The following is a 72,089-nucleotide window of genomic DNA, read 5'->3' on the forward strand; positions in this document are numbered from 1 at the left end:
CCATACTTTCCTGAATCTCCCAGATTTTCTGTTACTGCTTCCCTAGTTCAGCTAATGGAAGTTCTCAACTTCTCCCATGCAAGGTTAGGCAGGTTAAGTTAGTCCTCATTTGCCTCAGGAGCAAATCCATGTGAATTGAACAGGACTGTGTATCTGTGTGCACAGTAAGAAATTTAGTGTACTTGGGAAAGCTTACAATCACTGAGTTCAGCTGGTTGGGAATGACTTCAGCCATGTTAACATGTACTTTTACACTCCTGCACATGCAGTGTACAGGGGGGCGTTGGGAGTGATCCCTCATGCTGTATGTGCTGAACAAAACTTGGCTCTGTGTATGAACGAGCTAGTTGGCATGGGCCAGTAGCATGTCAGGGGCTATTCCCACTAGTGAATGATACAGCTATATTGTCTTGCCTGGAAAGGTCAGTCAGACACTGGAGTTTTTTACTGTACATGAACCTTTACATGTTTTTAACCGAGGCTATCATTCAGGGAAAAAGTTCTATTTAGTACAGCATTTAAATAAATGCTTATCCATGTTCACATGCTAAACTCCCACTAAATCCATGGACTTGGAATGAAACTTGGTTATGAATAATTCCCTGACTAACACAAAGTTGATTTAGTAAGGATTCTCTCAATAGCATAGGAAATGATTGAAGCAGGACTTCTTGGCACAGTTTTTCTCAGGCTTTTGACCACTTTGGATTGCTTTTAAACAGGTTGTCATTAATGTCACCTCTTCTTTCACCCTTCCTTATGCCTCTTTTCTTTCCTTTCATCTTGTTCAGTGCTTAAGCTTTGGAACAGCCTGCCAGGACTAATTAAAAACATATTAGCAAGTAATTTACCTGCCATCCAGAGTTTTCATGCCCTCTTGGAAGAGGGTCACTGGCCAAGAATAGTTGCTGCCATTGCAAGGATGCAACACTAATCAGATGTTGCTATATGAAGGGGAAAACAGTAGCTGCTGTAAATAAAATGGCATTGAAGATGACTGTTGTTAGGTCAGTTATTCTAATCCCCAGGCACTTTTTGCACATTGTTTTGCAGAACTCTTCTATTTTTGTAGATTTTAGAGATGGAAATTACTTTAAGTCACCCAAGCTATCCCTAAGGGCCAAATGAAGATTATTCCCTGTAATATTTTAAATCCTGTCCACTATTGTCTGAAGAGATTCAGGCTCCAAAAGAGAGCTGAAGCATAACCATATGTTTCACGAATAATTGTAAGAATTGCTACGGACAGTTTCATTCACATGTTTATCTACTTATGTTGCTGGTGCCTTTGGGTGGAAAGCCTGTCATAATGGTTCAATAAGTAAAGCTGTCCTGTTTATGATATGAATGATCAAGGAGTGGGAATGTATGAGTCAGCTGATGATCAATTCAGCAGTTTCTTGCAGAAAGGTTGGTTGCTGCTGGAAACTGTCACGATGTTAGTGGGCTCATTTCAGTGAAGTTTCCTGAACAAATGAATGCTTTACTGGAACTGTCTCTGTGAAGACATGAAGGGTGAAAATCAAAGGGAAGTGGGGATAGAGGAGCAGGGGGAGGACAAGAAACAGCACAGCTGTGTGTAAAGCTTGTTTCAAATTCTGTATTTTCTCAAAGATCAGACCTATTTTTGCCTGTTGGCTTGATCCACACCCATGTTTAAAATTAATTTTGAAGCTGTTTTGAAATAAACATAAAGGTCTTAGTTACCTGAAATGACCTTGAAATAAAGACACAATGCTTCTAATTTTACCTCCTAGAGTTTACCAAACAGGTATTTGTAGACACAGACAAACACACGTGTCAGACTGGAGCAAGGATGCAGACTTCCTCACTTGAACTATTCAGGGGACTGTAGTTTTCAAAATGTCAATACTGACTTGAATTGTATCATTAGAATATATTCTGTTCTAACTAATAACAGTTACTTCTTAAATGCTGTCAATATCAATATTCATGCGCAATTGAACTTAGAGCAGTATGGCATGTTCTCTTGGCCTGATAAAACACTTTAGAATGAAAGATGAACGTGGCAGTGTAACATACAGTCTTATTAGTGAAGGAAAATAGCCTTCCTAGAGTATGAAGGTTTCATACTCCTCAGTGTATGAGAGCTTGGATTCATAGCCCTTTTACAGCTGCGTTTTACCTCCTTTCATCCAGATACAATTAGAAATGCAACTGTATTGCCACTTGTTGGTGTCAATATTACAGCTCTAAAGAACACCCATCGTGCTGCTACTGTATCTATATGTGTATCTGTACATCATAGGACTACAATGCAGCTCATGACATTTGAACTCCACTTACTGATGTTAATGTGTTTTTAATACTGTGCAACTCACCTTCCTATTCAGATTCACTCTTGATAGTTTAATGATACAGTAGCAGCTCTGTTGAAAAAAATAAACCTAAAAAAAGTCCTTGGATGTGTGATCATTAGGGTTTTTTTCTCCCTCAAAAAGCAGCTAGTGTTCACGTTTTAAAAAATAATCCCCCAAGGCAATAGCTGGCTTAAGAGCATGGTAACACCACATGGAAGCTTATTGCACAGGGTCAGCCGCTCAAGTCCACCCAGGCTATTGTCTAAACACATTAAAGAAAATGGAGTGTGTCTTCACTGCCAGCTAACTCATAAAACATGCATTCACCTCACCATAGCTGCAAATTATCTCCCTTGGTTGTCAAACTTAGTAGAGAGTCTGAGAGGTGAGGGAGACCATGAAAAATGAATTACTCTCCCTTTTTAGTAACAAACCCATTAAAGCATGTTTGCTAGGAATTATGTTTATGAAGGAAAGTGAAAGCCTGCACCATTGTTGCCTTTATGTCAACAGCCAATACTGTTGTCTTGATTTGTTAGGCTAAACTAGTCCATGGGCAAACTGCCTATACCAATATTATGTTAAATAAGTACAAATATTATTTTTCTGTGGAAGAGAACTAGTTAATGGGTGTAATTGAATAGTGATGGATTAAGATCAAGAATAAATGGTGAAAGTCTGTCCATATAACTGAGCAGTGGGGCAGATCTTGGAGTCGTGCAGTCCAGTGTGGGTGAGGAGACCACACAGAAAAATATTCAGGTTAGCAGTGTGAGGTCTCAGCATTGTGCCCTGCAATTTGTGAAAGCAATGTTCTCACAATTAGTCTGATTTCAGACCAGACTATCAAACGTTTCATCCTATTACACAAAGCTAACTGTGAGCAGTTTGTGGCAGGCCAAGGTAGGAAAACTTTGGTTGTGATAAGAATGAAACAAAATGGCCATATTGATCAGATGAAAAGTTGATCTACTAAATGCCATGTTTTTAGCTGTAGCTAAGCAGCTGTAGTTGTACAAAGTGGTTATGAATGGACAGGAGCAAGGTGAACATATTTGCCCCTGTTACTTTCCAAACCTGTGATTACTTTTAGGACATGACTCCCATTTCAATGTGTGTTTCCTAATTCCTGATAATTAATTTTATTTTTTTTTTTTTTAACAGTTCCTCTCCATTTGGCATACATAAGCCTAGCATCCATTTTAGCTTTCTTTGTCCAGGAATTCCACAGATCACCTGTAGTGAGCCATGTCTTTGCTTTGACATGGCTCCTAGGATCCTTGTTTGATGCCTGCTACTTCTCGTGATGGAAGCAACAAGGAGCATTCAACCTTAATTCACCTTCTTTGTATCACTCCTGATTTACATATTGTATTCCTCCCAGGCCATCTTTTCTTCCAGACTGACAGTCCTTAGAGAGAGGGTTTGATAGCTTTAAGCAGAATTAAGATCCTGCTTGATTTCTTTTTGTCATGAACTCTTCTTCTTTGCTGCATCCTGACCTGTGTTCATCTCTCTGCAGCCATATTCTGTGAGAAGGTTTAAAGCATATGCCTCAAATACAAAGCCTTGACTTTTACATCACCACTGAGGGTTAACGCTATTGAATATCTACTAAGCAGCCTTCACTGAATGCTTTCCTCCCAGGGTAGATGGGTTATCCTATTAATATGCCAGACAGCTAGGATTTTTTCCTAACAGGACCTCTGCATTCATTTCCATAATCAGATGGATACAGGCACTGGTTTGGAAGGCAGCGCCTTCAGATCCTGATGTGACTGCTAAGCTAAGCAGAAGTGAGTTGCCATGGAGATTCCCAAGCTTTCAGTCACAAGCAGATTTTTGTGGCTTGACACTGGCAAAAACAATGAGAAAGTTTTGGGGCACTGGAGACAGCCAGAGCCCTGCCTACTTCAGTATGAAATGGCCCATGTGCAGCAGTCTCTTTGGCAGGACCTTTGTAGACAGAAACAGCTTTTCTTCTGAATGATGAAGAAAACCAGGGGGAGGGGAATTAAGATTCTTCATAACTTCTGTGACTTTTGCCATTGCCTTGAGTAACTTGGGACTGATCACTTTTTGTTCTCTCTGTATCTTATTTTCTGTGCTTAGTGGATGCATATTTATAAATTTGATATAGAGCTTTTAAATCAATTTAGTGATGAGCCAGAAGAAAACCAGAGGTGCCATATTGCTAAGCAAAATGAGAAAATTGATTTGTTAGGTTTAGAGCACCTACATGTACATTGTCGTAGCCTTGGTATTTCATGGCTGTTACAGGTTTTATTTGACTTAAATGGAAAAAAAGAGCAGGTAATGTGGGGACTATAACAGCTTCTGTCTATTGCAAAGAAAAATTGCTGGTTATTCCCTCTTCAGACATCAGGACTTCATGGACCAGGCCCAGTTGCAGAGGGATAAGGTTGATTCAACTCAGAATACCTTGCATCCTGACAGTTTGTGAATTTACCTAGATGAGAAAAAATAGGAGAAGAAAACAGGGAACTGAGACCCATCAAACCTGTGCTTAATCAAAGCAAGAAATGAGTTGCAGGAATCAATCTCCTAATGTAAAACATCTGTAACCTATTTTGAATTGACATTTTGAAGAGTGACTTTCTGAATAAAACTATTACAGTGATGCTTTGGGAACCTGGAGATCTGGGGTGTAGTCAGGATTCAGGTTTTTAGAACCATAGAATCATAGAATAGTTAGGGTTAGAAAGAATCTTAAGATCATGAAGTTCCAACTCCCCTGCCATGGGCAGGGATACCTCACATTAAACCATGTCACCCAAGGCTCCGTCCAGCCCAGCCTTGTCCACCACCAGGGATGGAGCAAAATGCCCAGAATGTGGAACGTAGTCTTTAGCATGTCCCACTCCTGTCCTCCATCATAGTTAAGGAAAAGGTTTTCAGGGGTTCTATATCCCACCAGCCTAAAAACACCCTACCCAGAAGTATCTTGGCTTTGTTTTTACGCGGGGAAGGAAAACTGGGGAGGGAGGGGGAAGGAACTGTTTGCAGTTTGTCCCAGAAGAAGGATCGGATGCTGCTTCACTTTCCATCTTTCAAGAGTTGAGACAAAATAGCCAACCTTTAAATGTAACTATGAAATGGCACATCTATTCTTGCTGAAGAAAGCAGCCCTGGCACTACTATTTGAATTCAAAATAATGCTTTAACTTATTTGGCTCTCAGCCACTCAAAAGTACCATCTATTCAGCATTTCCATTATAGGCAGAAAAGGTGGTTTCCTCCACAGACCCTTAGATATAAATTGAAGAGCTTAAAACTCTTTGAATACCAATCAGGCTTGGAGACACATCTCTGCTTCTTGCCAAGCATCATCAGCAAGGTGGGTGGAAACACCTCTTTATGATGTTTTTCTTTAATTCAAGTTGAGTAGAGGGAGAAGCTGTCCCCACTCACCCCCTTTCCTACCTAAAAGTGAACAGCACAGTAGGAGAAACTTAATGAGGCTGCTACATTCCCTGCTGACTGAAAGCAGACCTAGGAGCAAACTTAAGCAATTAGTTTCTTCTGACTCATCTACTCAGTTCTCTGCACCTAGCACCTGGTGTCTCTGAACTTGCATGTTACTGCAGCCACAAGGCCAGTCTGGGATCATGTGCTGGAGGAACTGGACATGCTGAGAAGGAGTCCTGGTGTGTTTACTCCCAGAGTGTCTCATGTCAGTCAGTGAAAAGTTTAACTTTTCCCTTTTTCTTGGAAGTACTGGTGCTACCTGGCATATTTTCTTTTGCATGTGTTCAAATGGCTGGGCAGGTTTTGAGTCCCACAGGAGTGTGAGTTCCTGCTGGACAAGAACAAAACCTTCATCGTTACGCTTTTCTAGCAACAGCAAATGCAAGCCCTTGTTGGGGGGGGCATGGAACTGTCAGAGGGAGGTTTAGGTGTTATCTACCTGTCCTGGGTTCAACTATAGCAGTCATTTTTCTCCTTCTTAGTAGCTGGTGCAGTGCTGGGTTTTTGACTTTCAGCCTGGAAACAACACTGGTAACACCGATGTTTTTAGTTGTTGCTAAGTCATGTTTACTCTGGCCAAGGACTTCCTGAGTTTCATGCTCTGCCAGGGAGGACAGGAAGCTGGGAAGAAACAGAGACAGGTATCCTGACTCAAACTAGGCAAAGGGGTATTCCATACCAGAGCACGTCATGACCCATATATAAACTGGGGGCAGCCACCTGGAAGGGCTAGATCACTGCTTTGGTTGGGCTGGGTATCGGTCGGCGGGTGGTGAGCGGTTGTATTCTCTTCCCTTGTTATTTCCCTTATCATTATTATTACTGGTGGTAGCAGTAGTGATTTGTGTTATACCTTAGTTACTGGACTATTCTTATCTCAACCTGTGAGAGTTACATTCTTTTGATTCTCCTTCTCATCCTTCTGGGAGCAGGAAGAGGAATAAGAGGGGAGTGAGTGAGCAGCTGCGTGGTTTTTGAGCTACCAGCTGGGCTTAAACCATGACAGTTCTTTGTGGCACCCAACATGGGGCAATACAGCAGAAGAAGTTTTGGAGAAAGAGAGGAAAAGAATCCAAATCCTGCTGAAAGCTGGTTTTGCCATAAAACGGAGTAAGGTCAAGGGACCTGCACAGGAGATTCAATTTTTGGGAATAAAATGGCAAGATGGACATTGCCAGATCCCCACAGATGTGATCAACAAGATAACAGCAGATCAACAGATCAACAAGATCTCCACCAACTAATAAGGAAGAAACACAAGCTTTCTTGGGTGCTGTGGGGTTCTGGAGAATGCACATCCCAAATTACAGTTTGATTGTAAGCCCTCTCTATCATGTGACCCAGAAGAAGAATGATTTCATATGGGGTCCTAAGCAACAACAAGCCTTTGAGCAAATTAAACACAAAACAGTTCATGCAGTAGCCCTTGGACTTGTCCAGACTGTGCCAGATGTAAAAAAACGTACTTTACACAGGAGCTGGGGAGAACGGTCCTACCTGGAGCCTCTGGCAGAAAGCTCCAGGGGAGACTCGAGGTTGACCCCTCAGCTTTTGGAGTCAGGGATACAGAGGATAAGAGGCCAGCTCTACTCCAACTGAAAAAGAGATACAGGCAGCCTATGAAGGGGTTCGAGCTGCTTCAGAAGTGCTTGGCACTGAAGCACAGCTCCTCCTGGCACCCCGGTTGCCTGTGCTGGGCTGGATGTTCAAAGGCAGGGTCTCCTCTACACATCATGCAACTGATGCTACATGGAGTAAGTGGGCTGCACTAACTACGCAATGAGCTCAAACAGGAAACCCCAGTTGTCCAGGAATTCTAGAAGTCATCATGGACTGGCCAGAGGGCAAAGATTTCGGATTGTCATCAGAGGAGTACATGATGTGTGCTGAAGAGGCAGTTCAAGCTCTTTCATAACATCCACTCTAAGTAACCCCTAGGCATTGAATAGTGCCTTCAAACTATAGCTGCCAAACCAGAAGTAGTGTATTTGACTTCACTTCTCATCTCTTATCAAAGCAGTGAGAATCTAAAGACCATCCTATTATGGTTTTCAAGGTCCAGTAGGCATGTAGCAAGAATAACGATCAGTGTTTTAAAACAATGTTATTCTTCACGATTGCTCTTTGCGCTTGATTTGTGCACACAGCATAACATTATTAAGGGTAATCAGTACTGCCATTGTTGTTCAGGCAAAGAAAGGCTACTGCACTATTGAACAGCTCTTTACATTTGAATCATGTGAAATAATGTAGCTCATAGAGCGTCCCTCTGGTATTAAATACACTGGGGCAAAGCTTAGGCCAACACTGTTAGGATCTGACAGAACACTCAATTATTAATTTTAAATGATGACACATAGTCATGGGCAGCCAGTGCCTTGAGCCAGGATCTAGTAACTGGTAATGTATGTGCCTGATATATGCCAATACAGGTATTGACTGAACTTATAAAAGTGAGATGAGATAGCAAAGTAAATCTCTTGGGAATGAAGGACCACATGGAAAAAACCCCGAGTGATGCATTTGCTTTTCTTTTGGTGCTATTGACATTGAGAACACAAGAACACACAACAGATATAATTTTGGAAAATAACACAGAATAGGTCAAAAATGCTCACTTTTGACTTGAAGTTTTACAAGAACTGTATTCTTAAAATTGCCCCAGTATTATTATAACATTCAATTTCAGAAATAAACACAGGAAACTGGGGGGGGGGGGAAGGGAAGGGAAGACCTTGTTTTCTTTTCCTCTTTTTATTCCTTGTTCTATATTCTGGTCACATATTTTGGAGTTATTTTTTATTTAGCCAAACTCCAGTAGATTTGAAAAGCCATTCTAAATATGTTAAGGTAAAAAATGTAATTGCCTAAATTGTATCTAAGCTGGGGGACAGAAAATAGTAAACTAAACAGAAGTATGACATTTATTGAAATACAGGCTTCTCAGTTGTCCTTCTTAGCTTGTGATAAAACTTTTGCTGTGTGATGCAAGCTGTGGTGTTCCAGTAAACCTCTGTCGTGGTTTAAACCCAGTCAGGTAATTCGTTCGCTCACTTCCCCCCCCTTTCTTGCCCTCCCCCTGCTCTCGGAGGGACGGAGAGGAGAATCGAAAAGAATGCAACTCCCACGGGTTGAGATAAGAACCGTTTAGTAACTAAGGTATAACACAAATCACTACTGCTACCACCAATGATAATAATGATAAAGGAAATAACAAGGGAAGAGAATACATCATCTCACCACCAGCCGACCGATAACTCGCCCCCCCCAGCCCGACCAAGCTCCGACCGATACCTCCTCCAACCCTCCAGACTCCCAGCCCTTCCGGCTAACTCCCAGTTACCTCCTGGGCATGACGTGCTGTGGTATGGAATATCTCTTTGGTCAGTTTGGGTCAGGTGTCCTGTCTCTGCTTCCTCCTGGCTCCCCCTCCTCCCTGGCAGAGCATGAGGCTCACAAAGTCCTTGGCCAAACCAAAACAACCTTGTTATCAGCTCTGTTCCCGAGCTGAAAGTCAAAACACTGCACTGCACCAGCTACCAAGAAGGAGAAAAAATGACTGCTACTGCTGAACCCAGGACAACCTCACATCTGGATAATGCTGCCTAGCCTTTTTCATTTACTGATATTATCAAAGCAATGGAAACTTAGGGTGGTATTCAGACTTCTCCACTGCTAGTGGAGCAAAGGCTTTTTGGAACTTGAATTTGAAGGTTTTAAAATCTATCTTAAGGCAAAATTTTTCATGCAGGCATAATTGTGAGAAGATGTTTAAATTCATACAAAATGCGAGAGAGAAAATATTGCTAAGAGCAGGCTCACTCAGTAAAGCAATGCAGTCCTCCATTTACTTTAAACTTAAGCATATTAGGCATGTGGCCAACAGAGTCTACTTTCCCCATAATCACAAGTGTCTGCTTTAAGCAAACTTTTCTGATCTTTGAGTTTTGCAGTCTTCTCTGGCTTTGAAAGGCTGCTACACCCAATCTCCCTTCTTGCTGAGATTTTTCCATGGCTTTCTTCGCTTTAGGTACTTCACTTAAATACACCATTAATAAAGGTGGAGATTTCTCCTGTAATCTTTTTCAGTCAAAGGTATTCAGGTTCTTAATAGGATTCATGCTATGCCATACTGTAACACGGAATTGCTCCTCAGTAAGTCTCATTCAACTTAGTGGGGATATTTCTATTGCCTTTCTTGTGCTTAGGATGAATACTGTTGACTGCTGAGTATCTTGAACACATAGTAATGAATCTGACTTCATGAGAGCCTTGAGAGATAGATATTGCTACCTCTGTTACTGATAAGGAATAGAAGTCTGAAGAGCTTGTATGAATTACTTATGATCATCAAACAACCCTGTTGAAACACTGAGAAGCAATACCTGTCTCTACTCCTGACACTTATCTGGAAGGCCAGTCTGTCCCCTTGACATCTCACTGGCAACTATTAACCTGTTCCCAGATCTTCACAAAGTAAAATAACAACCCCTGCAACTGCTACCTACATGTGCATACTTGGTTTTGCAACACATATTCACCAGTTCCCAAAGATGTGTCTGCAGAAGCAGCTGCCTATATGAGTGCCTGGGGATCTTTCGTATCCCCCTGATCACCCAGCTGCGCTGTGATGGAGGTAGGGCAAGAAGAGTGACTAACTGAGGTGGTGGGCCAAAATGCAGCTGTTTGGCACTTGACTAGGCGAACCCTTGCTGTAGTTGCTATGTAGTGTTAACTATATGCAGCAGAGGGCATTAGCGCTGTTAGTGCTACACAGTTTATCTGTGGTAACCAAGGTTCATATATAAACCCTAGGGCAGCAAATTAATGAATAATACAATAGTTGGGTTATTGTTCATAAACACAATATCTCATTATTATAAATAGCAAGATTGAACAAAAGTGTGTCTCCTGAGGCAGGGGCAGGCAAGCAATTTGGGCCTGTGTGAAAGAAGGTTTGATAAGAATTATTGGGCTGATGTAATGTTTATTTACTGCGCATAAACATGGCCAGACTATGCATCTGCTTCTAGAATAATATAGAAACTGAGTTGGCAGGGCAAAACTGGCTGATTCACAGCGTGTTTTCTATGCAACAGAAATTGTGCCTAAGTCTACTCTTCCACTAGACTATTCCTAACAGCTGCAGTATCCCTGTATGAAACAAAAATCAATATGCATATCAAACAGGCACAAGCCTAATAGTGCTATTAAAAGAAGGAGGAAAGAGAACCCCAAATTTCTTAGATGTTGCAATTACTCAATAGAGCTCTTAATCAGGGAAGTGCCTCTGCAAGCAGCAAGGCTGCACAGTTCAGTCTGTGCCATGTTTGCTGCTCAGCTATGTCTGATAACTTAGGGCATCCACAGAGACAGATGTCTCTGGATCTTAGGTCATCTGCTGTTTCCACACTCATTTCTCCTCAGAGCTCAGATGGTAGGACTGCCTTTGGGCCTCCAGCTTGGATGCTTCTTCTGAGCTGCCTCTTTTGGGATTAAGGACAAGAGTGTCAAGGGCTTGCTTCTATGAAGGGTTTTAAATTTCCTCTTCTCAGGGAATGAGCCTGGGTTCCATGTAATTTCTTTCTGGGTTCTTCAGAGCAGGGGTTTCTCTCTAAATTGGGTGCATGACCTGGGATTTGGATCACCCAGGTCAAGCCCAGATTTCTGGCAAGTTTGCAAGTTTTACTCCCTGTGGGGTGTTGCAAAGGGCTTAATCATTCTCTGTACCTAATTGTTGGGGAAGACCTGTGCTGTGCAAGCTTTCAGAGGATTCAGCAATGTTTAATGCTTGCCATTTAGCTCTGCTGTTCCTGGTGAATTAGGTGAGCATTCATGTGTGTACAACTAGAAACATGATTATGCTAATCCCAAGATCCAAGGAAACTAAGACATCCACGGTGCTATGTATAGTGTAAACACAGTAACACTACATCCCTGTGGTGGTTGCAGCCTGAGCAGAAAGAGAAGAAATGAGGAAAGAGGAGGGACATAGGTATTAAAAATTACCTGTCTTCACGTAGGTCTTTCTCTGTGACAGCACAAAACTTCAAGATGAGTCCAGTGGGTTAGTTTCAAGACTATAGTTGTTCCCACTGAATTTATTTGTGCATTATTCTGTAGGGAGCTGCTGTTCCCCTTGTCATGTTGGAAGGAAAGGGAAGTTTTCCAAGAGCAGCCTGAATAAAAATCCCAATTGCTCTTTCTTTGGGAAAGCCTTTGCTTGGGCCCATGGTTGTCTTTCCTTCCTCCCCCACACCCTTCCCATCAGGCATAGTGTCATCACTCTCTAGTTTCTCCTTCTTCCTTATACTTGCCAAAACCTCTGCCATTAACATCTTAGTCTATCAAAGTGGCAATGCCCAAGAAATTGCTCCCAAGCCCTCATGAACGGTTTCAAAGCTCTCTGCACTGTATTTTGCTTGCCGCAGCACATTTAAGTGTCCTTTTTAATATTTCTGTCCAAAGTAATGGGGTTGAAGAAGGGTGGAGGTGGATGGATCCATCAAACTTCAAGAAGAACAAGCTGAAATAAGAACATAATAAGAAAGGGTAATTTTAGAGACAGAAGTTAGTGTGGTAAGAGGCTGATGTGCCAAATGGGAACAATGCGAACTTATTTGTTCTAGTTCAAAATACTCTATTTGGGCATCAGCTGTCTCCAATGGCAAGTACACCAACCGATTATCTGGTATAAATCTACATAATTTGTCATTATACATAATGTAGTTAATTTACTTCAAGCTAAAACTCTCAATCTATTCACACTAAGATTTTACAAAGAACAGGAGAAGGTCACTCAGATGACATGCGCATATTCTTTCCACAGCTCTGGGTTCCTGTGCTGCTGGGTAGAAACTTAGAGCTTATGGTGCCCTGGGGATGTGGAGAAGTATTTAATACACAGCCAAAGCACCTGCTGCTGCTTTGGGATTTCCAGGAAGAATTTTGCAATCTTTTAAATTCTGGGTTTTGTGTGAATACAAGCCGGATTTTAGCAAGATAATTAGCAGAGCCATCTACATCTGTCTCCATCTACAGTCTTGCTTTGAAGCTCTCATCCGTATGTGAGCTGCTTCCAAAATTATGAGCAAAATTATGAGCAACTCCACTTAAAACTACTACCAGTGTAATGCTTGAAAGGCAATAATACACGTAACTTCTACTATTTAAGAGAGTTTGGGTTCATTTTGTCTGCTGGCTAGGTCTCATTTGTCTTGCTGTGAAAAAACTTCTATTGGTTTTACAAATTAAACTGCTTGATTGTGGGTAGAGCTACCTTCATGTTCCATACTGAAGTCTGAATTTGTATTTCACTCTTCCTGGGATGAAGGTAAAGTGTCAGCGCTCTCAGATTTAACATCAGCTGGCTCACCCCAGGCTAAGCAGAACATAGACTCTCCTAGGTGTGCTAACTAATGGTACCTTAGGTAAGGATGAAGATGAGTATGGATGAAGGCTCCTTGAAAATATGCTGGTCACTTTTCATAGCATTCATCATAAGGTATTGATACCTTATGAAGGCTTAAACTCTCATGGGAGATCACAGTAACAGTGGAAAAAAAAAAAAAAAGAAAGAAAATATATTTTCTAGGTACAGCATGAGACTCAAAGCATTTGCCCAGCTCTGATCAGTGGTGAAATACTGGGTAAAATCTCCATTTTAAGATTATCTGATGTTTTGATAAGTTTATGGAAGCTATGGGTTGGGTGTGTTTATTTCTCCATTTCTGTGATAGTTTTGTGTATACTGTCTAATAATCTCATCTATAGTTTTGTGTATACTGTCTAATAATCTCATCTATCTGACATTTTAGATTTTAATTTCAAATTGAATTTCTACACATTTATGATCAGTCTTATGAAAGCATGAGTGAGAAAAATTCTGTCTTTGTATTTACAATAGTAATTATATCTGTTAGCAAAGAGTAGAGGATTCCTCATAATAGTTATGATTTTAAGTAATAAGTCACGAGTTTATGACAAGAGCAGAGAAAACAATGCGTCTGCCTGCCCACAGAAATATTCTCCCCCTTTTTATAAGGATAAACCAAGATTTCTCCAGCAAGGTTCTTTGGAGAAGGGAGGAGAAAAATGGAAACAATATTTAAAAAAAACAAAACAAAACAAAAAGGCAAGGACCATGGAAACAAATACACATATAAATGTGTGTGTATGCATACACAGATACCTGTACACAGTCAGCGCCAACGAGAGGCACTCATTTAACCTTACTGATTAAAGGTTTGCCTGAGCATAAGGAATTCCAAACTCATGATTCGTGCTCTGTTTGATTTTATTTTTTTTTATTTGAAATATGTCTTTCACATACATTTTTGGTTTTAACTCATTTCTAATGATACCTAGCATTTTCCATAGGTGACACATTAAAATTTAGTACACTTGTAAATTCTGATACAGCTGTGATGCTGACAGCACGTAAGGTCAAAGAACAGTAGGTTCTGGTCACATATTCTGTTGCTGAGAATATGCTGTCTTTCGTTATTCATATTAATTAGGTGTCCTTTCAGAGAAAGTAGGAGCTAAGGAAAATATTGTAGATCCTCATTTTAAATCAGTTGTTAAAGTTCTGGTATTAGGACCCATCATTAACAAATCCATGTTTATTTCACAGGACCATATAAGACAGAAGTCAAGTTCCAGCTTCAATGTGAAGGAAATTGTACTAATTATAGTGAAGATATCGCCAGTCACCATGACAGAAGTGTCATGTAGACTATTTTTTCAGGTTCAGAAAAAACTAACTTGGCAGCTGAATTAGATTTGCCTTAAATAATAATCACACAGAGCACCAAGCTGTAGGAAAGAAGAAAGTCTTGAAAACCAGCCTAAAGCATAGGCAGGACCACCAATTTAACATACCAGACTAGGATGGTTGAGACTTGAAACATCTGTAAAGCATGTGTTTTCTTCCATCCAGATCTATGGCCTGGTTTTCATTTTGTGTTTTCTTTGTTTATTTTGCATTATTGCTTCTTTGGCCCATCATGGATCTGGTAGGGCTCAGGAAATATTGGCAGCATTTCTGGCTCTCTGAACTTTCAGTGTGACTCTTAGTATGTGATTTTATATCTCCAGTTCCTGAATGCATACAAAATAATGTTTTCTACCTCATCAGGACGTTATGAGGCTACAATACATCTAATAACCTTGAGATGCTCAGGTATTTGGGTGGTGATAGATATGTCAATGGCTATCAGAGGGAACTAGACAAACCTCAGCTACCTCAGTTCACCTCTCCTGAAATTTTATATTACATCATGATGCAATCAGGTAAGAATTGATCACTTGAACTTTTTTACTCATGGATGTTCCTGCCTGAAAATCACCTGATATTGATCGTGTCTTATCAATCAGTTTCAACAACTGCTGAAATAGTCACCTTATTTCAACTAGTGCAAAATAAAACAGGCTTTCCTATCCTTTTTATCACATCTTCTTGGAGAAGGAGGGCATTTTTATATACTTTCCTTGCAGCCCTTTGATTAAGATCAAGGTTACTCATCAGATATAACCTGGCTTGTATTGTCAACTATCTCTCATCTAGGATTAAATTCAACAAAGTCACATAATAAGGGGGATGGGGAAAAAAAAACCAAACTCTTAAATAATTTAAACTCATTACACTGCTAATCCTTCCGTTCTCCTAGGCTCCCCAGAGGTGTATTAGGAGGTAATTGAAAACACTTTAATACACTGAAAAGACATCTGAGACTAGTATAGTCAGCCCTTGGTAACTCTCTGCTTCTTCGCTGGCTGTTTAGTAATAAGGAAGAAGAGCTCACTTAGAGAGGAGGAAAAAAAAGGAAAAAAACACCCAACATATTAAAAACAAAACCACCTAGAGATAATGTGCATTTATTGTGAGTACTAAAATGACTACACAGAGTTGTCTTTATTATAATGAGAACTTATTGAGCATTCAGAAGAGCACATGTAGGGTGGGAGAGGGTACTGTCTGATGCTTAATGCAAGGCACTGACACAGGATGCCCCCGGGATCCAGCCTTCAGCTCTGTTGCCCTGTGCACAACCATGTGTGATACCTTTGGGAGTCTATGTCTAATCCGCTTTGCCTGGAAAGTGCAGTTGCTACCTTTTTACCTCTTGAAGTTGAATTAATTATTGTTTTTAAGCCACTCTGAGACCCTTGGATAAAGTTGCTGTAGAAGTTAAAAGTGTTGTTATTGCTCAAAAATACTGCAACAGGAGAGGTGTTTAAATGTCAATTCTGATTGGTAGTGCTTTGGTACGGGATTGAACCATGCCTGTAAAGCACTTGCTTGTATTAAGGACAGTATAAAGCTTCAGTTCCCTAAAGAGAAATTAGGGAGGAATTATTTTAACTTCCAGTTAATAACGTATTTGACACTTGGCAGGCTGTGTTTTGGGATGGGCAATATTTAGAACGTCACTGGAGGCTAGTGGGTGAGAACTGTAATTTTCTGGGTGTGGTCAATTTATGATTCAAAGAGACAGCTTCATCCTACATATAAATTTATTCCCATGATTGTGCTGCTTCTGCCAGTTCACAAATGAAGTCTGATCCAACACATCTGATCTTCTACTTGTTTTGAAAGCAACAATTTCTGTCAATAAAATTTTCTTGTCTTTTTGTAAAACTGTGAGCCCAAGTACCAGACAGAACAAGGAGTCAGTGGTGCATTAGGGAGGCTTTTTCCTCTAGAATATATGATTTTTAAACCTTAACTTGGAGCATAGCATTCAAAAAAATGTTGCTGTGGAAAAAGTGGCCAGTAGCTTACACAAAAAGGAGTTTGATGAATTTGCCTCAGTCCTGGGCCATAACTACACCCGGGAACTGTGGACTGTCCTAGCAAATCTGAAATGACTAGAAGACTTTTTCAGGCACAGATCTTCTTTCTCATTCCAATGTGGCCAGCTAGTCCAGCAGGCCATCAAAGAGCAGAGAGTAATTTATTTCCTTATACACACTTTTGTCACCATTGCTAACTATTGCCACTTAAAAGTTGCATAAGGTAAATCAGCTGACAGGCCTGGAGATCCATGTTGGTTTCTTCTTGTATCTGTTAGACATGTATTAAAATATTAATATATTAAAATATTACTATTTTAAAAATAATTTTAAAAGTATGATTAACAATGACTGGACATCTGCCTAGCGTCAAGTGAAGCTCCCAAAGCAGAACAAACATTCTGGGGAAAAGCTGGGTTCCTTACTTTGCAAATATAAAGGGGAAGGAATCAGTCAGCTGATCGGAGCTAGCCCAGCTAGAGCCACAGCCGGCACGCTTCAGCGACCGGGAGGGTCAACGGAGATTAGGAAAATCAGAGAGGAGAGCGCAGAGACATCGCGATTCCCGACATCTCCCGATCCCCGAAGCCCCAGCAGCCCTTGCGAGAGAGAGGCTCACGTGGCGGGGGGCGTTCCCTCGGTGACGGTGACCACTCCCTGCTGCTTGCCTTGAAAAAGCCTTTGAGAGGGCAGCGACCGGTTGCTGCCCACCGGGTGCAGAGAGGAACAAGCAGGTCGTGTTGCTGGTGTCCCAGACTGCAGACCAATATGGTTGTCTCCAGAAAGAGAGCTTACAGTAAGACGACTGCAGCAACTCAGATGGAGACCCCGTCCCAAACCGTGGCTGTTCAGGTCTCTGGGTGCAGGGAGTGGCAGAGCCTGCTGCTGCCGGGGGAGGGAGGACAGCATTCCACCTGCGTGAGGTGTGAGCAGGTAGAAGATCTGCTTAGCCTGGTGGCAAGACTTAAGGAGGAGGTTGAAACGCTGAGGACTATCAGGGAGTGTGAAAGGGAGATCGACTGGTGGAGTAACTCCCTGGCGTGCCAGTCGGAACGGTTCCAGGGAGATACCCCCCAAAAGGGGAAGGACCCCCTGCCTTCTCAGGCAGAGGGGGATGGCCCGAGACAGCCCCTGCCCTGTGGCTGTAGCGCAGAGGTAGGGGACCAAAAAGACGACGAGGGTTGGAAGCGAGTTCCAGTTTGATGTCGGGGGAAACCCTCCCCCCTTCCTGCCCTGCTTCCCCAGGTGTCCGTCCATAATAGGTTCGAGGCCCTGGATCTTGAAGGAGAGGTAAGTGAGAATGTGGGGCAAGGCCAGCCCACAAGGCCACATAGGAAAAGGGGGTCGACTTTGCACCTCAAGACTGCCTCTGTTAAGAAAGAAAGAAGGGTCATTGTAGTAGGGGATTCCCTTCTGAGAGGAACAGAGGGCCCGATATGCAGAGTTGACCCTCATCATAGGGAAGTGTGTAGTCTGCCTGGAGCCCAGATCAGGGATATCACCAGGGCACTCCCCAACCTGGTGCACCTGACAGACTACTACCCGCTGCTGGTCTTCCAGACAGGTGGGGAGGAAGCTGCTTCCCGCAGTCTGAGGGGGATGAAGAAAGACTACAGGGCCTTGGGGCGGATGGTGAAAGAGTCTGGGGCTCAAGTGATCTTCTCCACACTCCTTCCATCTTCCACTGATGATGTGGGAAGGAATGGGAAGATTCAGTTCATGAACAATTGGCTACGAGACTGGTGCTACAGGCAGGGCTTTGGATTCTTTGATAATGGCTGGTTTTATAGGGCACCAGTCTGGACAATGTCAAGTGAGAAAGGTTTGTCTCACAGAGGCAAAAGGATGCTGGGGCACGAATTAGCAGGGCTCATTTGGAGAGCTTTAAACTAGATTCGAAGGGGGATGGGGTTGTAGCTGGGCTTGCCCCAGTGGGGAAGCGCTCCAGAATTAATGAAGACTGGGAGGCCCCCTATAATCCTAGGGTGAAATCGGTGTGCTCAGCTCGCTCCCTGAAATGTCTGTACACCAATGCGCGCAGCATGGGAAATAAACAGGAGGAGTTGGAAACCTGTGTTAAGTCAGGAGACTATGATCTGGTGGCAATTACAGAGACGTGGTGGGACAGCTCACATGACTGGAATATAGTCATGGAGGGCTATGTCCTTTTCAGAAAAGACAGGCCAGCCAGGAGGGGTGGTGGGGTTGCTCTTTATGTGTGGGAGGAACTACAATGCACCGAGTTCTGTCTGGGGACAGATGATGAGCGAGTTGAGAGTCTGTGGGTGAGAATTAAGGGGCAGGCTGGCAGGGGCGATACTGTTGTAGGTGTCTGTTACAGACCACCAGATCAGGCTGAGGAAGTTGACGAGGCCTTCTACAGGCAGCTGAGAGAGGCCTCACAGTCACAGGCCGTGGTCGTCGTGGGGGATTTTAACTTCCCTGATGTTTGCTGGAAGGACCACTCGGCAACCCAGCCGCAGTCCAGGAGGTTCCTCCAGTGTGTGGATGATAACTTCCTCCTGCAAATGGTGGATGAGCCGACCAGGAGAGGAGCGCTGCTGGATTTCATCCTCACTAACAAGGAGGGTCTGGTTGAAGCAGTAAGGGTTGAGGGCTGTCTTGGTTGCAGCGACCACGAGATGGTGAAGTTCAGGATCTTGTGTGGTAGGACTAGGAGAATACCACGTAGAATTGCAACCCTGGACTTTAGCAGGGCAAACTTTGGCCTTTTCAAGGAATTGCTAGGGGAAATCCAATGGGCAAGGCTGCTTGAAGGAAAAGGGGCCCAAGATAGTTGGTTGACATTCAAGGACTGCTTTTTCCGTGCTCAAGATCGGAGCATCCCGACACGTAGGAAGTCAAGGAAGAGGGCCAAGAGACCTGCGTGGCTAAATAGGGAATTGCTGGGTATGCTCAAGTGGAAGAGGAGAGTTTACAGGTCATGGAAGGAGGGGCTGGCCACTTGGGAGGAATATAAGGCTGCTGCTAGAGGATGTAGGAAGACAGCTAGGAGGACTAAGGCATCCTTAGAATTAAACCTGGCAAGAAGGGTCAAGGACAGCAAAAAGAGCTTTTTCAAGTACATGGCAGACAAAACTAACACCAGAGGCAATGTAGGCCCACTGATGAACGGGATGGGTGACAGAAGATGCAGAGATGGCAGAGTTACTGAATGCCTTCTTTGTCTCTGTCTACTCTGCTGCAGGCAGTCCTGAAGAGCCCTATACCCCGGAGACCTTAGATGAAGTCAGGTCGACGGAACGGTTTGCCTTAGTCGATGAGGACTGGGTTAGAGATCAGTTGAGCAATCTGTACATCCATAAATCCATGGGTCCAGATGGGATGCACCAGCGGGTGCTGAGGGAACTGGCGGAAGTCATTGCTAGACCACTCGCCATCATCTTTACCAAGTCTTGGGAAACGGGAGAGGTGCCTGAGGACTGGAGGAAGGCAAATGTCACTCCGGTCTTCAAAAAGGGCAAGAAGGAGGACCCGGGTAACTATAGACCGGTCAGCCTCACCTCCATCCCTGGGAAAGTGATGGAACACCTTATCCTTGGTGCCATCTTAAGGCATATCAAGGATGAGAGGGTTATGAGGGGCAGTCAACATGGCTTCACCAGGGGGAAATCATGTTTGACCAATCTCTTAGCCTTTTATGAGGAAATAACACGGTGGATGGATGATGGCAGAGCGGTGGATGTGGTCTACCTTGACTTCAGCAAAGCGTTTGACACAGTCTCCCACAGCATCCTCACGGCTAAATTGAGGAAGTGTGGACTGGATGATCAGGTAGTGAGGTGGACTGCGAACTGGCTGAAGGAGAGAAGCCAGAGAGTTGTAGTCTATGGGGCGGAGTCTAGTTGGAGGCCTGTAACTAGTGGAGTGCCTCAAGGGTCAGTACTGGGACCGGTATTATTTAATATATTCATCAACGATTTAGATGAGGGAATTGAGTGTACTATCAGCAAGTTTGCTGATGACAGTAAGCTGGGAGGAGTGGCTGACACGCCAGAAGGCTGTGCTGCCATCCAGCGAGACCTGGACAGGCTGGAGAGTTGGGCAGGGAATAACGGGATGAAATCTAACAAGGGAAAGTGTAGAGTCCTGCATCTGGGCAGGAACAACCCCAGGTTCCAGTATAGGTTGGGGAACGACCTGCTAGAGAGCAGTGTAGGGGAGAGGGACCTGGGGGTCCTAGTGGACGACAGGATGACCATGAGCCAACACTGTGCCCTTGTGGCTAAGAAGGCCAATGGCATCCTGGGGTGTATTAGAAGGGCGGTGGTTAGTAGGTCGAGAGAGGTCCTCCTTCCCCTCTACTCTGCCCTGGTGAGACCCCATCTAGAATATTGTGTCCAGTTCTGGGCCCCTCAGTTCAAGAAGGACAGGGAGCTGCTGGAGAGAGTCCAGCGCAGGGCAACCAAGATGATTAAGGGAGTGGAGCATCTCCCTTATGAGGAAAGACTGAGGGAGCTGGGTCTCTATAGTTTGGAGGAGACTGAGGGGTGACCTTATTAGTGTCTATAAATATATAAAGGGGGAATGTCACGAGGATGGAGCTGGGCTCTACTCAGTGGCAAACAATGATAGGACAAGGGGTAATGGGTGCAAACTGGAACACAAGAGGTTCCACTTAAACTTGAGAAGGAACTTCTTCTCAGTGAGGGTGACGGAACACTGGAACAGGCTGCCCAGGGAGGTTGTGAAGTCTCCTTCCCTGGAGACATTCAAAGCCCGCCTGGACACATTCCTGTGTAACATTATCTAGGTGTTCCTGCTCTGGCAGGGGGATTGGACTAGATGATCTTTTGAGGTCCCTTCCAATCTCTAGCATACTGTGATACTGTGTGAATTTGCTTGTTCAAGCTGGAGTTGCACCAATTCACTGCCCCTGTATTCCATTGCAAAAGCTTAAGAATATGGAGCAGACAACCTACCCTGGCCATCACTGCTTTCCTTTCCTCATTCAGCTGCATGCCCACTTATTCCCACTTGGTTTACTTCTTCTTTACCCACATTATACCTTGTAGCAAGGGAAATGCAAGCTTGTCAGGCTTGGTTCTGCTCTGGTGCTTGAACTGCTGCTTCTTACTGTGTGGACTAGTACCACCTGTGTCAGGTAGATGGGTACAAATGTCTATAGGGGAAAGATAAATCAGATTTACACATAGCTTGTCATTGGCCAGAAAACAGGACCCAATAGGTGATTTTCGTTTACTTTCCTTAACAGTTAATTTTCATTTGACTTCACAGCCATGAGACTGTGTACCTGAAACTCTTCGGTTAGAAGAGTTAAAAGTTGATGCCACTTTCCATTGTAAAGAAGAGTACAGAACACAGCGTAGGCCTCCGACATGCCACAGATGCCGACAGCTGTGTAATGTCTCTGAGGCAATCACAGAAATTTCTTCTGCTGAAAAGTATTTAAATGCTATTTATTTTGAAATGTAATTTAGTAGCTGTTAGATAGGAAAGATCTTAGTCTTTGCAATTTATTTACTTTCTCTAAGCTCCCTATCTCCTAATAAAATTACCCACAATAGCAAGTAAAGAACTCTCATTTTGTAAGTTCAGACTCTCACATAATACTTTCATTCATGTTTTGATTTCAATGGCATTAACAAGTTTTATGCCGCAAGAGGACCTACCCTTCACACTGTAATGCTGATGAAGGCTGATCATATTTTTCTACTGCAATTTCATTAACAATAAAAAAAAAAAGGTGATAATAATATTGACTTGCACACCTTAGAGGAATTTTGAGGGGATTGGTAGTGTTTGTAATGTGCTCTGGAATCGATGCTCTAAGGGCTATTAGATAACTGCCTTCCTGACATGGTTTCAGACACTAGCAACGCAGCTGTATTAAGTTGTTGAATGAGCAACCCCACATAAAACACCTAAATAACAGAATTCACCAAAAATAACTTCAAAAGCCCACTGAAAAGTGGAGATCCATTTTATGCGTCTAAATACATCACTCATCTTTCTGGACTTCCAACTGGAATATACTGGTAGAGGGTTGAGAGGTATCAGCCTCACTGCTCTGAGTACTGTTGTTATGCATAGTAACAGCAGTGCTGAAACTCTGGCAGGTACTTCCCTTCAGAAAAGGATGGCCTTAATTCAGCTCTTTCTTCCATCTGTAGTAATACAAGTAGAATTATGAAAATGAAGAAAGGTAGTATACTTTGCATTATTGTGACTGAGAGAGGGCCTAGATTCTTAAATGAACTTTGCAGATATTAGATAATTTAAGTATCCAGGTTAACAGCTAACAAGGAACTGCCCTGTCGTGACAGGGGGAATGTCAGGGAAGTGGAAATTAGTGATATCCAAACACTACACCACATGACTGAGTCTGCAGTTACCAGGAAAGAGCTGGTAGATAGCAGCAACAAATAGATTTATGCCATTGTCTAGTAGCCTCAAAATTCCTCTGTCCCTGTAGTCATGATACTTCATAATTTCAAAATTTGCATGTAGCTCATATCAGAGGAAAAAAGGTTAAGTACTATTACAGGTATTCCACTTTTTCTGCTTTTAAATATTTTATAATTCTAAGATGTAGTTAATATTGTAGATGTAATATTACTCTGAATTTAAAAATGCAGTAGGAAATAAATTAATAATATAAATTTTTAGGGTTTTTTTAACTTTTTTTTTCAGCTACTCTGAGTAGAAGCATCAGGTAAATATACAATTTTATTAAACAGTTCATTATTGAGAAACACACTATTTGAGAAACTTTCTGCACAACTTTTGTCTAAACACCAGCTAGATCTACTTTAGAAATTTATTAACCTTGGCTGCTCTACTTTCTACTTGGGCTAGACAGCTCAGGAGCAGAGATGTAATTGGCTGATGCCAGTTCCTTGAGTATCTTGTCTCTTCCTCATGCTAAGCTGTCTTCTGATGCTGGAGAAAGAAAAAGCCTATATATACGTATATATACATGTGCTGTGATTTTCTTTTTTTTTCACCTCTTAATTGATTTTGTTACATGTACTCCAGAGATGACTGTCAAACTCTTAAAGTGATAAATTTCTATCATGGGGAGCTGTACAGCTTGCAGTATTTCTTTACAGAAAGAAGCTGGCTAGAAGCCACTGTTTCACAGGCCTTGTGCTTTTGGAGATGTGAGCTGTTCTGTAGGGGATAGAGTACAGTGTAGGTGGTTTCTTATAATGGACATTTTGGCAAGCTCCCTGAGGTGCTTTACTTATTCAGCTAGGGATTCTTGCTTTAATATGCTCTTTTATAACCTGTGCTGCATGATGCTCACAAAGGTGCCATGCAAATATATTAGCTAGTGCAGGAAATAGCTGTAAGGTTCTGTTCAGTTTCATGTCCCAGGAGAGCATTCTATATGTCAATGCCATACCCTGCATTACCTCCCAGCCAGTTTCTGAATGTGTTTCTGGGACCTGGCTAGTATTTGTGAGAAGCTGAGACCTAGTTGCCTTGGAAGTAACGTTTTATCCCTGTCTCCATCAGTGTAGTCATGTAGGGTGTTCTCTTTGGCTTGTTCAGGAGCTGAAATCTGAAGTACCTTCAAGTAACAGCTTTTGCCAATACACCGTGTTACTTTGGATTTCCACTCAAAAAGAATCTTGTCTTTTGCCTCCAGGATTAGTCTATCAGAGGTAATGCTGCGTGTCTCTCCAGGTTTATGGCAAGACTCTGCAAGGATTTTTGTAAGATTGATGACAAGGTCAGAAAATGGTACTTCTGTCTTTTAAAGTATGTATGTAAAAGGCATATTCTAGCTGTTAACTATTCTTCTAGTTGTCTAGAAGAATACAACAAAAATATGACCAAGTAGGCAAATTCAAGATATAACTGGGTAAAAGGTATGTATGAACAACTTTAAGAGTGGAAGTTGAGTGCACTCAATATTTCTTGAACTTTACAGAAGTCACTGAGATCACTGGGTGTTGTTTTGGTTTGGCTTTTTTTTTTTCTGTAATTTCTCTTTTAAGTATATGAATAGATAAATGTAGTCATTAAAGATATAATGAAGACCTTTATCTGTGGGGTTAAATGGAACTTTTAGGTTGTAATTATTGGTATAATAAACATAGCTTTTCTGAATACTTATTTATCTCTCAAAAATCTTAAAGAACATTGTTAATTGTTTTTTGGTTGCCAGTTAATATAATTAGAATTTTGTTTTGGTTTAGGTTTTACAGATTCTATTTTTGACATCACTGTATTTAATATTTTCCTTTCAGTAGAGGGATTGCATGTGCTACTTTAACTTCTTTGTGGTGTTTGAAATGCAGGGGAAAAAACTTAGGCATTACGGTAGTAGTATTGCATAGATAACAAGTCTAAAGGTAAAACAGGTCCATACCAGTATTATCATTATATTTAATGAGAATGAGATCATGCAACTTTTTTTACCCTAAGGGAGCTAAATTTGGAGTAATTGAGAGCATAAATGATGAAAAATAAAAATACAGATATTTTTAGACATTGTGGAAAAGACTGATGACAGACATTATCCAAGCTCAGAGCTGTGACTGAAATACTAATGCACAATAAATGCTATCAGAATAGTAATATCCCTTGTGTCCCCTAATTTTGTATTGTGTTGGTTCTAACTATGCATTACAAAAGAATATGTGTGTGTGGGCCTTGTTTAGGTAGTTGCTTATATGTTTGTGTTCAAAATGCCATGCACAAATAGATGAAAATGAGGCAACTTTCTTGGTTTTGCTAACATTCCCTCCCTGTAACTAATGTACTGTAAAATCCCAGTGAACTGCTGTCACTCAGGACTGGGTCTTAATGAGAAATCTGGTGAGGCAGGATTGGTTCAGTGGATTGAAAGCACTGGTGCTGAAGATTATGTGAAGTTCAGGGTGTGCAGGTCAGACTAAAATTAGTTGGATATCCTGGACCAAACTTCTTCACAATGTCAAGGGTTTGGAGCTGTTTGGATTTAGTGTGTCCTTATTAAACTTTGAGTGCATCTAGTATAGGTCTGGAACAGACGTTCTAGTTCAATTTCTTCTGAAAGAATCTAGTTTGTTTGCACCAAATAAGCTCTGCAATTGCAGTCTGTGCATGGGTACACTTGTAAGAGTCATGAAAATGCCCTCAACCATAATGCTAATGTTAAGATAGGTTCAACTTATCATTGCTTTGCTTGCCTACATAGAATCTAAACTGACAGTAGGAAATGATAACTGCACACCAGTTTGAGCCTTTTAATTAATTCTCCATAGCTGTCAAAGAGCCAGAGGGAAACTTGTGATAATAACTGCTTGTAACAGCTAAGGTGGTTCTGATCTCTACTGATAATACAGAGGGAAATAGCTATATTAGTTTTTACTAGTATAGTGAGCCATTCAGCCCTCTGTTCAGCTGCATTAGCAATAAAATAATAATTAATAAATTAAAGTCAGTTGTTACTACAGTTTTAATTAAAGTTCTGAGCCAAATTCACAGTGCAGCTTTGGGTCCTGATAACAACAGATCTAGAGTCTAATTACTGTCATACCAGGTGGCCTGCTTTACATCTAATTGATTCCCTTGAGTCTGACAAGAGCCTGACTTGAAAAGTCAACTTTGTTTCCAGTAGAATATGATTTTATTATAAATAAGGAAAAATGTACAGAAATAAAGGCTTCTTCCCTCCAGGTACATGCTTACCTAGCTCTTGTGCCTTGATCAGGTCCTGAAGCTCCCTCCTGGAATTTTGAATGAAGATGTTAAACACATTCGTATATTGATATCTTTTAAAACTCACCTATTCCTAAGTTGTACATGAGGTTTATGGAAAGAGCAGAACTATGCAGATATTTCAAAAAGAGGTAGCAATGATGAGTATAAATTAAGATAGTAGGAAGAGGAAGGATAGGTTCTGTGAACTTTAATACAGTTTCAAAAATACCTGCTCATATTTGTTAACCAGAACAGAACTCAAATATTCTTGACTGAAAGCATAAAATGAAGGCTTTTAGAAATACACAAATTAGGTTCAGCATCTTCTGTACCAGTTTATTCTAATGAGCTGGATGGAGTTGTTTCTTTCTTGAGCATGTGGAAAGCTTTATTAATTCATACATCCTTCTGGGATTGCAGAGCTATTCTGAAAAAGGGTCTGGATCTGTGGCAAAGGGTGTTAAAGACAGAAGAAAGCTTTAGCACTGATCAATAGTACTTGGAAGCACATGGATTTGTAAGTGCTGAAGGCAACTACTTATTTTCCCCACCATCTAGGATGCTGGGCTCATATAAAGAACATATAATCATTATTATAGTGTCAGGAATGATGCACAGTAGGGCTGGACACAAAGCACAGTTAAAAGACATATTTATATCAAAAGAAAAATTCCCTTGTTTTAAAGGGCTTTGGATCAAGTCCAAGTCTCTTTGTCACTGGACTTGCACCACAAAGTTGTGCAATAATTAATTAGTAGACATCATAAAAAGGTATGCTGTGTGAAGAACTAAAGAAAATTGCTATTAGCTGAATGTGATCTTCATAAACTACTCAATGTTCTGCTCAAGGCAAATACAGTTATGAACAATTCTTGGCTTGGGATACAGTGAATTTCAGCAACAAGCCTGATGCTCATTTTCAATTAATGTTTATAAAGGTAGATTTCTAGTGGTGTTTTTGAAAGAGAGATTGGAAAAAGACTGAAAGAAATCAACTTTAGTCTTACAGCTGTGACCAAAATGTGACTATTTAATCTGGTTTTACATTTTGGTCAACTAGTAAACAATTTTTCCTCAGAATGTAGACTGTTTATACCACTTGAAAAATCAATGGAAATACATTGAGTTCTTGTTAGGCTATCTGAACACAAATTTCTTTGTAATAGACTTTTTTCTCTTCTTCCCAGCCACATCCTTTCAGATCAAACACATGCTTTAAAATTTTCTTTTTTAGCTTGGAGGAATAAACCATTACATATGCTAAAAATGTAGTGGGGGGAAAATACCTAAAAATTCAAAGAAAAGCTCTTCTTAGCTCTTTTCAAAGTTTATTATTCTGTGTGCTATGCAGAAGAGATGGGGGGAAAAAAAACAGGCATAGCACTGAGTCAACACCTGTGTGCATAGAATATCCTCAGGTGGAGATGGAAATCTTGAATTAACTGAAAGAAACCCAGTTTGAATCATGCTGTCAGGACTACCCAGTCAGCATGCTGCTTCCAAGGGCTGGGAACCAGGGCTGTCCTACCACCTCAGCCAGGGAGCAGGGCAGCTGAGGGCAGCCCAAGCCCCAGGCATCAAGCACCTTCCTGGGATCAGGGTGAGGCAGGGCTAGGACATCAGCCCATGGGTGGGAGTCAGGCTCTGGATCAATGGGGCCGTGGTTGGGCAGTGCAGGCTGTCCCAGAGGAAGGACACTGAGCCCCACCAGCAATGCTGTCAGGAGTAGCTCTCCCCAGGACCACCAGCAGCATTAGCTCAGTGTGCTCCCTGAGCCCAGGAAGACAAAACCCCAGGATGGGGAAGAGAGATGTGCTCAGGGCTCTGACATATTAACATGAAGTAATACATTCTCCATTCTAACTTAATTCTAACTTAATTTTTTTCATGGCAAGAATGACAAAACATTTTATCTTAGCATTTAGAAAGTGGACACAGTGACAAATTTAGACAATGTTCATTGGTCTCTGCCATTGTGGTGAGCCTCTGATTTTTAAGTCAAGTTGCATACTAAAATAGCACATTCTCAGCACTGAGGTCAGTTGTACTGAAAAAAGCTTTTTGGCCTTAGAGGTGAAGCCTCCTCTTTCTGCTGGCCTCTAGTCTTAGCTTTGAAATACAGACCCTTCATAGAGTTTAAAGGAGGAAAAAAAGCCCAGATAGCTGAACTAGCCTCACCAAAAATGGACTTCCTGAAAGATGTCTGTTGCAGACGTCAGTGGTTAAAAGAGCAAGGCTAGATGTTCAGGTAGGGAGTACAGCACAGGGTGCTGGGTAGGGCACTCATTGTAGCTCTGGATTTTCTGGGAGCTGTTCAGCAGGTCACTTGGCCTTCTTTCCATTCATATTTTTCATGTTGCTAGTACTGTTTTTTTAACACGCTAATCCTCATACTGTTGTTTGAAAATATGTGTTAACTTTGCTGTCATTGCCTGTTACAGACAATTCATTGAATTATTTTTATGATAGCTTTTCCCTTGATCAGTCACATTATCTGATTAGAAATTAACTAAAATAGATGTATTTTGCTTGTATCTGTGCAATAAGCCTGAATTCATGAATATTATTGTATGGGTAATGATCCTCAGTAATACTGTAGCTGAGTAGGCTGAAATGCCGAAAGACATCATAGTCCATATAAGAATGTGGGATAATATGCTCATTAGCAGGCAATGATTAAAGAACATTACTTGCTTGAAATGAAGATAGCTTCCTGGCTAGGAATGAAGCTGGACAACACATCTTTTTAGATAGAAAATTTGAGGTTAATTCTGTTATAAAAACTAGCTAAAAAACCCTTTGGCTAATAAGAAAAAGCAACAACAACAACAAAAAAAAACAACAAACAAACCAAAAAAAAACCCCAAAACCCCAAAGCAACCAAAACCAAAAAACAAACCAAACAATTAAGACTTCTTAATGTTTTACCTTTATGTGATATTTTTTCCCTGTTTGTAAAGTAAAGCCACTAGGGTATCTGTGGTAACTAAAGAAGTTTTAGAGAGGACCCTATACCAAGTTTTGGGTTGGGTACACAGATGCTGCAAGGATTTCCTTTAGCATTATATGACAATCTTTTTGTCTACATCAAGAGCCATGAAGATTTTAAGACGTGAGTAAGTTTAGTATAGCTCACCTTTGAATATATAAAGCAAATAAATGAACATGTCATGTAGGCAGACAGATTATTATTTTTAAAGAAATGTAGGCAACGTAGTCATAAAGTTTCACAGAAAGCTGTCACCAGAAGTACTGGTACATCTCTGACTTGGGTTGAATCAGAAGTAAACTATTTGAAAACTGTCTGAAACTGATGTCCTGAAAAAACTGCAGGGGAACAGGAAACAAATGACGGCAAGTGTGTTCATGGCACTCACTGATGACACAAATTTCTTTGAATGACACACTTAAGCTTCACATCCCTTGAATCTCAGGAGGCTTTTGTGGAGTCCTGTCATTCAAGGTGCCTTTGCAATGGAACAAATTGGCGGTCACTACTGAAGGCTGTAAACTTACCATCAAAAACTATTTTTCAACTGAATTTTACATTTAAATGCTTGATGAGCATTTGACAGTGCCTGCTGGGTTAATAAATACAGCATGCTGTGTAATAGATAGCTGTAATTGTCTTAAGGGAGAAATAAGAGGTTACCTCTGCCTTCACATTACCAGTTATAACTTGTGTATTTAAGTAACTCTGGCATGTTTTGCATTAATTAGAAAGCATGTGAGATGAAAATGGAGTTATCGCATTGTTCCCAATGCATATGAATGTGGAACTCTGGCTTTTAACTCTGGTATTTTGCATCATCCTGTAAAACTCGTATCACTACTCTTTTTGCAATAGGACCCTGAAGTGAGCAAGAAAATGTGTTAGTATTTTTCTAAGGCCATATATTTCATAATTTATTTTTTATTTCAGTTTCCCATCAGTGAAATTGAAAGAACATTAGTTACAAAACAAATAAAGCTTAGTCAGAGGTTCTATTAAATGACAAATTCAGCAGCTCTGTTAATTTGGACTCTGAGTTTTCATAATATGCCTTAGATTATATGTTCAGATGAAGAGGTATAATTGCATTTTCACTGAATTAGAGCAGCATAATGTCTATCAGACAAGATAAACTATGTTGCCAAGAAAAAGAAATTTATAACGGGAAAAACTGGGCAGGAGTTTTATGCTGGGGCCCTGCATTTTCACTGTCTGCACTTCAGGATGTAGATAGCTTTAAACACCTCCTTGTACTACAGAATCCTTTGGGAATGCTGGCAGGAATCAATGTCTTAGTCAATACTGAAATTAAACTGATGGTTACTGCCACCTGTCATAAAAGCTGCAGATTTACCACTGCCATCAAAGCCACATTGGAAAGAGATTATTCTATTTTTTTTTTTTATATAAAATATCTAGGCGTTTATGGTCCTGGTAAGCCATTAAATTAATTGTTAATGTCTGAAGATATTAGACTTGATTCATCCTTCTATATAAATTCTTTTTTCACCATTCTGGTTGCTGTGGAGGGAGCTAAAATTAAGTTCAAGTTGGAATTGCATCTTTTAATATCGCTTTATATGTCCAGGACAGAATGAGTCCTAGCATAAATGAGATGCAGCTTTTCTACCTTCATGGGGAATACAACAAAGCCCATGGAATCAGTGGGCAGAGTCTAACCATCTTCAGCAATAGCTATACCAGCACCTGTGTCCACTGAGAGAGTAGAAGGGGAAACAAATACATTTTTTCACTTTATGTTTTTTTTTAAATATGGGGTTAGATGCTTTGAACTAAGACCTGGCTTCCTTTGGAGTAAAGGCTGGGTTTTGTGAATTTATAAAGTTTTTCCATGTCAGAGTGTCTTAACTTTTTCTTAACTCCCTATTCCTGGCACCTGACACCAATATTATGCAACCAGAGACAGGGGGACACTGGGTCCCTTTGCAGGTTGAGTCACAGTCAAAGATCAAATTTAAAACTAAACCTCACAGTTTTGATCATTAGAAAATCCCAGCTGGATTTATCTTGCAAGAATAGATGTAGTAACCTGGCTGAGTGTAGTTCAAACACAATTACGTTTGGTGTACCAAAAATCACCTCTGTGTATTTGACAGCCTTTGTCACTTCCTGAGGCTGAAAATGACAGTTTGGGATGACTTTGACTGCTGAGAGGGAAGAAATTCTCAGTACAGTATGTGTTGTGTTGAAAGTGATAGCAGCATATAGAGAGGTAATCATTACATTTATAATTGACTAGATGTGAATTAATTTTACTGTCAATTAGTGTGGCTGGCAAAGTATTCTTAGAAGAGGTTGAAAACTCCCTTGTGCTTATAGTAAGGAGCAGAAAAGCTTATATATATTTTATAACTGCTGGAGTCTGTCTGCTTTAGCTTTGTTCCGTATCAATCAGGTAGACACCTCTACTCTCCGGTGATCACAAGTAGTAACAATGAAGACCATAACATGTTCTGGAGTACAGACAAGAATGAACCTGAGCAGACAAAAAACTCACCAGGTGATCTTCAAGGTTTACTTTTAGTCATAGGACCCTGAGCTTACAGAAGATATGAAGGGTAATTTTTATCCAAGATGAAAGTAAGCATCTAAAAACAGTTTCTAGTAAAACACGCTGCTGTCTGAAGTGCCTGAAAACTGCTTCCACACAAGGAGGGGTGTTCCACGTTTGTAGGATTCCCATGTACAAGGACTAGACACCAAACACAATATAAATAATTAAATGTTGTAGTCTATTTATTGACGTATTAATGCAATGCAAACATATATATATATTAATGCGAAGCAGGTTACGTACATACTGACCCCTGGTTGTATGGGATGCCGCTTAGCAGGAGGAGATGGAACATGTTGCCCGCTCAGAGGAGTGGTAGGCCATATGTTATCAAAGTGTCCCCCGAATCAAGATGCGAATCTGGCCTTCTCACCTGTCTTTCCCTGCACAGGTCCTTACATCTCCCCTCTGGTTGGAGTGGAAAATTACCAACATCACCTGTGCAACATCAGCGCACAGGTGACCAGTGTGTGAACAGATGTTTACTAGTATAAGACTCCCTTTTGCTAACAGAGGTGTTAACTCCCCTGTTTTCAGGGTTATGTTCCCACAACCAATGCCAAACAGTACTTTTCTATATTTATGTGTTTCACCATGGACCATTATCTGCTGTCACTGACACAAGGTGGGGAGAAGAGAATGTCATCTATTGTATAATTAAAAAACCACTTGTGAAACAAAGATGATATTCCCCTGAAGATCTATCATCTCCTGCCTTAAATGACTTGTAGAAAATAAATTCCAGTGGGACACAATAAATCTAATTAGGATAAAATATAATTTGTGCTTTTTCCTGGAACAGCAATTTTGATGTAGTATGTGTGATAACTGCAAACCTGGGCAAAGACTCTGAAAGCAACAAACAACTGTCCCCATGAATCTACCAGCCTTTTGTTCTTTAACCTAGGGCTTTCCAGGCTAGCTTTTTCAGGCTAGCACAGTGGCTATGAATGCCTGCATCTGTTATGTGTGATTACCTTTAGGGATCAGTAATTAGCAACACTGACAATCAACTGGGAATTTTTATGTGTCACTCTAAAGGTGTCCTGGGAACATGTACACAGCATTAAAAGATGAAAGCCAAGCAATGGGGAGGGAAACTGCAGTGTTGTTTGTAGTATGTTCCTTATTTGCTGTTGTTGACCTTGCACCAGCCTCTCTGTTGGTAACCCCAAGAGACATACTCAGATGTGATCCGGAAACATTCTGCGAGGAACACAATCTGAAGCCACTCTAGGCCTTTAAAATCTGATTTCTAGACTGATTGAATATGCTATTACCTTTGATCACTAGCATTCTGGCCTGCCGGTAAGAGACCCTGGCTGGAGTTTCCTAATCCATCCATCATTACTTTCTTGAGAGTTTATTCCAGTGTGATGCATTGGTAGGATTTCTCTGGACAGTAACGCAAGGTGTTTTGTTGCATTGTGTTGTATTTTCTTGCCCCCACATTCAGTCTCTATCTTCCTCATTTTGGATACACTGAATTCTCCCAGATCTTCAGAGGGGAGAAGATTGAAAAGGGAGATTGAAAAGACAACCTGCTCAAAGCTACCCAGGGAACTCTTATATGACAACAGATATATCTGTACCATGCACAGTCTCTGGGTACAGTAAGTCACCTTGCTGATTACCTGAAGGTATGTCAATACATCAGTTTTGCATCAGTAGATCTGTTTTTACAGTGGTGACTGCTATTCATCTTCATTTCCTTCCTGCCCCTCACATTCTTTCCCAAGTATGCAGAACATCCCCCAATGCAGCTGTAAATGGGGCAAAGCAAATTTTTTTTTTGTGGGGTTTGTTGGTTTTTTTTTTTGATAATTTTTTTTATATTCTGGAAGAAGATGGAGAATAACATTTATGTGAAAACAATTGCTTCCATTCAGCACCTGCTTTTCCCATAAGAGTTTCTTTTTGCTGAGAGATTGATTGAATGTTCTATTTTTCATAGGTCATGCCAGCTTGATGGTGACTTTGAGCAGGTTCAGGGTGGCAGAAAGCATCTTGATCTCTACATAGAGCCATCACTATACAATCCCAAGACCTTGAAGGCAAAGAATGACTGCCTCCTTATTATGGTATCTTAGAGGCATCAGTGATCATGGAGGAGAAGTTATGAACATTGAGAGATAAAATGGGTTGCAAAGGTTACAAGGTTGCAAAGGACATGAAAAAAAAAAACCAAACAACCAAGCTTTAAATATTTTATTCTCCTAATAACAGTCTCTCTCTCCCATCCTGATGAATGGGAATTTTTTTCTGCATTTTCACTTAGTTCTGATTGTTTGGTGTGGACCTGATACTGTGGTGCAGCTGTAAGAAATGATGCAAATTCCACTGATTTAGTGAAGATAAGGAAGGGGATGTCTACCTGCTTTAAGTCTAATCCCCAGCCCTCTCAAGCATGTGCGTTCTTGGTAGTGTCTGAGGATGTACCTGCTCAGGCCAGGAACACAGGAGTTATTTTCAAGACAAGAGGAAGTTAATGCATAAGACAAAGTACAACATTAAATATCAGAAGTGCTTTAGTAGGTTGTGGGTAATAGCAATGTAAGGTATTGATTCAGCATGCCAGAAATACTCTCTCTAAAAAGCTTTAACAATGCTAAATGCAAGAGAAATTTCCCCCTATCAGTAAAATGATGGCTTGTACATGACACCAACCAAACACTGCTGAAACTGCAGAAGAACAGAGCTTTGAATGACTGCCCCTACATGTGTTTTCCTTGGAGGCTTCCTACCCAGAGAGCAACTTCAGCTCTGTTTAGATTTGAGAAAGATGCAGCTATTGTGTGAAGCAATAGCACTCCAGTATGGAGTATAGATAATCTGTTTTCTACAGCCACATGTTTTAAATACCTTTCATGAGAATCGTCATTCCTTTTCACTGGATTTTATCATCAGTCTTTAACAAAACAAGTATGTGCTTCTAATGCTTCCCTGAGGATGCTTTAAAGGAGGAACTTAAACATAGAAAAGATCCAGGCCAATGTTCAGTCATTGCATGTGCATTAGGGTTTTTTGACTATTCGACGTAGTCAGAGGACATATGTGGGAGCCTTTTACTATGGCTCTGTGTATTGTGTGTAAACGTTAATTTTATTTTTAACAGATGTATACGAATTTTATCTCTGAAAAAATGTTATGCCCTGCTACGGGCACCCGCAAGTCAGATTAATGTGTTGAAGTGAAAGAAGAGAGAAGAGAGAGTGAAAGCACTTTACTCACCATGCTGTCCATGTCTTTCACTGGAGAGAGATTTAGGAGATATGGATATGGGCATGTGAGTTAGTATGATACCTGTACCAGGTAATCGAGGTTTCAGCCAGTATCTGTAAAGCTGCAAAAATCTGGTGCCCAGATCACAGAATAGTTAGGGTTGGAAAGGACCTTAAGATCATCTACTTCCAACCCCCCTGCCATGGGCAGGGACACCTCACACTAAACCATGTCACCCAAGGCTCTGTCCAACCTGGCCTTGAACACTGCCAGGGATGGAGCATTCACAGCTTCCCTGGGCAAAAGTGCCTCACCACCCTAACAGTAAAGAATTTCTTCCTTATATCCAATTTAAATTTTCCCTGTTTAAATTTTAACCCATTACCCCTTGTCCTATCACTACAGTCCCTAATGAAGAGTCCTTCCCCACCATCCTTATAGGCCCCTTTCAGATACTGGAAGGCTGCTATGAGGTCTCCACACAGCCTTTTCTTCTCCAGGCTGAACAGCGCCAACTTTCTCAGCACCTCATAGGGGAGGTGCTCCAGTCCCCTCACGATCATCCTCGTGGCCCTCCTCTGCACTTGTTCCAAAAGTTCCACATCCTTTTTATGTTGAGGACACCAGAACTGTACACAATATTCCAGGTGAGGTCTCACAAGAGCAAAGTAGAGGGCCAGAATCACCTCCTTCGACCTGCTGGTCATGCTCCTTTTGATGTAGCCCAGGATACGGTTGGCTTTCTGGGCTGCAAGCGCACACTGAAGCCAGCTCATGTTCATTTTCTCATCAACCAACACCCCCAAGTCCTTCTCCACAGGGCTGCTCTGAATCTCTTCTCTGCCCAACCTGTAGCTGTGCCTGGGATTGCTCCGACCCAGGTGTAGGACCTTGCACTTGGCATGGTTAAACTTCATGAGGTTGGCATCCGCCCACCTCACAAGCATGTCAAGGTCCCTCTGGATGGCATTCCTTCCCTCCAGGGTATCAACCGAACCACACAGCTTGGTGTCATCGGCAAACTTGCTGAGGGCTCACTCAATCCCACTGTCCATGTCACCAACAAAGATGTTGAACAAGACTGGTTCTAACACCGATGCCTGAAGGACACCACTCATTACTGGTCTCCAGCTGGACATTGAGCCATTGACCACAACTCTTTGCATGCGGCCATCCAGCCAGTTCTTTATCCACCGAGTGGTCCAACTCTCAAATTGATGTCTCCCCAATTTAGAGACAAGGATGTCATGCGGGACAGGATCGAACGCTTTGCACAAGTCCAGGTAGATGACGTCAACTGCTCTACCCCTGTCCATCAGTTCTGTAGCCCCATCATAGAAGGCCACCAAATTGGCCAGGCAGGATTTTCCCTCAGTGAAGCCATGCTCGCTGTCACCAATCACCTTGTTGTTTTTCATGTGCCTTAATATGCCTTCCAGGAGAATCTGCTCCAAGATTTTGCCAGGCACAGAGGTGAGACTGACTGGTCTGTAGTTCCCCGGGTCATTCCATTTTCCCCTTCTTGAAAATGGGGGTTATATTTCCCTTTTTCCAGTCATCGGGAACTTCACCTGACTGCCATGATTTTTCAAATATGATGGCCAGTGGCTTAGCAACTTCATTTGCCAGCTCCTTCAGGACCTGCAGATGGATTTCATCAGGTCCCATGGACTTGTGCACGTTCAGGTCGTTAAGATGGTCTTGAACCAGATCCTCTCCTACAGTGGGCCTAAGGTCTTCATTCTCACAGTCCTTGCATCTGCCTTCCAAGACTTGGGTGGTGCCGTCAGAGCATTTGCCAATGAAGACCGAGGCAAAGAAGTCATTAAGAACCTCAGCCTTTTCCAAATCCAGTTCTCCTGTTAGCTTCCGGAGGGGGCCCACCTTGTCCCTAGTCTGTCTTTTATTTGCTATGTACCTATAGAATCCCTTCCTGTTATCTTTCACATCCCTAGCCAAGTTTAATTCTAACTGGGCCCTAGCTTCCCTTACAACATCCCTGTATTCTTCCCAGGCTGCTTGTCCTTGCTTCCAACTTTTAGAAACCTCTTTTTTTCCGTCAGTTTCCTCAGCAGCTCCTTATCCGTTCAAGGAGGTCTCCTGGCTCTCCTGCTGCACTTCCTTTTGGTCGGGGCACAAAACTCCTGAGCTTGTAGCAGGTGATCGTTATCAAGGCAGGGAGCAGCCACCTCAGAACTGTGCTGGGTCAGTGTCCTGTGCCATCTGTAACCTGAAAGCAGCCACCTCTGCTTCCTAAAGGAAAAGGCGTCCTTTCCCCTCACTGTCACCTTCAGTTTATCATTCCTTCTCATTCTGTTTCTTACCTTGGGCTGTGTTCAGCTACGCTCACAACATCTCATTTGTTTTTCTTACATTATGACTACATCCTGCCCTCTGTGTTTCTCTCCGTGCCACTCTCCTTTCTTTGCACAGATTTATTCCTGACACATCTGCCTGCATCTGAGCCTAGAAAAGGTTCTTCAATTGATCACGAACTATTAGACTCCACATACGACACTATTTGTGATGTACCAGAGGCTTGGGCAACCAATCTGATATAGTAATCTTTAAAATGAATAAGAATGAATGATTATGCAAATATTTTGTGGCATTAGATAGCATTGCTTTAGTGAGAGATAGAAAATTTCATGCTGATTGATTTTCATTGATTGCATGAGTATCACTTTTCCAAACTCATAGAGGCTGAGGTAGAAAATGATGAATATTTAAGAAGAAAAAAAAAAAAAGACTCTCACCCACTCTCTCCCTTTTTAGAACAAGCACCTTAGGAAAAAAAGTGATTAGTTCTCAGTTTACCTTTTCCTTAGCATAACAGTCTTCCATTTGAGGCTTAATGTGATCTGTTCTAGGATGCAAAAAAATAATGGAAAATAAAAGGAGCATAGCAAGAAAACATATTCAAAGCGAATAATTTAAGATCACATCCATTTGTGCATTTGTATCACATTTGTGCATTGGATCACATCCAATGGCATTTGTAAAGTTTCCTCTAGTGCTCTAATCATACCTCAAAAAGTGCTTATTAGAGCAGTTTAGTACAAAACAGAGTATGCAGGTGTTGAATGGCTTCTGTTATATTTTTAAGAAATGTAGTGGTAACTGGTTCTCCTGGCATTATTGCTCATATTTAATAACTGTTTCCCAATTTAACATATATTTGACAGCTGAAGAGTGTGCATATAATTATTACCTTGTTAAAATAAGTTTGAACAAGAATGAAGAACAAAATAAGATACTTTTAGGACAGAAACCTAAGCTTGTAGTAAACAGTAGGGCATTCTATAGTGTCCATTGGGGATATAACTAGTAAAAAGTTGACGCTGAAAAAGAGAAGAATTGGTGTTCCTTGCCTTGAAATGTCAAAGCTTCTGCATTCATGTATTCAAAATTAATGTTGTCTAAAAGCAGTTCTGATACTTCAGCAAAACTGGTCATTTGCTTACTACTTGGACTGTATTTAAGTGTTGATATCTTTTGGCTGGGCAAGATTTTGCTGGTCAATTCCTTATTTATCTTGGAAATCAATGGCAATGATGTCACAGTTCCCTCCCTTTAACCCAAAAACCTCTCCAAAACTAGATGCTTTATTGGAAAGCCTACAGTCTGAAATATTAATCTTACAAAATATAACACATAGGCTTAAACCTAAGGTACATCCAAATTTTGAAGAGTCCCAGCTGTATCTAGCTCCCTTTTTCCCAAGCAGTCAGCAGACTTAATGCCATCTAGGAATTAACTCTTTCTAGACTGTTCTCCTCATTCCTACACATTAACATTCGAGTCTACTGTCTTGTGCAGCTAGATGAATTATTTCCTGAGAACATTTCTTTTGTTAGTGAAATTTGCCCTTTTTGCATGCGTTATTTTTCCATGAACACATCGTAATTTGCATTAATTAGTTTATTATTTGAAATTATTTGATGAATAGTTTGTTCCAATCCTTTTCTCTCATGTAGCTAATATTGAGTGTTTCATCCCAGTGATTTAACATTCAAACTGTGTCCTACTATATCACATGGTGATTGTTTCTGCTCCTGCTCTGGATAACACAACTCAATCAAAAAGAGAGAAATGTGGTTCATGGAAAGTTTTCAGAGAAAAGTTCTCTTCTTTTATTATTTTCCACATTTTTTTTTTTTTTTTCTGAGAAAACACTCTGCACTTTCGTTTTTGTGCAGTGTTTCTTCCTTTTTCTCAGTTTCAAAACTGCAAAAGCATGGGGAAAAAAAGGGATTTTTAGAAGTCTCTTGTTTGTACTCACTATTCAAGGAGATGGAGTAAAGTAAACTGGGAATTTTTTTATTCAATAGTTAAACATTTTCAGCTGGGGACAGTTTTTCATCAAAACATATTCTTTACTATAAAAATATTTCTGACAGTCCAAGTTACACTTTCTGTAAACAGCTTCTGTATCCCCATGAATTATGCTTCACCAAAACCCCTAATATTTTGCCATATTAAGTAAAATTCTTATGGAATTAAAATGTTCTTACACTATATCCATTTGTCTGAAGAAAGAAAATAGCATCAGGCTTACTGGAAATATATGCACAAGAAAGAGTAATATTTTGGAATTCAGAAGCATGATCATAAACCCTTTCTGCTTTGTTTGGAGTTCTGGTCTCTTGTTCTAAACTTATAGTAAATTTTGACATATAGTCACCTTATTTCTGCTAAAATATTGATATTATATCTCTGTATATATCCAGGCTGAAAAAATCATCTTGGGTGACACAAAAAGCTGTAGTGTTCTGTATATACTCATAAATATATACTACTCCAAAAGAGCAGAATGCTACAATCATATATTAGAATAATAATGAAATCCTTTTTATTCGAATGTTAATCATAAGGGATGTTGAGAACTAGCAGTTGAGCACTTTTCTAGAAAAAAAGAAAAAGGGGGGGATGAATGGGTAACGAACTCCCTTAGACATTGATAATAAAAAGAAAAAAGAAAAAAAAGTGCAAATATTCCAGTATATAATACGCATTATAATTTTAATTAAAGAGTTCAGCAGATTGCTCTGGGAAACCATAGCATGACTGCTCATGGCAAAATTGTGGAGGGGCAATAATGGGACACAAATGGGAAAGCAGAAAGGAATGGCAGTATAATTAATGTCATCAGAATGTTTTTATAGAAGATAGATTCTGACAAGCAAACCATGTCATTTTTGATATCTTGGATATGTTCAGTGAAGGTATCTCTGTGATATATTATATCTTAGGCATTTTTGAGACTAGCATTATGTTCTGATGAGGACATTAACATTAAACACAATCAAGACAATTCACAGAAGGAGGGCAGTGACTGAGTTGAGAGTAACTTGTAAAAATTCAAGTCACAGGCCCATGGATTACTTCCTGGGCAGCTGCTGCTGTTTATTCTTCACGCAGTCTAATCTATGGGGACTGCACCTGTGAATACTACAATTGTGAAATTTTTGATGACATAGAACTAGTGAATGAATAATAATGATAAACTGCATATGGTATAGAGACTGCTCTGATCACTTACAAAGGTGAAAAAGCATGTACTTCAACAAAAAGGTTTTTGTGCAGTTACCATACAAGGTTATGTTTCCAGGTATAGAAAGTATGTAAATCTTAGGAAACTGGGACTTCATCCTTGGAATCAGTAACTGAAGGTCACCAAAGCAGTGTAACAACTGAATATGAGTGGGCAACCTGATGTAGCTGAGGCTTAATACAGCTTTGGAAGAATTACTTGGGAAATATCATGCATGAACAAGGGAGTACTATTTTTGCAGTTGTCAGGGCACAAAGAGGGAATTGCATGTTTCTTTCTAGCTATGTAAATTGTTTCAGTGAGTTATAACTGTTATGAGTCATGACCTCTGGTATTAATGATACACTTTTGTTTTGAGTTCTAATAGTCATCTTTCAAAAAAGCTAATGAAGGATTGAAAAGCAATCAGAAAAGTATAATAGTGTGGGGTTTTTTTCCTAGGGTGAAATCAAGAAAATTTAATTCATTTAGTACATCAAAGAGAAAATTAAGAGGTGACAGTGGGAAGAGATGGCTTATAGTAGGTGGTATTTTTGTCAGAAAGATGAATCCATGAGATTCAGGAGCTGGAAGCCAGACCATTAGTAAATTCAAAGACAGTAATTAACCAGTGGAACAACTTTCCCCCAGATATGATGAATTATGTGTTACTAGCAGCTTCTAAATCAAGTCTCAATGTCTTTATAAAAGAAATCTTAACGCTTAAAATAAGATAAAACTCTCCAGAAGTCACTTAGGTGAGATTTTTTTGCCTACTCTGTAAAGGAGAAATAGATTTCCACTCTTAAAATCTATCCCTGAAAATTTCCTTTGTAGTTTACACATGCTATCAATATTTAAGTCTTTCAAATTATTTTGAGATGTGTGTGCAAAAGACACTGTATGTCTTACCAGACGGAATTCAAAGTGAGTTAGAGAGCAAAATAATTATAATTGGATTAGTAACTAAAAACAAAACAAAGCTATTGACTTCCAGATATGCCAATTCTGGTTTTCACAGCTGGAACAAAAACGGTATTTCTGTTTCAAGCAGATACAGGTGAAATATCAGCTGATGATAGATGTGGTCACATATGTTAAGTTCTTTACCACCATAGCTCCACATTAAGAAATTAAACAGCATGTCTTTCTGGTGCACCAAGTCAAAGAACCTGAGTGATGACAACTATGATCTAAAGAATCAGTATATGCAATTATATATGCTCAAACAGTTTGAGAGCTGTAGACCATGTGGAATTCTTTTCTCATTGACAATGAGGCAGGCAGCATTGCCTCACTAAATGTAGTCTGTTTTTATGGTGAATATTTCTGTCCTGAAATGCCACAGCAGGGTGTTTGTATTGAGAATGAGCTACAGTTACTTCTGATCAAAGTAATGGCTTAACACTGGATGATGCTTTATCATAAAGCTCTTGGGCTTATATATTTTGTTCCTGGTTTGGAGTTTAGCATTTTAGTCTCTCTGAAACTGCACACTGCATTTGTTAGAAAGGTTAGTAATATGCAAGAATTCCAGTGCCCAAACATTTGTGTACTTAGGGACAACTGGAAAATACTCAGAATCATTTCTCTAGATCTCTATTTTGCAACTCAGAGAAGTCTATTTAGAAAAGAGAATGGGTAAGTCTGGATGTGACAGCAGACAGCAAGTGCTTGCTTCATCTCTGTTTCTGAGACCTCACAGAACCAGCTGTGACTATGCTCTTTAAGAAGGAGAGGAGGGGTTAAAAAAAAGATGGAAGGGGTTGCTACCAGTTAACAGGGCTGCCTGGAATATCATTTTCCATGCCACTGGTGATCTCTCTAACTGAGGGGTGGAATGAAATCCAGCTAGTCATCTCAGGTTTCGCCATTTATCTGTGCCATTGTCTTACCTTCTGGGTGTGCAGAAATGCCTAGAAAGAAGCAGCTGAGTAAGTGAGGTGAAGTGACAGAGAGCAACTGCTTCCCATGGCAAAAAAAACCCAAACAACCAAAAAAGACAAAATGTCTCCTTTTATCTTGTTTCTGTCCTGACTGTTGTGTGCACAGCTGTGATACCTTTTTCCCTTCATTGCTCCTTTAATTAAAAAAGCTGAACTCCCTGCTTCTCTGGGCTGGGGTACACCCGTAAGAAGATATTGTTTTTCGATGAGAAGCATATTCTGCTCATTCATCCTCTTCAAAAAAACAGAGTTTGTTTTCCCTCTGTTTGTCAATCAACATAAGAAAAAGAAAAAGAAAAAGAAAAAGAAAAAGAAAAAGAAAAAGAAAAAGAAAAAGAAAAAGAAAAAGAAAAAGAAAAAGAAAAAGGTGTGGGTTTTGTATTATTTTTTTTTTTTCCTCCACCTTTTATTAGTGCACTAGAAACAAATAAGAAGACAGAAAGCTCCAGGCAGTTTTAATATGCAATACTGATGTAAAGCTGCAGCAGATGTATGCCTTAATTATGTATGCCTAAATGTTAATGAATAGACAGGCACATTTAAGTGAGCAGCTCTGAGGGTGTGGAAGATGGGGCAATAAAAGACTTTGATGTTGCCTGGGTAGCTTTAAGAACTTTTCTGTCTGTTTCTGTTTCTTGTATCCAGACTGGATGTTCCCATTACTGTGTGGCAGCAGATCATTTTGTATCTTGCCAGTACAGTGAGAGGAACTAAAACGTTATTCTTCCCTTAACCATCCTTCAAATTGCTTCATGTCTTCAACTCCAGGGGAGAGCTTGCAAACCTGAAGTGGCAGAGATCCATAAGGCAAAAGTTACGGCAAATCTTAGGTGTTGGGAAAGTCAAGGGATAAACTGGAGAATATAGAAGGTGCACTGGATGTGGAAGGAACAGGTAAAGAGTACAAGCAGAGATGAGAGGGGTACGAAACAAGATGCAGAGACAGGAAAACCAAGAAATTAATTCAGGCACTGAGAGAATAGACTGGACTGGACTGGATTGGACTGGAATAGTTGGGGTTGGAAAGGACCTTAAGATCATCAAGTTCCAACCCCCCTGCCATGGGCAGGGACACCTCACACTAAACCATCTCACCCAAGGCTCTGTCCAACCTGGCCTTGAACACCGCCAGGGATGGAGCATTCACAGCTTCCCTGGGCAACCCATTCCAGTGCCTCACCACCCTAACAGGAAAGAAATTCCTCCTTATACCTAATCTAAACTTCCCCTGTTTAAGTTTTAACCCATTGCCTTTTGTTCTACCATGATAGCCCCTAATGAAGAGTCCCTCCCCAGCATCGTTATAGGCCCCGTTCAGGTACTGGAAGGCTGCTATGAGGTTTACACACAGCCTTCTCTTCTCCAGGCTGAACAGCCCCAACTTTCTCAGCCTATCTTCATATGGGAGGTGCTCCAGTCCCCTGATCATTCTCGTGGTCCTTCTCTGGACTTGTTCCAACAGTTCCATGTCCTTTCTATGTTGAGGACACCAGAACTGTACACAATACTCCAAGTGAGGTCTCACAAGAGTAGAGGGGCAGGATCACCTCCTTCGACCTGTCATCGGCAAACTTGCTGAGGGTGCACTCGATCCCACTGTCCATGTCATTGACAAAGATGTTGAACAAGATCTATCACAACACCGATTCCTGAAGGACACCACTCTTTACTGGTCTCCAACTGGGCATTGAAGTCATTAAGAATCTTAGCCTTCTCTAAATCCAGGGTAGCCAGTTCTGGTAGCTTCCAGAGAGGGCCCACATGTTCCTAGTCTGCCTTTTATTTGCTATATGCCTATAGAATCCCTTCCTGTTACCTTTCACATCCCTAGCCAAGATTAATTCTAACTGGGCCTTAGCTTTCCTAACCTGGTCCCTAGCTTCCCAGACAATCACCTTTGACCATACAGGTAAGCTAGTGTGCAGAATGGCTGATCAAAACCAGCATAAGCACCCAAGACTAAGAATACCTGTGAAGTAGGGTTAGGGAGGCATGTGTAAAAGAGAACTAAATTTTGTCAGCTAAAACCCCCAGAGACATGTGGCATAGTAATAAGAGTGATGATAGGTTTAAAAACTTGCCATGATGCTCACTGGGAGGAACACATATACTATTCAGTCCATATAAATCTCCATGGATATATTTTTTTAGGGTAGTTTAACATCTAAAACCAGGGGATTTTCATTGCCTGTCTTCAGTGCAGTATTACAGATCTTATTTATGGACTAAAAGGAGCTCTAGGCTCTGCTGTATTCCCCAAAAAAGGCTTTTTCTTTCCTGGAGTTTATGCAGCTGATGAAGATTGCAGGTCTGGTGTATGGTATATCCTGCAAATCCCTGTAGAAACCATGTCACTTGTCAAGGCAGTGAGAGGAGTCTGAGAGGAGGGCTTCAACAGAAGGAGATACTCATGAGCACACAAAGCTTTTCTTCACAGAGAACTGAGGGTCAGAAGCTCTGTTTTGGAGGATTTGTGTTTGTTTTCTCAAATAGGCAATAGGAAGCTTTGTGCATATCCTTCGTGGTCTGCAGCAACGGACCTTACTGATGATTCAGAGACTCAAGTCCTGTATCACATGTGGATTGCAGGCAGAAATAGCTTCTGACCTCGTATTTCTAGGGATGCATGCTGATGAAGTACAAGTATTCTTTCTTTGTTAATTCTTTGGAAATATATTTGGATTAACTTCTGTGGAAATACATTCTAATGTGGGCTCTAAGTATTTGTACTGATAGACCAGAAGGCCAGAGTGTCTTTCTATTTGTCTGACTGCCTTGCCTGCCTACCTGTTTATTTGCCTTTTGATCTATCTATCTACATTTTTTAATCTTCTAGTCGTGCAGACAGCCTGTGTCTTCTGCTAAATGGGGGCTCCCCTTCTTAACAGCCTGTCTGTTTGAAGCCAGTACTGACTTCAAACAGTATAACAAAGGAGTTATATTTGGGATAACAAACCAACATTTTTATACTTTACAATGAATGAAGGTCTCAGTGCCCTTTGTAAAACGCCTAACCTCCAACACACCCTCTCCTTCCCCTTCCACTGAATTAGCACCTACCCATGGCACTAATACCACCTTGCAAATACTGGAGCAGGGAGTACCTCTGCATATTCTGAGGCCAACTTTTAGCCTTTCAGGGACCAGAAGGAGCTGCTGGGTCTTACGCTCAGAAAGGATATGGTGACAAATGTAGTGCAGGATATTTATATCTGGTATTGGGAAAAAAAAGCCAGGAGATTTAGACAGAAATGTAGAACTAGCTGGTAAACCAGGGCTTCATCCTCTGTTGCCTGACACTATGGCATTGATGCACACCTGGTTTCCTCACCCCTGCCTGACATACGGTGTCCTGAATCTCACAAACGGTGGCTTGCTGCAGGACTGGCTTAGTGTGGAAGCTGAAGTGCAGTGGCATGTGGTGGCGGTGCTAAGGACACACGTGACAGGTACTGACTTGCAGGCATAAACTGGAGCTACACAGGATTTCGAGGCACATTTTTTTTTACTGAAGTAAAAATATCTAGTAGGATGTATGTCACATATTTATCATGTCTTGCATGATAATCTTGTCCATATAGAACTTCCTAATAACTAATAATGAGTCACAAAAAGTTTACTACAACCTCCATTGCTGCATTACTACATTCTTCTTTGTTAATGATACTTCCTTTTTGAAAAAGTCTTTTATTTGTGCTTACTACTTAGTATCAAACTCTGACAGTTCACAGAAGTGATCTGGCAAAAGGACAGGTATTACGACATATTGGCTACTGCTAATTAAGCTGAGTCACCTGCGCTCATTAATCCTGTGGTTTCAGTTAGTATCATTCATTTTTCAGCAGAGTGAAAAAAAAACCAAACTAATGTTCTGTACAGATACATTGCAGGTAAGAGAAATCCACTGTTTAAAAAAGCATTTTCCCTTCTCCTTTCATCCCCAGGCCCTTTATCAAATGTGTAGGCAAGAAACCAAGAGAGAAGTCTCAACTAATTGATTGCTATATCTTTTCTCCTTCTCCTTTTTCTCTGGAATTTTCACAGCTGATTCATGCCTAATGCTAAAGAGGTACCTGTGATATTGTCTTGTGGGAGAAGCAGAGTGACTATTGCAAAACTAATGCATTTTGTCTGTAAGGGAAATAAAATCTATAATGGTTTAAAGAATCTGCCAGAGAAAAAGGACAAACTGGGATCCTTCTAGGACCTTCATCTTCAGCCAGAATCATTTGAGTTCTATTTAAAAATGCAGGAGGAGCATTGACATCTAGTATTTGTTCCAGTATTTTACTGAAGAGATTTAATGGTCCACAACTCAGTTTGAAGTGGAAGTATCCCCCAAATAATTGTATATAAAGTCTTTTTGAGACCAAAGTCTATATCTATGGTCCTTTGGAGATGCAGCAATTGATTACCTGTCCAAGTCAATGAGCATTAAAACTCAGAGATTCAGAAGTACGTTTCACCGTTACAAAACCTCACCCCTGAGACCACTGATGCATGTTCACTGGTACATGGTGAAGTTCAGTATATAAATAAAACATCTTGTTCTGAGACCTAATTGAACTTTTGTAACATCCAGAGAACTGTAAGTTAACACCTTTTGTGATGGTGGTGGTATGCCTGGATTTGTACCTCCAGTGCATGTCTCAGTTCATGATGGGCATAAAATATGGGATTTTGGAGGCACTTATTCCTTTGTCTGCTAATGCTGTCGTCCTTTGTCTTCTCAAAGCTCCTTTCAAACTGAAGAGCCCTGCCAGTAGTATAAAAGAATCACTCCATTCCCTCTAAAATGAAGTCAGTTCAGCAGCTACTTTGTAATTCTCTGAAAGGCAGGAGCTGCTTAAGAGAGTCAATAGTTTATGACTGAAAATGAGAAAGAGCAGTGTCCAATCACAGCTGCATATGATGAATAAACTGCAAGTGGTAGAAACTGGGACTAAGCAGGGGAAGGAGTTGATTCAATCTTTTGGAAAATAAAAACACTTTGAGGAAATTGCTAATTTTATGAATTTAGAATTTAGGTCCTGCATCTTATCTGTGGCACAGTGTTTATTAACAGTAAGTTAAGGGATTGTTGCACTAACTGAAATGGAAGTGGATAATTTCTTGGAAATTCAATATCATTACTTGAATTTAATTTCCTTTTCTGCTGAATCTCATAGCTGAGTCCTGATGATTAAGCAAGATTTCACTGGATGGGAGCTCAACTCAATAGGTCTTCTAATTCTGAACCTTAATTAAGGGTCTGCTGTACCTACCTGAATATATCCATCATCCCTGAAAGGCATTTGACTAACTTGTCTATAAAAATCCTTCAGGGGACGGAGATTTCAGAGTCCCGGATGACAATGCTTTAAAGTACCACTGATGTCCAAGCAACATTTCCCTATCATGTTCCCTTCTGGAATTTCATATATACAATGTCTGTGAACTGTGTAGCACATGCCAATAAATGTCATGCCTATAGAATGTCCCCACAATAAAGCATATGAGCAGCACTGTTGCTCAAAGCACACTTTAAAAGTCCTGTGCTATAAAAGTACCAAATTTTCTGCACAGTACTGACCATATTCACCTACTTCTGGTTTCTCTTTAGCTTTTAGCAATAATAAGCACATAGCCATAACCACTCTTGTTTGTTTGAGAGATCAAGTGAAGTTATCTTTCTTTCTGTAAGAAGGGTAATGATGTGAGAAAATAAGTATTGTAATAGCTAACTTCAGTATAAGGACATCAAGTATTTTGTGGTGGACATTTTTTTGGGGTGGGGGAAAGGTAACTTTGTGGTGCATGATGTGTAAGTTTGGAAATCTTACAAAAAATGTAGCTGAGATCCACCCATCTTGTTAAAAAGGGAACAAGGACAGTCTGGGCTAAGGGCTTGTCAGCCTCCTCTTTCACCTCCAAAAAGTTGTAGACCTTGTTCTGATGATATAACGTTTCCAAGGACACAGTGTACTAGAAGGTAACTTGAAGAAGCCGGCATGAATTAATGGGGTGGAATGACTGAAGTTTCGGACAAAGAGAGAAAAGTTTGTTGTTTGCAAGTATGTGCCATTTAGTACAGGTTTCTACACATTGCTCCATGAAGTCCTGCTAGCCAAATTGAAGAGAGATTGACTAGGTAGTTGATGAGATACAATTCATAAATACACATGGAAATGTGCATGAAATGCATGTGAATGCATCAAATAAATGTGACATACTGCCTTTCTTTGAAGTGGTTACTCGCATCTGCCCTTTGCTTCCTGTCTACCGTGGCAGAGAAAAGTTACGAATTTAAAGATAACTAAAGGCTTTGCTTTAGTAGAAGAATCACTTGATTATTAGTATAAAAATGATAGATGTATATATGTTGGTTTTATTCTTTAAATATAAAATATTCCTATGGGTTTGTTTTGTTTTTTTTTTACATTTCTCTTGTTCAGAGTGCTAAGGTAATCAGCAATTTCCATAAGTGCACTTACACTGTGTCATGAGTTATTAAAAAGCAGTAGCAATATTGCTTCAGAAATGTTTTTTATGAAGATAAAATCACAGACAAGATCTTTTTCTATAATTAAATACATGAATTTTAAAAATACTGAAAAACAAGGATAACGAAAAGAAAATAAGGTGTTTCAGAAATACATTGAGGTTTTGTGGGATTTTTTGGTGTTGCTTTTGTGTTCTTGTGGGTTTGGTTTTTTTCTCTTCTGGAATTACTATTCCTTATCTTTCCTATGAAGTTAGTGCATGAACTATTTAGTGTTTCAGAGTGAGTTCTATCTTGAGCTGATCCAGCCTTCCCCTGCTCATTTCTCCTCTTGTTTTTTAAAAATGAAGAAAACCTCAGCAGTTCTTTGTGTTCTCATAGGTCCTGATTTGGTGAGTAGTTAACTGATTCTGTTAAAACACATTGAACATAGTCATTATCTCACTGATTCATCTGGATTATTTATATGCTTAAAAGAGGTATAAATAGGATTAAATATATTGATAAATCAGGCATATACTCTGCCACAAAGTTTTAAGCTGCTGTTTCAGTTATGAAAATTTTGGGAATTCCAGTGCTGTGGAAACACTTAAAATTACTGTACATAAATGGATCTGTATGGACCTGCTAGAATTTTACTTATTTGGTAATAGTTTCAGACTTCCACTAGTCAAAGGAAGGAGGCAAACCATCTCTGAACTCTCTGGTTCTTCATAAATTCTTCTTACAGCCAATGGAAAAGTACTTTAGTTTTGATAGTTAATCTAGCACAGAGAAAATGATTCTTTTTTATTTATTTTGCAATTATTTCTAATAACTAAAAGAATTTTACTTGTTTAGTATTTTGATGGAGCAGGGGAAGCTCATTATTAAATCAGACTTTCAGCTTTATAGTTTGATGACATTTTATCACAGAATTCTTAATACGTAATTGTTTGTGCAGCATGGGAAAATAGGAAGTGGTAGTGAAAATTTAAATGAGGTTTACTTTGGGAGATGTTTTAGTCCCAGATTTCCCACCTGAACTGAAGTCTCAAATAGTTTGAGGAACATCTATTGAGAAATATTAATTCATTATCTGACCACCAAGGGAAAGATGTTTTGTTTTGTTTTGTTTGTCCAGGAAAACGAATGTTAACTACGTATCACTACACTTATGGCTTATCCACTATTTATCTTTAAGAAGGACCTAGAAAAAGCAATGTTAACTGGTCTCCAAGGGTAAAAGAAAAGTATAAATATGAGGTATAACACAGCATTAAAGCTTCTTGGGGATGAGAGTAGCTGATCAGAGAATTCACACAATACTCTTTCCTGAAACTAAATCGAGGAAGTAATTGAAGCTGAAGTTAGTAGGTAATTTTTGACCTCTAGAGGTGGAAAAGATCAAGAAATAGTTTTCTTTTTCAAACAGGTGCTACTGGTCCTTAACCCAGGAAACACAAAGATTAATCATAATAAGAGGAATGATAGAGTCAAATGTGCCTGCTATGTGACAGCTTTGTAACTGAACATTCCCAGTTAAATTTCTTTTTTTTTTGCTTTCAAATAAATGGAAGGATTTTGACTATTTGGGATTTCTGGAAACGATGCTGAAGAAGCTTAGAAGCTCTGTCAAAGGTGGATTTCTGCAATGGTGAAAGTCTGCACAGGTGGCCCTTCGATATCCTCCAATTTTGTGGTCTTTTAAACACTGTTTCTCCTACAAAGACTTCATGTTTACAGTAGGTCTAGTGAGAGGCTGAGCAGACAGTTCAGTTGTGTTCTTTCCATGCAAGTTTTTGGGTCTGGGAAATTCCAGAGTAAAATACAATGTGCCAGGCTGAGGAAGACACCAAACTTTGTGCTCTGAAGTAAAATCTGAGAGGAGGTGAAATAAAGGAGGAAGCAGAATTGAGAATTTAGGACTGATAACCCTGAAGTCCAATATTCTCTCTTAAACTACCACACCAGCAGCAGAATTGGTCTTCCTCCTGCCACACTGTTAAAGCTCTGACTCTTCATACATCAGTCATGAACTGAAGAGAAGAACATGAAGGGTGTTAGTGCATTCAGTCATCTCTACCTTTGCTATTGCTACTAGCAGAAGAGGAAGAGCTGGAACTGCTCTTAAGTGCTTTTACCTGGTTTGGCTTCTTTGAGAGAAATACATCTTAGCTGTTCCTCTTCACCTCATGATACTTCAGAATTTTGTTTCCACCATCCCTCCCAGAAATATGAAACTTATTTGTTCTTGTTTTACTGATCTAAGACATGTAAGGTCTAAGTGATTTGATCAGTGATGCATAAGGAAACTTATGCTAGAGCAAACAGTTAAATCCAGCGCCCGTATCCCAAACTATCTTGCTTTCCTGTAAACAGCTGTTTCTTAGTGAGTTAAGAGACGGAGTCCTGTTAGCAGCCATGAAGCTGCACAAACCAACATTCATTGCCAATTTAAACAAATTAATTGCAGTGGCAGAGTTCCATCTGTTTGCTTTGGTGGTTTGTTTTTTTTGTTTGTTTGGGTTTTTTTATTTGTTTTGTTTTTTCTAAATCCCAGGCATCCCAAACTCTAGGAAATAAAATGAAAATATATATCCACAATTAAATCCACTGATAAGAGAAATACTTCTATAAAGAGATCCAGTTCACTCTAAATCTTGGGCAGAGAATTTATGTGCTTGGCAGAGGACTTGCTCTTCACTGAAAACCCTGTTTGCTACTGTCATAACAGTGTGAAACACACAAGATCAGGGTGAGAATGAGTTCAATTTCCTGTCTCTGATCTCCTAATATAGCCAATGTGATGAAGGTTAATTAAAACTGCTGTCACTTGACTGATGTCAATATGCAATATCTTCTCTAGTTAATGCCACAGCCACCACAAAACAACAAAAAACAACAACGGAACAAGCAGCCAAACAAAAATCCGCCCCCCCCCAAATGCAATAAGACAGCTTCTGTGAGTTGCAAGTCTATGTCAAAGTTCTGTTTATCTCCCAGCTGAGTTTCAGGGTGACTAGAGGCAATCTGGATAAGGTTTATTTGGCCCGTAGCCGAGTATGCTGACCATTGGGATGCTGCTTAAAGAAGCTCACTGACATCCCCCTTCTTTTTAAAAGCATATATTGAGGAAGAGAAACTGTCTCTTTGTAAAAAAAAATAAAACTGCCAAAGCTGGAAAAAAGATGGGGAAAGTCCAACTAATGTAAATCAAAACCCAAACTCTTGACAGTTGTTTGCCACAGGAAGAGTGCTTCCAATTCAAATCACTGTGGAGCATTTTACCTCAACACTGATCTGTTGATGTTTGACTAAAACAAACTCTCTTCAGCAGAAGATTAAATATCAAATTACATTTTAATATGAAGATTATTGCAGTGTCATCAGGATCAGTTTCTACATTAACACATGCTGCTGGCCAGGAAGAGCATTCAGTCAAACAGAAATTCTTAGGAAGGAGCTCTCCTTCTTCATCCTCCTGTTGCGCTCCAGAAGAGAGAGACTTTTCCAGAACTGCAGCAGTGGGGCGGGTCTCCATCTGCACATTCATCAGCTCTGGAATTAAGCAAGTCATGGTGGAGAATAGTCCTGGGTTGACTGTTCTAGAGCCATAGGAGAGGAATGGTACTGTTCTTTCTGCAGGATGCAGCTGCCTTTCACTGACCTGAGTGAGAGAATGATACTCTGGGAGTTTTATGGAAGCCAAAAGTATTTTTCTGTGATGACAAGTGCTGAGAGAAAAGAAAGTTTGATGTCCTCACTAGTACATCAGAAAGAATTTGCATCTCCAAGCAGCATTAAGGACTGATTTTTATTGAATTTTCTCTTTTCTGTATGTTCTTGTTCTCTCATGCTTTTCTGCTCTCAAGGGGGATTCAATGCAGACTTTTAACGAGGTGAACTCTGAAATAGAAATCACAAAATGATTCTCTACAGTACTTCAGAATGGGGCAGAAAAAAGGAGTATGCATGGAGAAACAAGGAGTCAGCGTTGTCTAAAGCCTTAGGGGTGTATGGTTCAGTCTAGTTTGCATATGAAAAATTTTCACAAATATATGATTACAGAACCACATATTATTTAAGACAGCAAGAATATCAGCACACAGTTATCCACATGCCAAGTAAATATTTGGTTGCATAGCCAGTTCAGAACAGAAGTCAAAGCCGTACATTTTTCTCAACAAAGTTACTGATTCAGAATGGGACCTGATTTACAGATTTAGTAGCTTCATTCTGCCTCTCTTCTCACAAGTTTTTGTTTGTTTGAAAATCTATTTTGTTTGTTTGAAAATCATATTACTATGATGTCTTTTCCACAGAAAAGTCTGTTTCATAGCAGTGCATCAGACTGTATCAATCTTGATTAATCCTGCTTAATCTCCAGTACAGCTGCTGACTTTGCTCTCAGTTATATTCTTTCTTCTATTTTTTCAAAGTCCAGTTAAATATTTTTTTCTGTTTGTCAGCTTTTCTGGGGTTATTCTGATCTCACTGTGCCCTAGTCTCCTTTACAACCATGCACAGAAGTTTTCTTTCATAAAATGTTGTTATTATTTCTTCTGCCTCCTCCTCCTTCACGAGGCCAGATCTGGGTGCAGACTTATTTGGTATAAACTGAATTCATTGAAGGTGGGCATTGGTGCTCTGTCACATCACCAGCTGCTGCCCAAAAAGAAACTTCTGTACTCCTGGCTTTGAAGGCCCTCTGAGAGGGCCATGGCTTACTGCAATGCATTATATTCTTATATATACCCTTTTTTTTTTTTCTCTTTTTCTACCTCTGGTGTCTAGGTATTTACATGGAAATGAAATCTGATTCTGGCTCCTCTCTGCTGTCTGCCTCACAGATGTATATGTTGAATACATTTGACAATCCAATCTCTCCCTTATGTGGTCATTGAGAACTTGCTCTTAAGGTTGTAAAATGAAAATGTGGAATATATTTATTACTTATTTTTACTTTTTAAAGTCACCATCTTCAAGCTTGTATCAAGTTTTAAACCTTACCTAATTCACATGCATAGAAAACATATTCTTCCACTGAGAAGTTGTGAGCTTAGTGCATTGTGGAATTCCAATTACATAGGTATACCATATTTAACTGGAAAATATCAATTACTCAATCAATTGGCAAAATACCCTACTAATATCCAAATGACTAGGCTCAAGTTTTTTTGTTTGGCAGTAGATTTTCCTTTGCGGCCTTTGGGTAACTGTCGACTTCTATCACTCTGCAAGAGGCAATTTCACATCAAAGGTCTGCTACCTCCCAAGGGCATTGTAAATAAAACACACCACTGAACATGAGCCTTTGAGAGGTGTTTGTGAAGAGGGATTATCTAATTAGGCAGATAGATGGAGTTAATAATAATTTGCAGACACAAGCAATGACATACTGACACTTCTAGCAATCTCATTCCCTGTAACCTACTTTAGTTCATAAAAAAAGATTAAAGTGCCACAGTGAGCCATGGAGAGCCTGTGCTTCTTTATCCTGCTCATTTCTGAGAGTCAACCTCCTCATCACTGCTTGATTTAAAAGAAAAATTGATATATATGATGGGTTGGTTTGGATAAAGGAATGTTAATCACTGGCTGCTTTCAGTTTATAAAGGCTGCTGCATATGCATAAATTTTTGGTTCACAAATATACCATTATACTTATAAAGGTAAGTTTGGCAAATTAAAATTACAGGTGTTAGGTTACATGGTTTCAGTAAAAAAAAAAAAACAACAAAAACAACAAAACAAAAAAACCCCACAGTAGTCCAGTGCAACTGTCAGATTTGAGGATTCTTTAACAAATACCTGAGTCAGTTTGTTGAGCCTGGAGGAGCAAGTTCAGTGGGGGTTGCATTAGAAAAAAAATATCATCATGCTGTGGCTGCCATGGCAGTTTCACTTGTTCTTTGGAGAGAGATTATGCCTCATATGGAATTTCCTGCAGAAGTCAAACAAAAAGTCAGGCAGTAATGTAAGGTAAAAAGTTCAAAGGGAAGTAGAGACAGGAATGGACACAGGCAAGAAAAAGTATGAAAATACCATGAAACCTGTGAATTTAGATGGCCAAAGATAACTAAATGAACTAATGAGTTCTTCTTTTCTTAGAAATGCTGTATTTATGTTTGTTTTTTTCCCTCCCCTTTAGATTGCTGAAGTGCTAATTAAATTTCTGCTTCTAATGCTGGAGATTCTGAGAAGAAATATGTCTGAAATGAGGACAGGAAGGAAGAAAACAGAGATAAATACTTGTTATGAAAGGCAAGCTTTGAAAAAAGAAGAGTGAATAATTCTAAAGACATTTAAAAAATATATGTTTGAGGCAATTCTGCTAATACAGGTTTTTATACATTGTTCCCCCCTCTCCCCCTTTTTTAAAAAGTAGCATATTTAACAAGATAAATACAATTTGGACATGTTTATAAAAACTCTTGTGTCATGGGGCTTTATTCCTCCTCAAAAAAATTGTATGAGATCTTAGAAGAAATAATAGTGTTCAGTACTGGAATTATCTAAATCACACTAGTTGGAAACACAAGGAAAATACATACTGTTAATTTACTGGGCCACCACACAGGATGAATTACTGTTTATATGGTATATAACTATAGTGTTAGCCAGGGCTTCTAACACCTATAGGGACCTCTGTGCAGCAGCCAGAACTTGGCAGCACCAAACCTTTAACAAAGGTGACAGTAAAGAAGAAATTTGGTTTCAGGCTGGATGCTTTTCACTTGGATACAAAGAAACACAGCATGTCAGTCTTCAGCTGCTGTTCCATGCCCTAGTCCATTGCTGTTCCCCAGATGCTCCCTTTTTCCCTGCTTCAAGCTGTCCAAAACAATCAGTTTGTAAATTAAGCTGAGAAAGCCTGAGCATTCGCTCTGCCTTGTCTGAACAGTGTATTCACATGTATGGTATTCATCTGTAGATCATAGAAATCATTCAAGTGCCTAAATTTCCTCCTTTAGTCCTTACAACAATCAAAGAATCATGTACCTTCTTTATGTGAGACCTTATTGTTGCTCAGCTGGGTCTGTTGCTCAGCTGGTTTACTGACATCCTAAACCAGCACAATCTCTCACCATGACCTATTTCCTGATAATCTCTGGGTGATAATGCAGTTGTTTTTGTTGCCAGGAGATGTGGTGGTTTATTTACTCCTTCCCATTTTGTGATGTGTACTTGGCCAAAGTCAATATCTGTAACTGGGAGATGACTGGATATTTGCCATCTTTTTGCCTGCAGAATTGTCTCTCTCTTGCTTAATATATTCATTGTCACATTTCTTATACCGCATTATTTCCTCCACGGATACAGAGGCTTATGCATGTGTCTGGGAATTGTGTTTCCCTTTGACTTATTAACTAAGCACAAAGGTTCTGTCCTCTTATTGCTGTCTTTATACACGCAAGTCTTGGCATGTTTCAGCAATTCCAGCTACAACTCATTTAGGTCTGTTTTCTTTTGAGCCTTGTTTGTTTCACCTTATTACTTTCACAATAACTATTTTTAGGTTTTGAACATTCATTTTTACTGAGGTTTTTTATTCCTCATGTGTTTTTTTATGACCTGGTTGGTCTCCCCAGTGTAGTTTCTCAGCTGTGAGCATTTAGTTCATTCTTGAGTAATTACGGGAGACCTTAATGAAAGGAATGAAAATATAAACATATGGGTGGCAAATGGGAGGCATATGAATCATGTCAGTAAGTAGAATATTCCTGTAAGAGTGGTGGGCAACCCAGATGAGCATCTTTATGCAAATACCCACTTTCAGTTCTTATTTGGTGCTATGAACTCTTGGTCCTGCATCATAACAAAATACAGGTCTACAGACTCTTTTGAAATTAGTTGTGGGCCTACTTTTCTTATGGTTAATGATCTGCCAAAATGTAAGAGAAACACATTGTTCTGTTCTTGTCTGAGAAAGATAGTTTCATAGCTTGTTTTGCTAATGGGCGTATACAATGAATTCTTCTATTGGCTCTTAGATCCATTGCTGTTACTTTTCAGTTCCCCAGACTTCTCATTTTTGTCTCTTGCAAAGAGAATAAAGCAACTAAAGAACCAAATAATGATATTCAGAGCCAGCCAAAGCCCAGAGTTGTTTTCCCACAGCTCTCTTGAAATGGCAATAATGGCACTACACTTAGAGATTGTGTAGGTTTTGTTTGTTAATGTCAATAAAGAATCCTGTGGAATGAATGACAGGTATGATACATGAAGACAGATATAAAACATTCTGTGCCTTAGCAACATAACCAGGACCTGTATTCTAAGCCCAGCTTACCCCAGTAAAGTTCAGGGTGCTCATGCCAGGCATTGATTCAGGCCTGTCTTTCTCATAAAGAGAATACCAGGGAAATATCATTTAATATGACATGCAACTTGTTCTCCTGTGAACCCACAGCCACTGCAAACTTTGGTGCCTGAGGAAAGTTAGTGCCAAAAAAGTAATGAACCTTTAGCCAATGTTTTTGTGTATGTATATATGTATGTATATTTTGTATATGGGTATTTTTTTTTATATACTTATAGAAAGCAGAAACATACTGGCTTGCAAACAAGGAATTTCAGATAGCTGAGCACACAACTTATCAGCTCAGTTGTTGGTTTGAATCTGCATCTTGCTATTCATATATTAATCTTTCTTAGAAAAATATTTCTTACGTAATTGTCTGTAGCTTCCACTCTCTGTTACACATTTTTCAAATATTGCACCTTTTTCCCCAAAGAGCATGCAGTATAAAGGATAAAACCGTCTTGAAGTAGAGCTTGATGGCTGCCAATAGACCTGTCTCTGAGGGGCAGAATAACTCAGGTGCTACATTAGAGGGTGCAGAGAACACCAAACTTGCTGTATGTAAATAGAACTATTTCGGTGTTTGCTCCACACCTTCCTGGTAAATAGAAATAAAATGTGGTGTTTTTATCACCTGAATGTGTGTATGAAGTTGGTAACATTTGGAATTAATAAAAAAAATACTTTCCACAGTTTTCTAGTGGTGAACCAGACTGCTAATTGCGCCTAGAGGTCTTTTACACATTGTACCGGGCAAAGAGAAAACTGGAATGATCAGAGAAAGAAGCTCCTAGAAAAGGATTTCTACAGGTGATTAACCTAATGAGCACTGGGATTTTCATACAGACGGTCAGCTTCTTCTGGTGTTATTACTTGAGACTCATGAGTCTGATTCTTGTAGTTCTGCTCCTGGCTCTCATATATGCAGTTTTGTTTTTTTAGCATCAGTAACATTAGGCAGCTCTTCTTTTTTTTAGCCTGGCTTACTTCTTTTCAAAATGACAGTAGTATTTACTTACTGATTCGGAGAAACCTCCAGGAACTCACCAACAAAGTTTTAAGTTGACAAGCAGGTACTTATTGCGGCACCTGGAGACCCAGGGGATCACTCCTCCAAGCATGTCTCTCCCAGGCATCAACCAGGCTGTGATTACATTGTCCTTAAACATACATATTCATCAGATTACATACATAACATTATCCTTTTAGAGAACATCTCCTGTATGCATACAAAAATGTGGTAGTGGGCTTTTGGACCCCTGGTGGTTATTTTTTCATCACTTCATTTTAGGATCATCGTCATATTAGTAAGTACCAGGCAGCTCTGACAAAGCTTATTTTAGTAATTTCCTTTTTTCTATAGTTGCTAACAAAGCCTAACATCCTGGAGGTTACTCATTTACAACCTTATTCTTCAATCAACCTCATTCTTCATTACCTGACAGAGTTACTACGAACCTTAATTAAGCATCTGTTGAGCAGGCTGGAGAAGGCTGGACAAAAGCTTCTTTCGAGGTAACAGCAATTTTCTGGGACTGAACAGTGTCGAGCAGTGTAGGGTAGTTCATATCCTCTTACTTTGTGTTTGTCAGACAAAGGGATGAGATATTAGATTGGTAGATTAGGAGGTAGCTAGTAAAACTAGACAATTTTCAGACTTTTTTTTTTTTAAATAAATAAGAACTTATCCACATTCATTTGGAGAGGTGGAGAGGCTGAAACTACACGTGCATTTAGCTCTAGCCGGAAGATTCAAGCATCATCAAAAAAGTTAAGAGTCCATAAAAAAATGGTAAGAGCACTTCCCATAGTCCTTTTCACAACTGAACTATTTTCCCTTATAAATGCTAACCTGTTTATTTCAACATATGCTTTGGCTTTTCAGGTTGAAACTACATATTTCATTCTAACATTAACATTGTATGCCATGAACATGGGTCTCAGTTGTATGTCTGTATGGGCTGTAAATGAATGTCTCATACCTTTGTGAATTTACAGCATGAAGGAGATTTCACCCTAAGATTTATATATCCCTTCCAGCAGGTGGAAGTGAAACTTCATAAGGGGTTAGCTGTTTGTTAGCACCCTAGATGAACCTAAGATAATCAGTAGTTGAAAGAAAGCTAAAGCAGTGGCTATGTGACCATGTTAATCTGCAGCTCCAAAAGCAAAGGCTCAGCCTCAACTCCATCATCAGTGCTGGATATGATTGTCACCTTTTCTCATGTGCCTCAGTCAGCATTGTACAGCCCCATGGTAATCAGAGAGAACAGCTCCACTGACTTCTATTTTTCATTTACAGGTTTGGCTTTCATCTGAATCTATTACTTAGTGTGATTGTCCATCTGGCTGGATGAAGGAGGGAGGTTGGATCAGGTGGGTAGCAGTCACATCCTCCTTTCCAACACAAGTCTGGACTAGTGGTCGTCTAAAGGGTTGAACCATCATATAAAACGCTTCCTGATTAAGTTTTGCGTTAGAGACATTTGGGGACAAAAGGGGAAGTTTCATCTGAGTGGAAGCCCACAGTCAATTTAGAATGCAAAATGAAGCATGTGTCTGCCAATTTCATATGTGCTTTTTTTTCTTGTAGTAAGGGTATCTTCAAAGTGACTTGTGAAGAGCAAGGTGCTCTCCCTTTTGGGGGTGGTGATTCATAAATAACATGCTATTCCCCTACAAGCTCTGCAAGAAAACTCAGGATCTGTTAAGATGGGGTTTCTGCATAGAGAACACTCCTTAATGCTTAGCATTGAACACTGGTCCTGATGGCATATAGCACAGAAGTGGAAAAAATATATGAATGTTGAGGATCTCAAACAAATGTGTAACCTATATTAAAAATAGGATCATTGATTAATACATAGTTATAATAATATATTTACATATAATAGTTTTATAATGTTGTTCAACAGTTAATTTTCTTTTAAAAACAAACAAATGGCTTTTCAAGTGAGCTGGAGGATATGAAAATGGTACATTTTAGCTGAATGTAGTGTTTCATGTTTAAACCAAAATGAAATATTTCAGAAATAAGCAGCACCATGTCAGTCCTTCCAGCTCAACTGCCAAAATATATGATTTAAGGAAAACAAAATAGTAAGAATCCTGATTAATCATCTGAGGTTCCTTTCTGTCGTGGTTTAAACCCAGTCAGGTAGCTTGTTCACTCACTCCCAGTGAGTGGTGCCGAGCTGACAACAATCGAGGTCCGTGTCCGTCTCCCCCCCCCGCCTCCTCGCACCGGGGATCTCCCCTTCCCCGCTCCCGGAGGAACGGGGAGGAGGATCGAGAGAGTGCAACTCCTACGGGTTGAGACAAAAACAGTCCAGCAACAAATCACCACCGCTACTATCAGCTACAACAATGATAAGGGAAAATAACAAGGGAAGAGAATACGATACCACCGGCCAAGAAAAACCAGCTCCACCCGGAAGCCCCTGTCCTTCCGGGTAACTCCCAGTTACCCCTCACCCCGGGCATGACGTGCTGTGGTATGGAATACCTCTTTGGTCAGTTTGGGTCAGGTGTCCTGTCTCTGCTTCCTCCTGGCTTCCCCTCCTCCCTGGCAGAGCATGAGGCTCACAAAGTCCTTGGCCAAACCTAAACATCACTATCAGCTCTGTTCCCAAGCTGAAAGTCAAAACACTGCACTGCACCAGCTACCAAGGAGGAGAAAAATGACTGCTACTGCTGAACCCAGGACACTTTCCCTTTCTGCTCAGGGTAGACCAGCAGTCTTTTCACAGTCTTGCAAAGTCACACTGATACTACAGAAAATAATAAAAAGACCCACTTTGTTTCTTGCAAAATTGTAACTGTTAGGATTTAGTGTTATTTAGGATCACTAGCAAAACAAGGGAACAAAGCAATTGAAAGCTTTGCTTGAAAACAGAGATTTAAATTCATATGTCCTTTATGTTGAGCCTTGAAAAGCTTACTGAGTTACTGAGGTTCAAAATATAGATTTTTTTTTTGTTGTTATCTGTAGGTCTCTTGATCCTACTGTAACAGAAGAATTTGTCCTAGAGTGAGAGGCAGATATAGAAAGGGGAAAGACAAAATAAAAGCAATATGTTGTTAAGTAAACGATTCTATAAGTTTTAATGGAGATGTCAGGATTAATCGAAAGAAGACAGAGAACATGTAGAAAATTTGAGTCTTGTAGTTAGATAATGAAAGATTACAAAGCATCTCATACCAAAGTAAAACACCTTCACTTTTCTGAAAAAGAGAAACTGGGTTCCAAATGCTGAGAGAGCCAAACATTCCTCTATCTAATTTAGGGGCCAGCAAGTAAGAAGAATAACTGTATTGTGAAAAGTCAGTTGGAGCTGTGAAAACTGAATGATTGAAAATGTCTGTAGTTTAAATTTTCAAAAGACTTCAAGCTTAACTAAGCCTTTATTTTCATACTGCTTTTGATAGGAGAACTGCATTTTGAAGGAGGCACACATAAGGTATCTTTAGCAGCTGTGAGTTATCACGTACTCTTTGCATGTGGTCTGCTCTCCATGGTAGAGGGTTGCGTGCAGAACCATTGTGCCTTAGAGAAGTGATTATGTCTTGTACAGAAAATTGTTCTTGCTGGGGTTCCTGGTTGCACTGGGGGAGAAATAGATGATGTTTAGCATCATTTGGAAGATGTAGAATATTTTCTTCCCTCCCTCAATATAGGTAGATGCCCTAATGTGCAGAGTAAACCAAACTCTCCTCCTACCTGCTTATCACCCCTACCCCACCAGCACCTACCTAGGTCCTGAGGTGGTGTTTGTTACACTATCCCACTGCTTTTCCAAACACCAGGCAGCAATTCAAATCACCTTTATGTAGCCACAGTGTGCTAAAGGCAAAAAAAGCAGGATGACCTCTTCATTCCTTCTTACTTCCTCAGCAACATAACAGTATACCAGATAGACAGGCTTGATTACTCTTTCCTGCTGCAAGATCGCAGGGAGACCTCAGCCCATGCCCAGTTCTGAATGCTGTGGTCCTTGCATGCCCAGCCCGTGATGCACACAAGCTGGTTGTACTGAGGTGCTGAGTCTGTAATCATGTCAATGGGAATCAAGAGTGCTCGGGCTGCTACACAAGCAGATGAACAGTTGTTTGTAGCCACTACAATGTGGTAGAATTCCTTGCTCTTGCTTTTGTGGTTGAGATTTCTTGTAGAGAAAGGTTGAGAGCCTTATTGAGTCAACAGAATAAACTGGAAACATGTAGGTTTAACCTGAGTACAACCAAACCATGAAATAATACAGAACCCTGCAAGTTCTAATCAAACTGCTGGAAAACTGACAGTAACAGAAGCTGATCTCAAACCCAAGCCACAGGGCCTATTGAGGGTGGGTTTGTGTGGATAACCACAACATCCTGTTAAATGGACAATACCAGGTTTAAAAAAAATATTAAAATCCCTGATATAGTTTTTGATCTGTTTTATTCAAGGACATGTTCTTAGTGCAGGAATAATTTGAACAGACTAAGGTAAGAATTATGCCTTTATTAAGGAGTCAAGAAAAAATTACTGTCTACAGCTCATGCTTTTCTGATATTTAGATCTCATTGTGCCCATGTATACCATGTGCTCTGATACTTACAGATCCTGCTAAGTTGCAGAGTATGAGTCTGTGTGTTCGAGTCACTATAGATGAGGTTTTGTATCAGTCTGGACTTAGGTTGACTGTATGTGTTTTGTTGTTTTTTGGTTAGTTGGTTGGTTGGCTTTGTGGGTTTTGGTTGTTTATTTTATTGATATATTTTTTCCTTTGTATCATCCATAACTGGTCATCATTTTGTGGTATTATTGGTTAATATCAAATGTGAAAACATATTTTAATTTCTTGATGGGAGAAATATAATTGCTATATGTGATTTTGCTTTCACTAAATGGTGCCAAACCACTGGTATTAGGAAGAGTTAAGTGGAAATCAAATTAACTGCTGCAGGACAACAGCACTTTAAAGTGTTGTTTGTTATAGTTGGAATAATTGCCATCTTCATATGGTCACAATGCCCATTGTGACAGACCGTTTGTGAGGAGCTAACTGAAAACTTTTTGTTCTGCCTTCAGACTGTGCTGGCATTGCCAGAATTGTTTGCATTTGCCTGCCATCTAACTGAATTTATCAAGGTCAGGTAAAAAGTCATGCAATTGTTGTTGCTGTGTTGTGGCTGCACAATATTTGACTTGTCTAAAACTCTACTGTCTGAGACAGAGCACTGAAAGCGCATAAACTGGGTAATCTGTAGATACAGAGGATTCATAGGATTTAACGATTTGGTGCTAACTGGGTTCCCTTTCTTTGCCCATTTGATACATACTGGGTTACTTATTGGGGGGGTGTCATCTCTGGTAGTAGCTACTAATAATTAGTCTTCCCCTGGCTGAGATCACTAACCTTAGAAATTGAGCAATGCAATTGACTGAGCAGGGGAAAAATGAGTTTGCTCACAGCTCTTTTTGGTTGTGAGAGCCACAGACCAGGTGAAGATGCTCCTGTACAATTTCAAGGTAATTTGCTTCAGGCCCTATGGATTGCTGGGTTTTTCAAATGGCAAAGACAAGTGGAGAATAAAGCTATGTTAGTCTCAAAAAGCATGAAGTTACTCTGATTATTAGCATTGTTAATATTTTGCGCTGCTAGTAATATAGATATAGATGTACTCTTGTGACTTATGCTATGTAGTCTCACCACAATCAATCTGCATTTCTTACAGTATTCCACTCTTAGGAATTTATTCATGACTGTGAAAGTTTAAATTACCTCTTTATTGATAAATGGTGCTCTGAAGACATATGCTAGGGGATACTGCTAGTGCAATGCCAAACATAAGCTCTTCTCCATGATCAGAACTTCTCCATACAACAGAGCTGTGGGATTCCTCATCGCAGGTAGGAGGAATTTATATGGGCTCAGTGGAAGATAGGAGAGGAAGTTGGTGGAGATATTTATTGGAGGTTGCTAAATAGACAAACCACAAAATGCACAAGAATCTATGGACAAGTATTAGAGTAGATAGTATCATACTTGATTTATCCTGGTCACTTTTCCTAGATTTACACTAATGGCCACTGTTGAAGACAGAGGGCTGGGATAAATGTGCTCTGAAACATTCAATGTCCATCAGGACAATCCATATCGATATTATATCATACTTTGTTTAGAGGAGGGAATCTTCCTTCTTTTTCTGCTCTTGTTTCAACCATTCTTATCAATATGCCACTATTTTGAGCTTTAACCATCTATGCTGTGTCTTGTCTTCATTTTTTTTTGCCCTTTATTTTGTGACTTCACTAAGTTGCTGTTGCTACTTCAAAAATTGTACACCAAACACCAGTATTTTCCCCACAGTGATGACTTCTGAATTTTGTCTTGAATATGTTAATAACTTGGAGATCTTATTTTTATATATGAAAATACATTTTAAAAATTATTTTGAGAAAAAATAAATTATTCTGCATCAAAATACATTTGATAAGTTTTGGCACTTGCAAATCACTGATCTTCATTCATATTACAAATGCACTGCTAGAGCTGCAATGGCTAGAAAGTAATATTCTAGACAAAGTTTGTACAGAATTGTAGGTTTAAGTATGCTATATGTTAAGATTGAGGCCCACTAACAGGTTACAAGAAGGTTAAGACTGGTATAATCAATAGTCTTAACAGTCAGATACTGGGTCAACCCACAGAAGTTACTGGACTGGCTTGAAGCTGTAGGGATATAGAGTCTATCAGTTTTATTTGTCAGGACAAACATTTTTACTGAATGTGACTATTTTATGTCAAAGCAATTCTCAGCATAGGTAAGAGGGCAAAACAATGTCTCTGGCCTGACCTGGAATGTGCAGCCATAACAGTGGTGAATATTTGGACCATGCAAGTAATCACACTGATGTTAGTTGCTCTTCAAAATGAATAAGGTTGTACAGATGAGTTCTTCGACTCATATCAGCTTCCCAGTGTGCTGCTCACATCCTCTATACTGAAAACTTCACCTTTGCATGTGGCCTGCTGGATCCATCAAAGTAGCTGAGTTGAACAAAATACAGCTGAAGCCAAAGGTCTAGAAAAGAGAAGACTGAGAAGAAAAGCATTTGAAGACATGGGAAGAGGCTAGTTCTACCTCCTGAAAGTTCATGTAAACTGTGAGTACCATTTCTTATTAAGGGTTGAAGGCCTAAAGTCCCCTTTGAAACACACTGTTATGCATATTCTGAGAAAAAAATCAGGCTGTTGCTGTACAGTGACTCCCCTGTCATCTCCAGATTGAGTCTTCACACTCATCTCATACACACATTCACATCTGCCATCTTTGGTATTCACATATGAGCAATAGTTTTGCTGTCTACACAATCGTTTATAAATAAAGGCTTGTTTCTGAGCCATGTGTTTGGGTGCAGAGGCTCCTTAAAGATATCCTGGGTGAAGTGTATGTTCCAGCATCTAGGGGCAGTGTAAGGAAAAGGGAATAGTACAGCTGGGACACTGGAAAAGAAGGATATGTGGTAGCATGAGTTGTTGAATATTAATGTGTATACAACATTTTTATTTCTTATATATATAATTTACACATAAAATAATACATTCAGTTTTCTACTTACACAGAAGAAAAGGAAAAAAGGTATACATGAGGTGGCACAAGAAAGAGGGGAATCAAAAATAATTAAAATAATAAATTATAGATGTGGTTGAGCTTTGTAAAGCACTTTGTATTTAGGTTGCTGTTGGAAGGTAGAAATCATTGCCCAGAACCAATAAATAGCAGGTAGTGAAGATCACATCTGCTTTACATTCTAATTAAAATTTCAAACAAGAAGCTGAGACGCATGTTCTCTGTAACTAACTGACTGTGGTGTTTCCAGAGCTCTCTGTTGAGATGAAAAGGTCTTAATGGAATTCATCTGAGTTATACCACCACCAGGCGGTCCTATCAGTCAGTCACTGGTGTTATCAAATATGTGTGCGGAAGTACCACATTAAGGCCCTAATTTTAATAGTGACTAAGAAGGTATTACTGATTACACAAGACAGTCCTTGTCCCAAAGAATTTAGTTTGAAAGCAGTCAGAATAAAAGATGAGAGAGTAAAGGAGCACAAGAAATTAAAATGAGCTTAAGCAATATTTTTTCTTGCCAGTCAGATATGAATGGAATTCAGAATTTTCAATTCATAGTCCTATGCCTTAGGTATAAGAGAATACAACACATGTTGGTGAGCAGTGTTTGCTCATGATACTGTTACTCTTCTGAACGTATTTTCAGAAGAGGTGATGACTTCAAAGGTAACAGAGAAAACATCAATAATGTTCCCTTGCTGCCCCTGTGCAGCTTCAGAATTACATCCACCCACCGTGTTCATGCATAAACTTTTTTTCTCAGTGCTGATTTTCTTCTTCCTAGGAAGGTCTAGGTTGGAACAGAGAGATTTACCTGGCTTACACGTAATAGAGGTAGATGGTAAGGCTCATCCTTCATAAGAAAGGCCAGTATTAAACAGCGTGTGTTAAAGATAAGTATTTTAAAATCAGCAGGGTAAGATAATTTCTGCAAGAGCAGTAAATAAGCTATGGAGTTTTGTAAACAGCTTATGTTAATAGCTAATATCTTTTGAAAGAGAAAAATTTAAATTGTTGGAGGGCTGCTGTTTGTATAATTTATGTTAAAAGAGATAGACCAATGAACAGTAGGCCAGTTAGGTTGATTCATTGATGGATAAGATAATGGAACAATTAATTTGTGACTTCATTAATGAAACATTACAAAGTAAAAAAAATAAATAATAGCAGGAAACTTAGTTTTGTAGAAAGCAAGCATTGTCAAAAAAAGCTTTAATATTTTTTTGAAAGATTATAAACTTTGTTAATGAAAACAAATTTGTTGGTACAATGGATTTGTTGGATTTCTCCAGGGAATTTGACTTAGTACCACATGGCATCTTGAGAGGAAAAAAAAACCCAAACTAAAAATGATATAGAATGAACAGGATTTAAGTGGATTAAAACTCTCTCACTAGCAGAGCTGAAAATGCAGTAGTTAATAGAGATTATCAGCAAAGTCTTTAATAATAAGATAATATTTAGGTGCAACTCTGCTCCATTTTGTTTCTTTTAGTATAGCTTCTTGGTAAAATACATTAGTGGCATAGAGCTTTCAGAATCACAAAATTCTGAGAATGCTCTTAAATTTCATATATCTGCTTTGCATCTCTCTAACATGACACAGAAGGTGGAATTCAGTTAATTTAAAACAAACAAAAAATAAACTGAAAGAGGTGCCATTTTAAGTATCCTAAGGAATTGGACTCAGCTGCCCTGGGAGTGGTAGATATGACACCCAAGAAACCCCCAAATCTTAGAAGAACAGCTGGGGCCATGTGGGTTGTCTCCTATCAATCAGAAGAGAACTACACACCCATGTTTAGGCAAGCAAATCTTACCACAACTAATGTCTATCTGGTGGAGGATTCCCTCCCAGCCACGGCTCCTACTTACAGCTTCTGATACAGTACTTACTGTCTAACAGGAGGTGGTCAATAGCACCTAGGGGTGCCTGAGCTGGACTTCTGAAATTTTCAGTAAACCGTGTGTTAAGTAAGTTTACTGATTGCTAGGAAGATAATACCCAGTACTTGCCAGCCCCTTTGAAATCACTTTTAGCTACATAAATTTTAAATTTAAAGAAAAAAAGAAAAGACTGGAAAATCTCTTACTCTGTGAACTGCAAACTGTTTATTCAGTTTACCAAAGATTGAAAGATTACCTAATTATTTTGCTGAGGTCCCTAGACATGTAAAGCTATGATAATGAGAAGATTTGCAGTCTTGCAGACAGAGATATAATGAAATGCAATTTGCTGGAAGTCAGGCAAATTCAATCTTGAAATAAAACATAATTTTTAACACTAAGGTTAATTAAACATCAGAAGAATCTCCACGGAGAAGGTAAAGATTTGCCATTGTCTAGAGTCTTTCAGGCAAAACTTCAGTTTTGGATACCCATGAGTCCAGTTTCTAGGAAAAAAAAAAATGACAAGTGCTCTGTGTGGAAGTTTTCAAACTAGATGATTGTAGTGGTGCTTTCTGACAATAGAGTACACAAATTTATAAACGAAAGGTAATGGGCTCTAATCTTCCAAGAGAACCTGTGCTGTTGGAAAATTTGCCCCATCTGAGAAATGAGAAATACTGGAACCACAACAACAAAATCCTTCCATAGAGGAATGTGTGACTATTCTCTCAGCACACACGTTTTGAGATTGCCTCTGTAGATGTCAACACGGCGTACTGCTTTTCCTCTTGGTAAGCATATATTTGTAGAGAAGTACAGATAAGGTCATTTGAATAACAGTCTCAAGCAACGAACATTTTTGACTCTTTATTTAATTGCACACTCAAGAATCAGCTTTTATTGACTTTTGTTTTCTTCCCTTCTATGCTCTTATTGCTGTCAACATCACTATGTAGCAAATACATTTTCCCCTCTTGGACAACTACTCTCCTATAATCATCTTAATTCCCAGGCATTCCGGCTGATTCTAGAAGTACAAAATAATAGCTGAACATTTCAGTGCTCCTTCATTCTTGAACAGCAAAGTCAGAGGAAATCTGTTTTGCCCCAGCAATCATGCTGATGTGAAGAATATCCACGCTGTAAGAATATGGGTCTGAGGGAAGAGACATCAGCTTTACAGAAGAGTGTTAGGGAGAAACCCCTGATGGATGTCCCTGATAGCAGTATGTATGACTTACTATGAAAAAATGCAAAAGGAGATACTGATAGAGATAGTAAAGACATGAGGATACAAAAAGAGGAAAGAAGAATTTCTGTCTTGGTCCACAATTCTTGTTTACCCTTTTATTCTTCCCAGTTGACTCATTCTTGCTTCTTTTCCAGTAAGAAGACAAGAGAGGTTCAAGCTACACACTGTTGTGTGTAGAAAATTAACTCTATCCCAGACAAAACCAGGACACAGTCCTGTATTTAGATTTGAATTTCAGATCCAGCTTGTATTTCAAGTTCTTTCCAGTGGTATGGACATTCAGCTGTGATGGTACAGTTCACTGTGTTGTATCAGAGGGATGACTTATGACTAGATTTAAATTTGGATTTCATATTCTGCAGAAAATATGAACCACTTTTGATTTTGCATTTTAAATATCTTCCTTCTCACCAAATGCATTTGATTGAAAACTGAGTTGAACCTGCTAGGTAGGCAATGGACATTAAAATAAAGATTCAAAGATAAAGAGTAGTTCTGGGAATTATATTGTTTAGTTTCAATCTAAGAACAGATTGATTCAATTTAAGAGAAATGATTCTTCATTAGGTTCACTGTTTTCCTTTTAGGTCCTTTGTCAGGATTTGTTAGCTCTAAACCAGTCTGGTGATTCTCATGCTTTAAAAGAGTGCTTTACTAAAAAAGGCTTCTTTTTCACAGCCTTTCTCCGTCTGATGTTAGGCAGCTGTCCATCTCCAGTACTTTTCTTTGCAACAGTGATTGCCACTGAATCCTTGCTAGCTGTCTTTAAGCAAAGATTTTGCACTTCTTTATACTGTGTATCCTATGTCTTAGTTTCCGTCCTTTTTCCCATCAACAACTCTACTAGCCCTATGGCACCTCACTTGGAAAACTAGTGTTAGGAAAGCTTAAACATCACTGAGGCTGCCCAATGGAAACAGAGAGGAGAGATCAGGCTGAAACTGGTTCTCACACAGAGCAATATCAGGGTTTGTATTTCTTAGTTCATGAAATCATAGCCCATAGACCTCAGTCAAACTGCCCCAATATTCACAGCTTTCTGTGGTAGTGAATATTAAGAGAGGAAATAATATCAAAAATTTTAGCATTGCAAGGCACCCTGATTTCTTATGATGAATGCCTCTTTACGTGAATAAATAGGTAAACACAGATAGCAAATGTGGATGGGAAGGATGGATGGATGGGTAGATAGCTACAGGAATTAGATGTATCCATGGATGAATAATAGATAGATGGATGTATAATACTGAGAAAAAGTGATGACTACAAAACTATCTCAGGAAAAACTGGGAAGTTTCTCATTCAGTGATCTGAAGTTCTGCTCTTTCTGTTAGCTTAATGAAAACAAAAACCAAAAATAAAAGATCTCAATTAAAGCCCACAGCAGATTTAAAAGAAATGTGCTGATTTCAGTAAAAGCAGATGACATACCTCCCCATGTGGAGGAGGGTTTTGGCATGAATCCTGCAAACTGTGGGTAAAGAGTAATTGCCAGCAGAGTTTGCACCTCCACAAAAAGATAAAATAAAATGTAGTTTAAGCATTTAAAAATACATTACTCTTCTTATGTTTTACACTCTAAAACGGTGCTGACAGGTATGGAACCTCACAGAAAAAGTCCTACCAGCAGTAGTATCACCATCAGTGATAAGTGGCTGTGCTTTTTATTTGCATTTACTCCATTCTGATCTTTCTTTTTTTGCAAAAGATTAAATAGATTACCAATTTTGTTTCAGTAAGTTCCATCTTTCCGTACAGAGTCAAGATAGCATTTCATGCCATGATTTTAAAGCAAATTTTTGCTGCAAGTGTGGAGTCATCACTTTTCTTTGTTAAGGCTTTCATTTTTTATTTTAATGACATATGTCTCATTATTTCAGAGGTCCTAATTTTAGCCAGGCATGCTGGGCCCATAGGTAAAAAATATGAGCTTTGTCCAGACTTGTTAATTGCCCTGAAAACTTTCTAACTTACATATTCTCTGTTGCATTCAAATTTTAGAGTAAAATTTCAGTCTTCTCTACTGAGTTACTACTTCAAAACATTTAAATTGGTTCCTCTTTAATAAGCATCATTATTTCTACTACATGTCTAGAAACCTGATTTCTTTTGAAAGTGATAGGGTAACTTTTAGTGGTTTCAGTTAATTCAATCCTTGTAAAGGTTTCACAGAATCCCAGAGTGTTTGAGGTTGGAAGGAACATCTGGAGATCATTTTATCTACCCAGCCTGCTCAAGCAGGGGGACCTAGAGCAAGCTGCCCAGGACTTTGTCCAGACACCATTTGAATATTTCCAAGGATGGAACCTGTCCCAGTGCCTCATTACCCTCACAGTACAAGTGTTTCCAGATGTTCAAAGGGAACCTCCTGAGTTTCAGTTTGTGCCCACTGCCTAGGCACCACTGAGGCTCTGTCTTCATTGCACAATCCCTTCAGGTATTTATATACATTGATAAGAATCCCCCATAAGCATTCTCCAGGCTGAGTACTCCAAGGTCTCAGCCTCTCCACATAGGAGAGGTGCTCCAGTGCCTTAGTCATCTTTATGGCCCTCTGCTGGACAGCAGTCCAGACCTCTCCATATTAATCTTGGCTGGCTCTACTGCACAGTCTTTCAGCATTACCTTAGCAGGCCTTATACCCCTATTTTTGCTAGTCCTTTTTATGCCATGTCCCATGTCACTCATGCTTGACATTATGGTATAACCCCCACATTTAATGTGCCATGATGTTTCAGGCGTTTTGGATTGCTAAATCACACATGCAAATAGTTACTATCCCAAGGGTTACTATAGAGGACACATGGGTTTCTAGTAAGTGTTAAAAATAAATTTAGGTTTCTCCAGAAGCTGGCAGTGCTGAGCAGTCCAGATGTAAGCCACTCTACAGTACTATGGCTGGCTGCTCAGGATAGCTCCCTGAGGCAGACGCCTTTAGCCATATGAGCATAGCTTGAATGGAAAAAGTAGTCTTCAGGGATGTTAAATCAGAGCATGACCTTTC

The 72,089-nt window shown here is 39.9% G+C and overlaps 2 long non-coding RNA genes across 2 annotated transcripts; one reads left to right on the top strand and one right to left on the bottom strand.

The window, feature by feature from the left end:
* Positions 1-11,878: 11,878 nt before the first annotated feature.
* LOC134163866 (uncharacterized) lies at positions 11,879-26,977 on the bottom strand. Its single transcript, XR_009964875.1, has 2 exons — positions 26,274-26,977; positions 11,879-12,336 (listed from the first exon to the last, which is right to left on the bottom strand). It is a non-coding gene; the product is annotated as an uncharacterized LOC134163866 (long non-coding RNA).
* Positions 26,978-32,204: 5,227 nt separating this feature from the next.
* LOC134163867 (uncharacterized) lies at positions 32,205-35,083 on the top strand. Its single transcript, XR_009964876.1, has 2 exons — positions 32,205-33,492; positions 33,807-35,083. It is a non-coding gene; the product is annotated as an uncharacterized LOC134163867 (long non-coding RNA).
* Positions 35,084-72,089: the final 37,006 nt, after the last annotated feature.

The sequence above is a fragment of the Pezoporus occidentalis genome, unplaced genomic scaffold (assembly GCF_034315485.1).
Source record: "Pezoporus occidentalis ecotype Australia unplaced genomic scaffold, CSIRO_AGI_Poc_V1 ctg209, whole genome shotgun sequence".
Lineage (NCBI taxonomy): Eukaryota > Metazoa > Chordata > Aves > Psittaciformes > Psittacidae > Pezoporus > Pezoporus occidentalis.